At 35.9% G+C, this 72,089-nt stretch overlaps 1 protein-coding gene across 2 annotated transcripts; it reads left to right on the top strand.

Annotated features, from left to right (window-relative positions):
- The first annotated feature begins 21,783 nt into the window (after positions 1–21,783).
- On the top strand, positions 21,784–31,155 carry LOC149845080 (uncharacterized). 2 transcript variants are annotated; one of them, XM_089995489.1, is made up of 6 exons: positions 21,784–22,127; positions 22,387–22,558; positions 24,354–24,447; positions 27,900–28,754; positions 29,819–30,288; positions 30,680–31,155. In XM_089995489.1, exons 4-6 carry the CDS (start codon positions 27,900–27,902, stop codon positions 30,786–30,788), a joined length of 1,434 nt encoding a protein of 477 aa, XP_089851615.1. In that variant the 5' UTR covers positions 21,784–22,127; positions 22,387–22,558; positions 24,354–24,447; the 3' UTR covers positions 30,789–31,155. The 2 variants fall into 2 exon arrangements, with proteins under 2 accessions (XP_089851615.1, XP_089851616.1); XM_089995490.1 differs by having other exon boundaries at positions 21,794–22,127; positions 27,952–28,754.
- The last annotated feature ends 40,934 nt before the right edge of the window (positions 31,156–72,089 follow it).

Here is a 72,089-nt window from a genome sequence, read left to right on the forward strand (position 1 = left end):
TTCTCTAACTAATCCATCGTAAATTTGCGACGAAAATAATTCGTCATAAATTTCCATCACTAATTAAGGTTTTCCTTGTAAAGTTCCCTAGTTTACATGTGTTAAAGATTTAGTTTTTTTCTATGTATGTGAATGTATGAACATGTGCATGTATTGAAAACATGGATCATGAAAATTTATCGTTATTGCACTCGCATGCTTATATACTTGTATACATGTTTTGCTAGAGGTGAGTCAAGGAAAGAATGATATTTCTCTTGTGCTTAGAATCGACATGTTATGCTTGATTAAGACATTAGTGCAAGGTTGCTTGCATATGCATGTGCATACATGAAATTGCTGTATTTTTACACGTATCTCATGGTGTGTGTGTGTTCACATATTTTAATTGAAATTGGTTCAAGAATAAAAGTATGCATTCGAATTGAACAAAGACATGCTTATTAATATTTTGTGGCTTACACATGATATATGTTTGCATTTCTGAATGTGCATATAAATTTTCATGTGTGGTGTGCATGTATTTTTGGTTCTCGAGACATGTCAAGATTTGGAATTATTTATATGCTTTGACTTGATGTGACGTGCTTAAGCATCATACTATATGAAGTTTGTTTCAAATGCATGTGCATACAAACATTGATGTGTGTTTTGCATGTACATAAATGCATGAGTTGTTCACTTGTCCTAATTGAGATGATTCATGAGTGAATGCATGTATGTGGAATGATTTCGTAAAGACACATGCACATGAACGGTGAACACATGCATATGAATGTAACATATCATGCACATGGTTAAATTGACATATATAAATATGCATTTGGAAGCATGTTGACCTCATTGCATACATTGCATGTTGTTATCATTTTTGTATATGATGCATCGATGGTCTAAATGAATCATCAAGGGCTTGGAGAGCCTTGAGCTTTAGGTTGCTCTTTCTTTAATTGTTTAAATTCATCACAAAAATCATATTTATTTTTATTTGCACTATGTTGCACTATTCTATGTGTTTTCACGAGCGGGAGTCTCGTGATGGTTTTCGCAGGGGTAGATGCGAGCTTTTGCCTTATTTTTGCATGTTGAATTGCAAAACTCAATAATTGACTTTTAATAAAAAGATAATGAATAAAAACAATGTAATATACGTTCTGTGATCTCCCATCTGGAGAATGGGGATCTTAGAGATCCAGTCTTGGAGAGACTGTAAAGATATATCCAAAAACTTTTTGTGCTTTATTTTTGTCCTCTGAACCCGATATTGAAGTTCCTTATCCTGACCACGGTTTTAGGGAGAGTCCGCCACTTTACCTTGGGGTGGTGTGTTTGACACAGCTGTTATTTTTGTACCAAGAAAGTGACACTTGTGGGCGTGGGTATCCCTTGTGTCCCCGACATTAGATGTGGAGGTCTAATGTTCCGATGGACGATGCTGTTTCCTGATACGGTCGAGGGCTAAGTTTGAAACCTAGTAATAAAATACAAATTGTGTGTTAAGCTATCATGGGAACCAAACTTGACCTCAGGGATTTTACTCGTTTGGTGTATCCGCGAGCAACGGTAATTAAAAAGAGGAACTTAAATTGTATGCATTTAATAAGGCATGCATATGGAAAGAGAAACTTTAATGAAAGATAATGAAATGTTCATGCATTGCACATAAATTACACATATTTCTGCTATGCATTAAAACATGCATATGTTATCTATTCCCTTAATTGTTATATGTTGGTGGATACATGATATTTAATCTCTAATGTCTTGCTTATTTAAATTGTGATTCATGTTGTTGTTTAATGATTCTTCATACTTAAAAATTATTCTCTATTGCATGGATACTTAATTGAAGTTATGAAGTTGTCATAATTACTTCTCTTTAAATGATTGCATAAAATCTTATTTGTATTCGTTATGCTCACTTGTTTCATTAGAAGTATATGTGCTCAGAATTTCGGTTCTGACACTCAATTTCTATGGTTTTTTACAGTCGCAGGTAAGCAGTGAAGCGACTGGTTTCTGAGAGAGTTACAAGTGTCACATTCTTGCTGGACGGTTCACAGAGGGACAGTATGACTCAGTTTTTCGTTATTTACTTTTATGTCATTTAAAATAACTCTGATATATCTTTTGCAATTATTGTTAGATACTCTTTCTTTCATGATTAATAAATAATGAGTTGCTATGGGTTGAGATGATAAGTGTAAGCTCTATTGTGGTGTATTTGGTTATCCAATTGGGAGTGAAACTGTAAAAGCTCCGGGTTTCTGGGATTATTTCCGCACTTGTAAAAAAAAATCTGTATTTTTCAAGGGTATGAGTTGGGGTCATTACATTTGTAGTTTTGTGATTATCGGTTAAATTTCAGTTATTTTCTGCATTTACTTTAAATTCTCTGCATTCTCCTAAATATTCCTAGATAATCTAGTGTGGCTTTCGCTTTGGGTATCAAATATGTAGGTTTTAGGAAGGGCCTTTCTGAATTGCTACATCAAAATGTGAAGCAGGTTATATGCCCCCCCCCCCCCCCCCCGAAGATGGTTGTTAGCTACATCTCGTGTTCGGGGGTCCCAATGAGCGCCATGTATATAAGCACGTGCAGCTCGTATCCCCATGTTTGTCATCATCAAATAGCATTGTAGTTGCAAAGTCTTAAATATCCTTTACCGCCATTCTCATCATGGAACGAACAAAAATGCCCTCCATCTAGAAAAGTGAAATGCTGGTTTGAGAAAGGACAAAACTATCCTCCATCTAGAAAAGTGAAATGACTGTTAGCGAAAAGCACAAAATGGTTGATCTTAAGGATTTAAAAAGTCCAAACATTCCATTTTGCCCTAAGCAGCAAAGTCTATCAGAGCACCATTTGCCGTCGTCTGCTGCCACTAGAGCATCCTTTGCTTTCTTCTACTGCCGTCGGAGCATCCTTTTCCTTCTTCTATTGTCGCGAGAGCATCCTTTGCCATCGTCTACGCAATGGCAGCATCGTTGCCACCATCAGCTGTGTCTGTCTTCTGGGTATTTCTCCTTCACTGTCAGATTACCAAAATCTTTTTCCTTCTTCTGCCGCCAGAGCATCCTTTGCCGTCTTCTGTGCAGTGGCAGCATTGTTGCCACCATCGGCTGCATCTACCTTCTGGGTGTTTCTCCTCCACTGTCGAATTACCAAAACTCCTATCATTTTAGTGAGTTTCGTGTAAGGTTTTATTATGCAAACAAATCAATATGTAAATCTGAATGCTAAATCTTACAACTGGGTGGCCGTCTCCATGCTAAATAACACCTATTATCATACAAAAACAAATCGATTTGTACCTATCCACCTTGTGGGCATCAAAAAATTGTTAGCATGATTGGTTCTTACGAAGGCCAAACATTTCAGCGTTATGTACTTATGAAGGTTGTGATTTATACAATGATTTGTAAGTTTGAATCCACAACGATTTATACATTTAAAGCAATAGCGATGTGTATTTATGAAGTTACCTCGATTTGTATTTAAGTTTGCTAAATCTTACAACGATGTTTACTTATGAAGCTAAATATTGCGATGATTTGTAATGTTGGTGATCATTTAACGAATGGGATAATTTGTATTATTATATACTTGGGCAGGCGGTTGTAACATATAATGATGCGATTAAATTTATGTGTTGTGCAGGTTAGCAATGTCTATAGCTCGTCAGATAAAAAATAACCCTTTGTTTTATGGGATGAATATTGGAGAAGTTATCCGCCAGTCCTATCTATATGAGCATTATGAAAGATACCAAAATATAATGAAGATTGAGAATGATAAAGACATAGACAAAGCATTGAAATTGTATTATGCAGAGGATTATCCATCAGATATTGAGGCTAAAGATCAAAGGAAGAATGAGGAAGAACTCAAGATGAAGAAGAAGGATGATGAAGAGAAGGAAAAGCAAAGGAAGAAGGAGGAGAATGAAAAGCAAAGGCAAATGAAGAAGGCGGAGGAGAGAGAAAGGCAAAGGAAAAAGGAGGAGAATGAAAAGCAAAGGAAGAAAATGCAAATGATGGAGGAGGAGGAGAGGGAAAGGCAAAAAAAGAATAAGGAGGAGGAAAAGAGGGAAAGGAAATTGAAGAATAAGGAGAAGGAAGAGAAAGAAAGGCAAAAGATGATTCAAGAGTATTTAGCACAACGAAAGAGGATAAGGCAAATAAAGGAGGCGGAGGAGAGGGAAAGGCAAAAAAAGAATAAGAAGGACGAGGAGAGGAAAAGGCAATTGAAGAAGAAGAGGGAGGAGGAAGAGAAGGAAAGACAAATAATGAAGATGAAATTGTAAAGGCAAATAAAGAAGCATCAGGATGAGAAAGAGAATGAAAGGCAAAGGAAGGAGAAGGAGGACGAGGAAGAGAAGGAAAAGCAAAGGAAGAAGAATGAGGACAAGGAAGAGAAGGAAAGAGAAATGAAGAAGCAGGAGGATGAAGAGAAGGAAAGGGAAAGGAAGAAACAAGAGGACGAGGAAGAGAAAAAAAGAGAAAGAAAGAAGCAGAAGGAGGAAGAGAAGGAAAAGGAAAGGAAAAAGAAAAAGCATGAGAAAGAGAAGGAAAGAGAAAGAAAAGAAGAAATTAACAAGCAGAAGACGGAAGCAATGGAGCGAAGGACTGTAGTAGTAGAAAAACAATAAGAGGTGACAAAGCAACAAGAAAGGTAGAGGTTGGAGGGATGGGTTGAAGAGGAGAAAAGTGTGACCAAGGTACGCAAATCGATCATGTCTGTCACGATTTACTATGTTAGCGATTACTATGTATAGTATTTTTTATGATATCAATTAATGTATAGTGATTACTGTGATAGGTATTACCTCATATAGCGACTACTGTGATATTGATTACTATGTATAGCGATTACTGTGATATTGATTACTATGTATAGCGATTACTGTGTTAGCGATTACTGTGATAGTGTGTGTGCAACGATTATTATTTATAGCGATTACTGTCTACAACTAGGTGTATAAGTACAAATGAGACTAATTTACAATTGATATGAATAATATGATATTTTGGGTTACAGGGAGGTTAAAAGAGAAGTAGAGCATCAGGTGAAAAGCTCAGAGGGCGGTGTCAGTGGCCTGTAGTTCTATCATGGTATGGTTATCTGAGTGCATATCAGAATGATCGATTATGAAATATGCACTTTGGTGACCTTTTGGACCAGCATTATTTTGAAACATGCTGGAACACCATGACCCACCTTATAAATAAGTGGAATCATCAGACAAACACATTCCAGTTTGATTCTTTTGAGATCACCCGGACCCTAGAAGATGTGACGCGGATTATTGGCCTTAAGTGTCATGGCAGTGCTGTCCTATTACATGATTCAAACTATAATGCAAGGAAAAAGTGCACGGCCCTTGTAAGAATGTCGATGGATGACTGGTGTCTATGTATTTATGTTGGAAGCAATTTCACATTGATGAAAGTTTCTTCTTTCCGTAATAAATGGGAAGGTCAGTCTGCTACATGTGCATCTGAAAGAGCTGACCAAGAGTTGCGCGGCTTCCTCTTTTATTTTTTTAGTCTTACTTTATTTTTCGATTGTTCTGGTTCGAGAATAAGTTACTTATGGCCGCAGTACCTGAAAGACTTAGACAAAGTTGACAACTATGCATGGGGTGCTGCTATGCTCGTACACTTGTACAATCAACTTTACTGTGCGAGTAAGGGTACGAAAACCATTGGGGGGTTTTGGCCATTTGTTCAAGTATTTGTTTATTACATATTTAGTACTTGTAGACTAAGCTTGTTGAAGGTTATAGTATTACTAATATATTGTTTTTGTAGGCCTGGGCATGGGAGCATATTGTCGCTTTGCGTCCTCAGTGTGGCCCTGCGATTTGTGATTTTTCAGAGATCGGTTGGCGGGCTAGAATAAATGTCAAGGAGGATAATGCTAAGTTTATTTTAGATGAGCTACAACTAAATGAGGTAAATGGTCTAAAATTGTTTACAATCGGTTCAACATTTATCATTCAGTAGTATAGATCGTTGAAATGTTTAACATTCTTAAGTAATCATCGCTGCAAAATTTTGTCTTCGTTAGTACAAATCGTTATCGCTTTAGCATTTATCTTTTAGTACCGTAAATCATAATAATCATTTGCATTCTTAGTAACAGTCATTGTAATGTATTTAGCACTCATTATTAAAAAGAATTTTAATATTTAACATTCATTAGCATGAATAATTGTCTATACCTAAACCATAATCTCTAATGTACAGGTTATGTGGAAACCGTATGGAGATGGGGAGGACAAAGACTAAGAGCTTGTTGCTGAGGGTGCGAGACTATCTGATCGTGATATTTGGCTGTTTAGCAATTATGAAGCAGAGTTGCAGCATGGTAGTCGAGTTCTTCTATAATCTAGCTCGGGACAGTCTATCCCAAAGAAGCTTGTGGAAGTGAGAAGGAAGATGAATACTGGTTGGGCTAGAAACATGATTTGGCACGAACGCTACAGGGAACAATTGGATAGCTGAAACACAGGAGGTGTCCATGCCATAGCGTATGATTATAAAGAACGACAATATGATCCCTTCTATTTCCAAAAATATTAGGAACCCATGCGGCGAAATCTGAAGATTAAGAATATTGGGAACCCATGCCTCCTTCCTGTCCCCCATCATGTCGCATCCCAGCATTTAAAACCCGTCCATCATCTCCCTTCGGCTACAACAATGATTCCCTCAGTAACAGTACACGATGAAGAGCGAACACAACTCACAAAAGAGAATGTTGTCTCCAGCACAATATTCGAGATGTTGAAGAGGGAGAATAAGAACTTATGGAAGGAGGTGAGCAATTTATGGAGACAAATGTAGTCACTAGTAGAGATGATGCCCAGTGTTTATAATAAGATCGAAGGAACCAAGAGGCCACCGAGGATAGACAGTCCATCAAGAAAAAGAAAGAGACGATTTGTATGTCATAGTCCATATGAGTCGTCAAGTGCCACTGAATAAGCGATAGCGATTCTTTTTATCCCGATAATTATTTATTGTAATTCTATAATTATTTTTTGTAACGTGACATTCTTTAATTCTTTAATTGTTTAATTCTTTTTTGAATACTTCTAACACACATGTTCTGCTGAATAGATCGTTGTAATGTTCGACCTTCATAAATAAAAGTGATCACATTTGTTTTTTATAAGAGATCATGATTTCACTGCAATCAATTTTATATAAGAGATCATGATTTGTTTTTCATAGAAGGTGTTCTATCACGATCTGTATAGCTTATATGAATATCCTATTGCAATTATCCTTCATGAGCTTTGTCCTACGAAATGATATGTTTCATCGCGATTTGTTATCGCTTTAGCATTTATCTTTCAGTACTATAAATCATTGTAATCGTTTTCATTCCTAAGTAATGATTGTTGCAGGATTTTGTATTCCTCAGTACAAATCGTTATCGCTTACGCATTTAACTTTCAGTACTATAAATCGTAGTAATCGTTTGCATTCTTAAGTAATGCTATTTGCAGGATTTTATATTCCTTAGTACATATTGTTATGCCTTAAGCATTTAACTTTCAGTACTGTAAATCTTTGTAATCGTTTGCATTCATAAGTAATGATCGTTGCAGGATTTTGTATTCCTTAGTACAAGTCGCTATCTCTTTAACATTTAACTTTCTTTAGTGTAAGTCATTATAATCATTTTTTTCATTCTTAAGTAATGATCTTTACCGGATTTTGTATTCCTTAGTACATATCGTTATGACTTTAGCATTTAACTTTCAGTACTGTAAATCATTGTAATCGTTTGCATTCATAACTCATGATCGTTGAAAGATTTTGTATTCTTTAGTACAAATTGTTATTATAAATAATTTGAACGATATATTACGACATTCATTTACATAAGTATTTAGTTACAATACATCATGACCAATGGTTTGGCTTAGATACAATACATTACCATCATCATCATCAAAGAAAACAGACATCATCATCAGCATCAACCCACGTCCAAATAGTGATGTGCTTTGAAACAGACATTATCAATATCATCATCAGCATCAACACTTTCAGTTTACTCAGTGGCCTTTGCTAGTCACTGGGAACGATTGAAGGCAAATCTATCTACCAATGGAGGTCCTTATCTGTTTGCAAGTTTTTTTTCACGATGAATATTGGCAGCAAATAAGGGTATGGATCCCAACATGCAGAGAAGATACAACCCGCACGACTAGCATATTTGTCATGAAGTATATCGAAGATTAGGCATATATTTTTTCAACTGAAAAGTATGGTTTGCGAACGATTGAGAGTCCGACAGTAGGAATAGATCAAATAGATGGTCATCATCACCCACCTGTCTATCATGCAGAATATCTGTTCTTGTTTCAGTATGGCGGCAAAGATTGAGTTTGATTATGGTCGTTATATACTGCGTAAGCTTTGATATACTTCATGACAAATATGTCGCGGTTGTATATGTCATGAATATATCGATGTATCCACAGAAGATAACCACTATAATCATTATCAAAGATTATATAGATCTTTCAACACAACATGAAACAACTACGGAATCAACATCAAACACCATCCATCAAGCAAAGATAGAAGGAACACAGAAGAACAAAGAAGAAAGAAAAACACAAGGAAGAAGAAGGAAAAGAAGAAGAAGACAAAGTCGCAAAAGAAAAAAGAAGAAGAAATTACTCTGCCGCAAAAAAAAAATAGGAAGAGAGGTTAAATAGATTAGGGATTTAGACCTGGACAATGGGTCGGGTTGGGTCACTCCCCCACCTAAACCCATCACAAAAATTGAAGCATTGTTTAGACTACAAATCTAGGTAACTTGATAAATACAAATATAGGTTACTTAATAAATACAAACCGACTTACAACCACAATACTTTAATTTTCAAAATTTAACAATATTTATCCAATTGTTATTTATTGTTATGAGCTTTTTCAATGTGAACGATATATCCTATCGTGATTTACACAATGACTGATTCATAAATGACGGAAAAGAAAACAATAACTAATTGACACAATGCTTAGACTAATAAATCATATCAGGTTGACTAGTTTTATAATAGGTAGTTGAAACAACATTTTTTTATTTAATTAAAGCGCAATGCAATTAATTTACGCATAATTTTTGAAAACGGGCGATAGGTGAAACAACGTTTCCTTTATATATGAATGACACGTCGAATAAGTTCGGTAGGCTATCCATTAGCTTTTCTTTAGAATGACGTCTTCGTGAAACGAACATATAACCTGCTTCATCGCAAAGGGGGTATTGATATCGATGTAGTAGACGACGAAGGCTATACGTCCAGCGATATCGATGTAGAAGACAATGACAGCTAGACAGCCAACGATGGCGACGAAGGAGACGACCACAACTACACGACCACCGATGGTGATTCAGGCGTATATTTTCTAAACCTCGTGACTAGTTTTGACAACATTTGTCTCTTTTATGACGTATATTTGATTTGTGTTGTGTACTGTAGAAAGCAATTTCAATGTCGAATACTGAATATTATGCTCGTGTCAGTGGAACATCCATAAAAAAAGGTGGGCGACAACGCTATAAAGAGCTCCAAGAGAACATCAATCAGATGCAAGATGAATTTGCATATGAGAACACTATCAGTAATTTTGTACGTATGAAACCACTATCAGTTATATATTTACATATGTCATGGGTATGTATGTTAACAAGTTCATATTTTTTGCAAACAAACTATATCCGATTTCGTCAATTCTATTCAAAGCAACGCAACAAGCAATACTAGATGCATCATCACCCCTTATTTCATAGTATATTTATACTCTTATTGGTTTATTTTCTTTTATGATTTACTCTTGTTGCTTCATGGTTTAGAGGAAGATCCACTCGCCAATGTTGACACCCAAAATGTCTTTTAGGAATCCCGCATGTGGTTAATGCAGAATATAGTAAAATCTGGGCCACCGTAAAAGATATGATACACCTATGGACAAAAACTTACCAAATGCATAATGTCACGTTGTACACCAGTGTGAAAGTCCAATGAGTTGTAGCACCATAGTTGTTTTTCCCGTAAATCCATCACGTATAAGACCCAATGCTCAGCAGTTTTCCAGAGTGTAGGAATCAATATCTGCGAATGGATACAATATATTAGAAATAGATAGACAAATAATGTTAGGAATGTTAGGCCTAAACCTTGGATAAGAGGTTTGTTCACTTACCTTTTCACTTGTCCAAAATTCTCTGCAATGATCATCGTTACCTCAACATGGTAGTGCATCTTGAAATCCAATGGTGTATGGCTTTCGACGGACGTAAGTCTGTTGTATGTTGTTTTTATCATGTGTTATTGAGGACTCAATTTATATATTGGTTTCACATTACATTTTTGTTGCAGAATAATATACCAGGATTCTGCACCAAACTATGCCAAAAATTGATTGAGTTTCTAAATGTAGAAGAGAAAAATAATAAGCCAGCAAGAGTACTTACAAGTAAACGAACAACGTGATCCCCTCAGGATTAATATGATATACATAGATTTCTAACATGTGTTGCAGACTGTGTATACCAAATTTTGTAAGACTGTATACAAACTATGTAAATCTCTTTGGGTTGAAATAAAATTTCAATTTTACTAAACACGCTTATAAATTATTGTAATGCTTACCCTACGTAAATTAAAATCGCAAAATGGATTAGCGATGTGTGCACTGAATAAATGCTTGTAATGTTTGCCCGTCGTAAATGAAAATCCTTTAAGCGATAAGAGATGTGCGTTGTTCATAAATCGTTGTAATGCTCACCCTCCGTGAATGAAAATTGCAAAATGGATTAGCAATTTGTGCGGTGAACAAATGCTTGTAATGTTTGCCCTTCGTAAATGAAAATAGTTATAAGTGATAAGAGATGTGTGCTGTCTAGAAATCGTTGTAATGCTCACCCTTCGTGAATGAAAATTACAAAATAGATTTGCGATGTATGTGGTCAACAATGACATGTAATGTTCGCCCTTTGTAAATGAAAATGCTATAAGAGATAAGAGTTGTTTGATGTTCAGAATACGTTGTAATGCTCACCCTCTGTGAATGAAAATCGCAAAATAGATTTGCGATGTATGCGGTCAACAAAGGCTTGTAATGTTCACCTGACGTAAATAAAAATAGTCCACAGCGATAAGAGATATTTGTTGTTCAGATTTAGGGTAATTCTCACCCTCCGTGAATGAAAATCGTAAAATAGATTTGTGATGTATGCGGTCAACAAAGGCTTGTAATGTTTGCCCTTCGTAAAATAAAATCCTATAAGCGATAAGTGATGTGTGTTGTTCATAATACGTTGTAATGCTCACCCTCCGTGAATGAAAATCATAAAATATATTTGCGATGTATGCGGTCAACAAATGCGTGTAATGTTCGCCCTTCATAAATGAAAATAGCTCGCAACGATAAGAGATGTTTGCTATTCAGAAATTGTTGTATTGCTCACACTCAGTGAATGAAAATCGCAAAATTGATTTGCGATGTATGCAGTCAACAAAGGCTTGTAATGTTCGCTCTTCGTAAATGAAAATCCTATAAGCGATAAGAGATGTGTACTCATGTAAAAACTTTCATAAGCGGTTTAAGGTTTAGTGTTTAGGTTTTAGGAATTAGGGTTTATGTTTTGGGTCCAGGGTTTAGGGTTTAGTGTTTAGGGTTTAGGTAGCAGGGTTTAGTGTTTAGGTAATAGGGTTTATGGTTTATGGTTTTGGGTTTAGGTAGTAGGGTTAAGGTTTATGGTTTAGGATTTAGGGTTTTGGGTTTAGGGTTTAGTGTTTAGGTTTTAGGTTTTAGGAATTAGAGTTTGGATAGTAGGGTTTAGATTTTGGGTCGAGGGTTTAGGTAGCAGGGTTTAGGGTTTATGGTTTATGGTTTTGGGTTTAGGTAGTAGGGTTAAGGTTTATGGTTTACGGTTTACGATTTAGGGTTTTGGGTTTAGTGTTTAGGTTTTAGGTTTTAGGAATTAGGGTTTGGATAGTAGGGTTTAGGTTTTGGCTCTAGGGTTTAGGTAACAGGGTTTAGGGTTTAGGTAATATGGTTTATGGTTTTGGGTTTAGGTAGTAGGGTTTATGGTTTAGGGTATAGGTAGTATGGTTTAGGTTTATGGTTTAGGATTTAGGGTTTAGGGTTTAGGGTTTAGATAGTATGCATTTATGGTTTTGGTAGTAGGGTTCAGTGTTTAGGGTTTAGATAGTAGGGTTTAGGGTTTAGGGTTTCGGGTGTAGGGTTTAGGGTATAGGGTTTAGTGTCTAGGCTTTTGGGATTAGAGTTCAACGTTTAGTGTTTAGGGTATAGGGTTTTAGGTTTTAAGAAGCGATCACGACAATGATATATCAATCATTGTCTTTACGAACGATAGCGATACATAATATCGTGATTTGACGAGTTTTGTGTTTTAGGTTTTGTGTTTAGGTATTGAGGTTTAGTGTTTAGGGTGATGGGCTTTGTCTATGTGAACGATATATCCTGTCACAATTGCAAATCGATATCGTTGCAATAATTTGTCCTATCGCGATTTATTTTGACAAGCTTTGTCCAAGTTAAGGATTTTCCTATCACGATTTACACAATGACATATAAAAGACCAAAAAGAGTTTAAATGTCAAATCCAAATGAGATGTGCTATCGTGATTTGACTGCTACATCCTATCACGTTGATTAGTTTTGTAAAATGTAGATGAAGTAACATTTTTTAATTTAATTAATGCGGAATGCAATTTATTGGCTCATGCTTTTTGAAAACTAGTGTTATTTTTTGAAAACTGGCGGTCAGTGAAACAATGTTTCCTTTATATATGAATGACATGTCGCGCAAGTTCTAGATGGTGTGGGTTTGTTTTGCTTCATGAACAAGGAACTGACAAACCGACGATTCCTTCATAAACGACATGTTCGTGAATCGAACATATAACCTGCTTCATCACAATTGTGGTATCAATATCGACTTCTACCAGATTTTATGTACTCTACAACACAATTATGTATAAAAAAATTTGTAAGACTATGTATACAAATTATGTAAATATCTTTAGGTCAAGATTTTTGGTGGAGGAAATTTGATTTAGGGTCACGATCTTTGTCTATGTGAACGATATAGCCTATCACAAGTTACAATTTCATGCCGATTTAAATCATAGTTGCAAATCGATTTCACTGCTACGATTTGTCTGATCACGATTTATGTTGGCGAGCTTTGTCTACTTAACGATTTTTCTATCGCGATTTACACAATCACATATAAAAGACACAAAAGATGATGAAAAATAAATCCAAATGAGACTCGCTATCGTGATTTGACTAATTCGTCCTATCGCTTTGATTAGTTTTGTATAAGGAAGATGAAATGACATTTTTTAACTTCATTACTGCACAATGAAATTTATTGGTTCTCGTTTATGGTAACTGACGTTATTTGTTTGAATACTGGCGGTCTGTGAAACAGCGTTTTCTTCATATATGAATGACATATCGCACAAGTACTGGATGGTGTGATTATTCTCTGCTTCGTGAACAAGGAATAGACAAACTGACGGTTCCTTTATAAACCTCGGGTTCGTGAATCAAACATATAACCAGCTTTATCGTGAATGGGGTATCGATATCGATGAAGGAGACAAGGAAGGAGACAACGACAACTACACGACCAGCGATGGCGATTCAGACGTATATTGTCTAAACATCATGTCCATTTTCTTCACAATTCGTCTCTTTTATGCCATTTATAGGATTTATGTTGTGTACTGTATAATGGAATTTCATTATCATTTATTGAATATTCTCCTAATGTCAGTGGAACATCCACCAAAAAAGTTGGGCGAAAACTCAACAAATCACTCCAAGACAACATCAATCCGCTGCAAGATGAATTTGCAGAAGGGAACACTATCAGTAATTTTGTTTGCATGAAGCCACTATCAGTTATCTATTTACGTATTCCATGGGTATGTACCTTAACAAGTTCATATTTGTTGCAAATAGACTATATCCGATTTCGTCAAGTATATTAAAAACAATGCAACAAGCAAAACTAGAAGCATCATCAACCCTTATTTCATGGTATATCGGTTCTCTTTTATGTTTATTTTGGTTTTTGATTTACTCTTGTTGCTTCATGTTTTAACATTTCTATTATCACTGTTTCGGTCAACAAAGTATCGTATGTCGATTGCCATACTCCATTGGATTTCAAGATGGACTACCATATTGGGTTAACGATGATCATTGCAGAGACTTTTGGTCAAGTGAAAAAGTAAGTGAACAAACCTCTTGTGTAAGGTTATGGCATAACAGTGCTAACACCATTTGTATGATCGATTTGCGGATATATTTTCCTACACTTTGGCAATCTGAAAAATATTGGGTCTTATACGTGATGGATTTACATAAAAAACAACTATGGTGTTATAATTCGTTGGACTTACACAGTGGTTTACAACTTGACATTTCACATTTCGTAAGATTCTATCTATAAGGGTATCGTATCATGTACGGTGGTCAAGAATTTACTTTCTTCTGCATTAATCACAAGTCGGTTTCATCAAAGATATTTTGGGAGTCGACGTTAGCGAGTGGATCTTTTGCTTTGCACACCATGATCCTTTACAAAATAATGGCATCGATTATGGCGTATTTATAATGAAGTATATTGAAGCGATATACAATGGTCGAAAACCTTATTTCGACGTTGTATGCTCTTTATTACCCTCTGTTATTAGAGACTCAATGTATATATTGGTGCCACGTTACATTTTTGTTGCAGGTTGATATGTCTGGATTCCGCACAAAACTATGCAAAAAATTGACGACGTTTTTAATTGCGGAAAAGAAAATAACTCAGCCGACAAGAATACTTAAAAGGCAACGAACTACGGGACCCCCCACGCAGGAGTAATTTGATGTGCATCGACTTCCAGTAGATTTTATAGACTCTACAACCAACTTTTGTATAAACAATTTTTGTAGACTATGTATACAAATTATGTAAATATCACTAGGTTCAAATAAATAAAATTTCAATTTCACTAAATACGTCAATAAATTGGACTGTTATATAATAAAAGCAAATCATTGGTATGTTTGCTCTTCGTAATTGAAATTCATTCAAGCGTTTCGCGTTGTGTAAAATGGAAATGAGCTGTTTTCTTGAACGCGACTTTATATAAATGCACAAACATTATTTGCAAAAATATTAATAAACGATGAAATCAATTTGCACAAGCAATCACAGTGCACCTTTACCACGATTTGTGCTCATGAACAGAGTGATTGCCATCCAGTTGTGACCAACATAGACGTCAATCCGTAAATCATTATACCATCACGATTTACAAAATGACCTTTGTCTTTTAGACAACGAGCTTTGTCTAAGTGAATGATATGTACCATCATGATTTACACAATGACCTATGAAGGCTACATGGTGTAGCGATTTGCTATTACGAGCAATGTCTATGTCATCAATTTTTCCTAATCGCTTTTACGGGCGATTGAGAATGATGGTTTAATGATTTCGGGTTTTGCTTCAACGATAAAAAATGAGTTAGATTCTTGAATACAAACTATTTTGTTCAGAAATAAAAATAAAGATATATCGTTGTCGTCGTAACTTCGTAACTACAAATCCATATGATTTACATGAATTACATGATTTACAACCACATTCGTATATAAAAAATATTAGTAGTTGCTTACAATGTCTATGAGCAGTTGAGAATACATTCTCTCCAAGTAAAGGAGATCAGTAATAATGGCATCCCACTGTACATTATTTCTCAGTAAACGAGCTTGTTGTTTTGTTAAACTCTTAACAAATCCGACAATGTAGAAATTGGGTCATGCAAAGAGGTATGACAACTAACTTGATGGTAATACTTAAAAATAGTCCACACACGATTCTTGTGTTCCATAGTTCGCTTTTGAATTAATATGAGTCTGTCATGAAACAAAAAATATAAGACACTGCATTAAGTTTCACAAGAAATGCAAACATCCTCCCAACATTGATTACATACCAGAAGACTTGTAAAACTAAAGCTATCATTCCGAGAAATCTAGTCGGGAGGATCGAAGGTTACAACATTGGAAAGTATGTCTGTAGGGTATTACTGCATGTTGAAAATTATATAAGTTAGATATTGATAAGCTTCAAGTAATGCAATTTACATGGGAAGCAATATAATGTCTTACATACATGTTCATGCGAAGGGCTTTGTTGCTTTTGATTAGAGATTGATTATTTCTTAGACCTTTTCTTGTCAACCAATTCTAGTGCACCCTTTGCTCTCCGACGACTGCGATCAGAGGTATGTTTTCTTTTGATACCCTTCGCTTGGTGAATATTTCCATCATAATCAACAACATTCACTACTGACTTGTTGAAGATGATGTTTACGCTTAGGCACAACTTCTGAAGAGTGTCAAGGGAAGCATGATTTTCACCTACGCTGTTCGATCCCATTATCTTTGCCTGATATTCATGAGCTGCAATAGACTGATGGTGAATTAACTGCATGTTTTCAAGTAACTCCCTTGACGCTTTTCTTATGCATACATAGGCTTCTTCACTTTTCAATGCCAAATCTGCAACATGCATAAATGACCTACACAGTTGTTGGTAATGGGAGGCTATGTGGCACTTCTCATCAACACCAGATTGACTGACATCATCCATATCCAACAGTTCAATCTTTGCTTGTCTCTTCCATCTTCGCATTAAATATGACTCAGGTATTTCTTGTATCTTCTCTTGATTAAGTGCCTTTAATGCATGACGACATAAAATACCTTTGAATTCATATATTTTGCACATACATTCAACTTTTTCGTTGTCAACATTGTACGTGACATGTGCTTCTTGCCTTTTCTGATGCTCTTCGCCCTCCCATAAAATATGGTATTCGTGCATATTCTCGGTTTGCACGAGTCCTTCTATGTTATAATTCATGACATGTATAACTTCTTTCTTAATCCATTCAAATACAGTTAGTGTATACAGATCTGCAGGTCACATCAATATTTTCATGCCCAAAGTTACAAGGCGTGTATTGAAGCATTCCACATCTTGTTCAAGCTTATTTTGTCTTAGACCGTCTACAAATGATTCATATTGTTTTATGAAGCGAAACATTGTTAAACATGAATACAGGATTTTCTTTAGCATGGCATGCATAGATTCAGCTCTTTGTGTGCTTATCATACCTGCACAAAAGTATTGTCTTCCATATGACAATGCCCACTTCTTTTTTTCTGCATATGAATTTCGTAACCACAGGCAATCTTCAAGGTCATATATCTGAATCATTCCTTCCCAATCTGACATAAAGGTGACCTCGTCTACGCTCTCAAGTATACACCTTGTAGACTTTTTGTCAAACCCTGTCTTCTGATTAAATATGTGTCCTATGTTCTTTGCTGCATTTTGAAAGATATGCCACAAACATAGACGATAATGTGCATCTGGCCACACATGCAACATTGCAGTCTCAATTGCGTGATCACCATCTGTAAGTACAACTTCAGGTTGCTTCCCATTCATTGCCTGTATAAATACTCTGAACAACCACTCAAAGCTTTTCTTGGTCTGGTCATACAAAAAAGCGCCGTCTAATATACAACTCTGTGAATGATGGTTCACTCGGACAAACTGCGCAAACGACCACTGTTCAGTATTAATCTTTATTGTCGTATAAAAAATAAGCACATCATTGAAGCATTTATAATCTACATTTGACTTTGAATCTGCCTAAAACATATTCACAACATATCCATCTTTATCCAGTTGCATTGCACTAAAGAAACCAAAGTCAATGCTTGATTTCTTCTATAAGTAATCAACCAAAGAACATATTTTTTCATTCTTCATGTTATCTGTCCTCTTCCTTCTCAAGTGGTTTCTTAGATCTATAGGTGTGAATGACACATTCTCGTGACCACCATCTATGTGTGCAAACAAATTGTATGTCTTCCTTGGTGCAATGCCGGCGCTATCAGCTATTTCAGCTATTGCAGCATGCAGTACAATTACTTTACGATGTGACCTTAACATATGTGTCATAAATGAAGTAGATAAATCATGATTATAATCACTGATTAAAATATGAACTACACATTTCTCATTCAGAAGTCTTCTTAACACCATTTTCACTAGATATTCACATCTTGATTCTGGCATGCTCCTTATTGGATTTCCAATTGATTTCTTCCAACCTTCCTTAGAACAAACATATGTCTTCCTCATCACGACACCCTGTGCATTTTTTGACCAAAAAACCTTCTGTCACTGAAGCCAAATTTTAAGGCATAATCATTGTAACATTTATATGCAACATCCTTAGTATTAAACTGCATTTCTTCTACGGGAACAGAGTCAGGTGTACTATCATGTACATTCCCAGTGCCTGCACCTTTATCAAGTGTACTGTTAGGATCGTTTACCTCATTATCGAATTGCATTTCTTCTACTGGAACATTCAAGTCAAGAGTGAATCCAATGCCTGCACCCTTGTTATCATATGCATCATTAATGCACATGTTCACTTCTTCAAGTGCGTCATTAATACATTTGTTCACTTCTCTATATCTTTCAAATGATTGAGATATATCATCTCCATTACAACCAGATGATAAGCTCACCACTGTTATAAGCAAAATATCAATTTGCGTTAGCAAGAGCATACATCTACTACGATTTATTCAGGATGCATATAACAACGGATACCGATAAGGTTAAGCAAGTCAAAGAAACGATTTAATGAATCGCAGTATAAAAGCAACTGGGGTTTGTAAAGAAATGACATATTGTATATGTGTGTTGACGATAGCACTTTCATTATATCTACGATGCTGTGAAGTGAGTTCAATAGAAATCGCTAAATGAGCAGCGATTTGAATACGAAAATTACCACTGCAAGCATGTAAAAATGTATTTCTACATGCACACATTTTAAAAGTCTTTCTACAAATATCTTACAAATATATACTATAAAACACATAATATCTTACAAATCAATATAAATATCGCATAATATATTACAAATCGATACAATAATTCAGCATAATACCTTATAAATTGACACTACAAAACACATAATATCTTACAAATCGATAAATATATCACAAAATATATTACAAATCAATACAAAAATTTAGCATAATAGCAAACAAATCGATATTAAAAAACAAAACAATATCTCACAAATCGGTAGTATGTTACTAAAACCTCGATTTGAGATATAATGCATATACTGAGTGAATAGAGGATACCAGATGGGGTAGAGGCCCTTCCTCACATTTATAAACAAGCATTCTTGTCAATAGGTCCCAGCGTCTTACAAATATCGATAAATTTTCAACCATCGAAAGGACAAGATCCACCTGTAATAACAAAACAACGCTTTAATGACACTTAAGATGACATACGTTCTTCAACGATAGCATGATGACATGAAAATGTACTCATAACGCCTTAATGGCACTGGTTGGAATGTTTGTGCGCCATTGCTTTCTTTCATAATGCCTAACGACAAAGAAAAAGAAGAGAAGTCTGTAAAAAGAGATGGCTGACAAATTCGCCTATGACGCCCACCAATGATCGAACCAGTCGATCGCGAACACGGGAATGTTTTGTAACACAAGGCAGGGACGAGAAGGCGACAATGTGTTGTAAAACAGGCTAAAAAACAAAGCGAAAACCTCGACTCGAGACGACGACAAAGTTTGCGTTGTCAAAGAGAGCTCCTGTTACAGCAGTTGGCGCAAAAGTTTACTGCTTAGGGCGAAAACGGAACGTTTGGACTTTGAAGAGTTAACATCATACTTTCTAGATGGAGGACTTTTTTTGTCCTTTTCTCGAACCGTCGTTTCTCTTCTTTTGAATGGAGGATATTTTTATAATTTTCTCGAACCGTCGTTTCATGACGAGCATAGCAGGAAAGGGTACTTAAGTCTTTGCAACCGCACCATATTCCGATGCTAAGTGATGCCGACACACACGGAGATACAAGCTCCACAAGCTCTTATACGTGGCACTCATTGGGACCCCCGAACACGAGATGTAGCTAACGACCGGGGGAGAACACACACCACCCTCTCGTCAAAATGGCATCGAGGCTCAATAATTGATTGGTTTCAGTCCAGGCCAAGTTGTGTAGGGCCTAAGTTTTTTTTGGATCCCATATCCTTTTTTTACTGGGAACGAACATGAACATGACTTAATTGGGAGAAACTAACTAGGATCGTTAATGGGTCAGATCTGACCTAAAGCCGACTGTCTGGGTTTGGACATAAAATCAAAGAAAAGACGGCCGGACCTTGGACCTAATACTGCATTGAACTGGATCTGGTTTAGAAGCACCGGAACCATGTCCAAATCCATCAATCAATCTGCCATCCTGTAGGTCCCACACATTGTATCTAGGGGTATCAACAGGCGGGGCATGGTTTTGGACCCACCTGGGTCAGAACCTGCATCCGACTTTGAGGTGCTCATTCTGGGTCTGATCGAATCTACCACATGAAAAACCATACGTGGGTCCTATAAGGATTACATGAACCAGACCCAGTCCATATCCAATGAAATATATATTTTTTAATCTTTTCTACATTTAAAAATCACGGATTTTAATTGGAACTTGGGTCTGACCTGGGCTTGGTATAAAATTTCACAAACCATACCAGAGTCAATCTATTAATTGGATCTTTTGGGTCTGACCCAGATTTTAATCGGACCTCCTTCTTTATCACCAAACCCTGACCCTATAGGGTTTGGTATGGGTCCGGCTCAAACCTGATCCACTGATACCCTTAATCGAATCTATTTGAGCGTGCCCAAACCAGTTTCTACATGAGTACCGGGCCAAGTCCTGATTCATCAACACTGTAAAAGAGTGTTTGCTGCCACGACAATCAATTACGGATACAAGTGTGGATCAAGATCCCAATATGTTTTCAAACATATCCTCAATTGTAATATTATCTTTTCTCCTATTTATGTTTACTTTGGTGTGATCATACTGGCACTAATGCATCTGATCTTATTAGAAGTTTGAAGTTAAGCTTGCTTGGGCGAGTACTTTGAGTTCGAATATCAATGAAAGCATATTTTGTTTACCTTTTCCCACCTTCTCTTCAAACAAAAAAATGTTTCCAAACATATCCAGCCCATATTATCGGGTATTATAATAGTCCAGATCCAAATCCATATTGTATCTGGAAAATATTTGGCGCCGTCATGTCAGATCTGGAACTGGACCGGATTGGATATAAATAGATGCGATATCGGGCTATGCATGACCAGAGCCATGCTCGACCCATCTCCAACCCCAGTCCATGATGTTCTACGGCCTGACCAGGGTGGTCCAAGTCCAGATCATATCCAAGAAACAACTACAAGTTGATTCTCAGGTGAAATGTCTAATGTATTCGTATACCAGGATGGAGCTAAGTAGCCCCTAACGGTGTTCTGCAGATTATCGGGTCGGATCAGTTAAAACCAGATCCATATTAAGGAAGCTCTGGTTTTGGTGGTTGCCACATGGAAGGGAGGCTGATTCAGGCGGCCTGCATCCAACGACCAAGATATTAACTCTCCCTCTGCCCCGGCATTTAATGCAAAAGAGTCTGAGTCAGTTGAGGAAGCAATAAATATCCGAATTGTGATTGACTTTTCGTCCCTTAATCAATAATTAACGGGTTGGTGATTATAATAATCGCTGCCAGATGGCCCCTGTGATGCATGATCACCCAAATTGTCCTTTTCTTTTTTCCTTAAATTGGTTTTGCTTGCTTCTTTGCTTCTGACTCTGAGTACGCGTGTTTTGCCAAATCCGGCTCCTCTTGATCTTGGTTTGGTTTTTCTTTTTTGTTTGTTTCGTGTGTTCCACTAGAGTGATTCTTTCTTTCTGGAGATGGTGTCCAAAGTAGTTCTCAACAGTGTCTGTTTGTGGTTTTAGTCGAACCTGTCCGCTGAAGTCCGAGATTGGTTTCTGCTGTTTTGGCTGTTTCTTGGACTTTTTTGATTTGTTTTTGGTGAAGATGGTGTTTTTACTTGTGTTCTAAATCGAGTTCTGAAGGTAACTTTTTGATGTATTTTGAATTTGTATCGAGTTGGTTTTAGTCTCATCTCTCGGATGAAGTTTCAGATGGGTTTCTGCTGTTGTGGTTATCTAGTGGATTTTTTTTGTCTCTTTTTGGTGAGGCGGGTGTTTTAGTTGAACTCTGGATCGAGTTCTGAAGGAAACCATTTGTTGGTGTTTTGAATTTGTATCGTTATTTTTTGTCTTTAATCTAATCTGTCTGCTGAACCTCTGAGATGGGTTTCTGTTGTTTTAGTTATTTGTTGGACGTTTCCATTTGTCTCTGGTGAAGAGGGTGTTTTCGTTGAGTTCTGGATCGAATTCTGAAGGAACCATTTGTTGGTGTTTTGAATTTGGGCCGAGTTCAGAAGGAAACTTCTTGTTGGTTTTGGAGTTTTGCTTAGTGGGGACTATCTTTTGGCAAAGGGGTAAGTGATGCTTCTATTCTGATTCTTCTCCTCCTCTTTCTATTTCTTTTAATATATATGTTTATGGCTTTCGTCTTTTCTATTCTATTAGAATTTGTTAGAACAGAAGTGGATTCTGACTTCCTGTCTTTTCTTTTTTGTTATTTTGGGTTTGTTCTAAAATTTTGGTAGACCTTTTCTTTTCTGTTACCTATTTGGAATATAGCCATTTTTTGGTGATGGTTCTGATCAGAAATCGACACACAGTGAAAAAAGTTCAACTAGCATTTTGGCTTGTACCCGTTTTTGTATGTAGAGACCATATTACTGTAGTTGGTCTCACAGGAAGTGGGTGGCACCTGGGAAAGAAAATAAAAAGTGAATCTAAAATTTGCTTTTAAATTTAAGTTTTTCCTGTGGTAGATGACAATTTAAAATAAAGAAAGAGAGAAATGATGTTGGGAGCTTTTTTACAGATTGGCTGTAGTTAATAGTTATGATACATAAATGTTGTTACCTTTGGGCCAGAGTGAGTCTTTTCGTTAAAAGGTGCTTTTTCTCTTTTCCTGCCATCCTCTTTTTTCGAAATGGGGTTGGGCGTAAAAGGGAAGACAGGCTTTCTTCTAGTTGCTGGCATGTTCTTGGGTTGAAGGCTTCTTCGGGCCCCTCCACAAAGGATGAGGTGTTCACTTTATTCTGGCAGATGCAATGGTTCCATGAATGGTGCAAGAGAAATTTGAAAAAGAGAAGTAACTGAAAGGGAGTTTAGTTCACCTGTAACAGTTCACCACCTGTTGTCGTCCTCTGATGCCTTCTTTGTGGTTCTTTCTTTTCTTCTATGCCTTGTCTATCACTTGCACATAGCCTATCAGGAAGAATGTGTTGAAATTTAAATGATGCACAGATGATTTTGTGATAATTTCTTCTGCTTCATGTTATTTCCCCTTGCTCGTATTTCTGCTGTTTCTGCTTCCCTTGAGTATATCATGATTCAGCTTTAAATACTTGTTGCTGTTTTAGTGCTGAAAACCTATACATTGTAATGTCTAAAACATTGCATACCGTCTATCATGAAAAGTCTTTTTTGTTTTGAGATAGACTGCCTGTTGAGGTCATTTTTGAAAAGTTAAATAGAATCATAAACTCTATCATTTTTCCTGTCCTGTTTTGAAGGCATTCTTCAAATTTTTATCATTTTCATTGCCCAAGATCATATTTGGTCAATGCATGACCATTTCGTTAAGCTCCATATGTTTTGGTATGACATTCCAAACCACTAATTGGTCCTCAATTTGCTTGAGATCTTTCAGTTATCTAAAAGTTTTAAGTGCAGCTAATTTGTTAACTTTCCCTTTGTGTCCGACCTGATTATCAACATAATTTTCAACTGGAGTGGGTCCCCAATGTATTCCGCTTCATGTTAATAGTCTTAAGTTTAGTTATGTGACTTACCTTTTCTGTATACTCCATCTATTTTTTGTTCAATGTTCATTTAGCAGTTGGTACTCAATTTATTGAAGAGGGCTTCAGTTTAAGTTGACGATTATATGCATTTATGTCGTCACATAACACATACACATAAATTATTGGTGCCTAGACAATTACTTTGGTGCATTTTATTTTTTATTTACAATGTGCAAGGATAAAAAAATGAAGGAAATCTTCTTTCTTTTGTTAAGCAAAATTCACTAGCTAAAATGTATGTTGGTGTGCTATTTATGGAATTCATTTTGCATTGAACCACATTTGTCCGATTTTCCTTTTTCAAATAGTTCTTCTGTTCTCTTCCGTTAACCCAAAAAATTATTGCATTCAGGTGAAAAAGAATGACACTACAATGTTTGGACTGCTGTTAGTTGACTGGAAAAAAGATCAGAACATGAAGGGGAGTTTTTGAAGCATGAAATTTGGTAATGATTTTACTCTTTATGTGATTTTTTGGCTATGTTATTGGTTTTTTGGTTACCTTGTTTTCTTTTAAGGCAAATACTCTGCCAAAAAGTGAAGATTTCATTGTTTCTGTCACAACTACTCCAATTTTGTGTGGTCTCATAACCTGCAAACTGGGCAGTCCCTTGTCTTTTTCGTGTTCACTCCAATGTTTCCCCTTGTTTGCCATATATATATAATGTGTGTGTATGTAGAGTGATGTGATGAAAACCTACAAAATGAAACATGCTAAATAACTTTTTCAGGTTTTTTTAATCTCTTTTTAAAATACAGTATTGACTGGTTCTTGGATCGTTTGGTTTTGACACGTGGATAGGTTTTTAGAGTTTGAAAAATCAATGGCATGAAATCTTCAGAAAATTTTCAGTCTTGAAAAAATGTTTTTAATTGAGAAAATATGATCTAGGTGTCCATTCCCTAGCAAATTGACCATGCCCAACATATTTACGAGGTCAAAATTACAAAAAAGAAAAAGGTTCTGTAAAGCCCATGTCGACCCATTTAGCATATTTCATTTTGTAGTGAATATATATATATATATATATATATATGTTGTTTCAGTACCACCATATTATTGCAGTACAGAATTATTAGCCGTGGCTGTTTTTAGTCTTTTATGAAGGTGTCTAATGTGGACATCCTTATGAATCTAAGGAGCCGGATCCTAACATGCATTAAAGGTAAAAAAAGCTATGGCTGTTGATAACCTCAAAAAGTTTTAACTTTTTGACATTCCTTTGGAATATCCCATTCATTTTTATGAGATTCCTCCATCCAACCCTTTAGGCACTGTTTGGAAACTGCCCATCACAGGCAACGAGAGTGGAGCTGGGGATACCCAGCTCTAAAACCGTTTGGTATAAATGCTGTTAAAGGAAATGAGGGAACTGGAGTGGCACTTGCCAACTCCAGTTCCTCATTTCACTTCCCACATGGATGAGGTGGTAGTTACTGAAGACTACCCCGGCTGCCATTGATGGATATTCCAACTTCTCTGATGACCTTCCTAGCAGTCTTCTCGGTTTTAATCTTAGGTTCCCAACTGCATTCCAAACAACCACACAAGTGAAAGTGGTGAATACTTAGTTAAACTGTACTATGTATCCCAAACAATCAGCTGAATTTGTCAAAACAACAAACTATGGGGATTCCGTATTTACAACCCTAGATGCCTCCAACAGGCAGTTTCCAAACAGAGCTTCTGTGTGTGTGTGTGTGTTGTCTCATACCACCATTTTTATGTAGCTAACAAGTTCAAAAAGTATTTTTCATATATAATTGGACAGCTGATCCAAGTTCAAAAAGTAATTTTCATATTCAAATCCGTGAAGTAAGATCCAAATGCTTATTTGGGTTGGATGCAGATATGTTAAATTGTATGGTTTTACGGATTCAAATAAAAATTAACTCATCATTTTAACCTGGTTCCGTTTTTTAATCATATCAAAATCTAATATGGTTGCAGTTTTCTCATGCAAATAACTCACTTTTATTCTTCTTCTTTTTCTGATCCAGTATTACCATATTTGGATTTGAGTGTACTATTTTTATTTCGGATTTCGGAAATATGTATTTACTTTATGTGTGTGTGTGTGTGTGAGAGAGAGAGAGAGAGAGAGAGAGAGAGAGAGAGAGAGAGGTCTGCAGAGGTGATAGGGGTTTGTACAGACCTCTCTGTGTGTGTTCACATGCGTACTTTTGTGTGCATCTTGGAGTACAAAAGCTGATGTAATGAGTCATTTCTTGTTCAATATCTAGTCCCCAAAATTTCCGTTTGAAAATTTGAACATGGGATAAACATATTTCTACTATTTTTAGCGGACTCTTTAAGTGAGTTGGATACATCAACAAGGTGGCCAGGCAGTCTTAAGATGAGGAAGCCTCCATTCACCTCTATTTGATTCTAAATATTAATTGTGGTTAAAAGAAAAACATTTTATTGCAATATTTATGGGAGCGTCAGCTTCAGACAATTGACCTAGTTATTAACTTACACATAAAGGGCTGAGATTTGTCAATTGTTACCTAGTATCTATGTTCAGCATGTACCTTGGAAAGGGCAGACACCACTATAATGATTAAGATAGAAATTTCATGCAATGATAACTCTTAAGCTTTGACAGGTACTTTTAATATGATCTGCTTCCTTTTCAGATAGGCAAGAATCTAGAAAATAAGGAATAATTCAATAAAGCAGATCCATTTACCTTTTTTTTTGCCTAGTAACAAATAATTCTTTTATATCAGGTATTTTTTATGTACCTATAGATTAAACTATGATATATATAATGATACTTGTAAATTTTTGTCCTTCATTGTGAAGGTTTAATGCATTGACTACTACTACTTTGTGATGTATAGGACTATCAATGCTACATGTAGCACTACATTTCTACCTTTCTACAAAGTCCAACTCCATTTATACTTAGTCAGTACTGTGTCAAAGTAGTCATGGTAATGGAGAATTTTACTGCCATTACTTTTGAATGTGTGTTAATCATGAAATTGGTATTGTCGGTTTTATGAATTGTCTTTGCCTCTGTGAAGTAGATCAAAGTCTTTCTTTTGGATAGTTGGTGTAAATAATGCAATATGTGGTCTATGGATTATTATGCTCTTATATAAGCTCATATTTTGTGAAAATGTATACTGATTTGCTTCATTCCAACATGTCAGCACTGGTTGATCCTGATTCTGACCTGAGAAGGGTCTGGTCTGTGGGTTTGTCAGAATCCAGAAACTGCAGGCCAAACTAGTTATGCCTTTTATTCAATGCTTTATTTCATTGTTGTGATGGTCTATTAACTTCAATGATACCACCTCTCTCTCTCTCTCACACACACACACGCACACACACACACACAGAAAGGAAATCTGAAAAATTGAACATGAATTTAGGGGCAGACAACTGAAATACCAGAGCAAGAAGTAACAGTAGAATAACCCAGATTTCCTGCTGGATTTGAACTTTCAGTTGCTAGTTTGGCAAGCTTTTGATAAATGCATTTGATCTTTTGTTTATATAGCAAAGATGTCACCTGGTTCAGGTAGATATGAAATGTGCATGTAAGGTGAGCGCTGCATTTAGCCATGTCCAAAACCTTGTGTCATATTCTCCACTGTTTTTTTTAAAGTGCCCTGTTATGCTAATAGAGGTAAGGAAGGACATTGGTGTCATTTGCTTGATATTTATTTTTGTGTGGTTATCTTCATAGAGCAACTACTCATTGTTTAGACCTAGTTGCAGTTACATCCATTCAGCCATTTTATGTGCCTGTGCTTGTGTTTGTGTGGATGGTTGTTGGTACATGATCTTCATGGTACAGTAGAAGTTATTTTCACCATATTGCTGTCGTACTTCACACCATGTTTTGAGTTGTTGTTCAGATGTTAAAATCATGTATATCTGCAGATGGCCCCACTGATTCTTGTTATCCCCTCCTTGATGTGGAACATGGTTCCAGATTTCTTGACAACTCATAAAGGAACTGCCATGTCTGGGGTTGATATGAAGGTCAGAGAGGCTGCTGGAGGGTGTGGCCTTATGATTGTTATGGAGCCCAAAAGGTATGAGTCCCAAGAAGATCCATCGGTTTTGCAAGAGTCTGCTGGAGATGATGGACTTGACCATGGATGCCAACTGCATAATGATATTGTGACAGAAGATGCAGTTTGTACAAGAAAGAACAATTGCAGTCACTCACTCCCTTTTTCTGAGACTCAATCTTCTGAGAAGGAAACGGACTTATGCACTGATAAATCTGATAAAGCTTTATCAGATCTATGTACTGATAAAGCTGTTATAGAAGTCTCCCCAGAGCTGGTCTGTTGCTGTAAGGAGGGTGGTTACCATGTCATCAAGGATATCTGTGTGGACGAGGGTTTGCCTTCCAAGGAAAAATATCTGTTAGAGAACTGTGAAACAGACAAGAAGAGACTTCCCAATTTAGTACATTTGGATGTGGATGATCAAAATGATGTCTCTGCAGAAAGGGTCACAACAGGGGCTTCTATAGTGGATGACTTTCCTGTTGATTCTGAAGGCAAACAAGGGAAAGATCATACTCTGCAATTATCACTGTCAGATAAGGAAGCTATCTATAATGATAACCTGGACAAGTCACTTATTGGAGGCTGGCCTGGTGCAATCAAATATATTGCCTGTGAAAAGCTGATGTCTAATGAAGCAGGTAGTGTAGTGTCGACAGCTGGGCGCCATGCTGCTAAAATTGCTGATAGTGAGGTGGGCCAACAAAAAGATAATCAGGTAACCGTAGCACAAGATTTATGCTGCTAACCTGTGTTGCTTCACTGGATTATTAACAATAGAAGCACCCTCTGAAATCTAACTTGATAGAGACCTAAGTCTGAAGTGAGATGTAGGTTTGAGACCCAAATTTTCTTAGCCTATTCACTCAGATGTGAGAGTCAGGGCTAAGGTTTGGGTAGGGTTGTCAATGGATCAGATTTTTATCTGATATCCGACCGAATCCGACTCCATTTAGGCTCTGTTTGGGAGCTGGAGATGAGAGGGGAGATGATATTTAATGAGGGTGTAATTAATTCCACCAACCCTGCAGGTGTATGGGAACCCTGTTTTGGGAGATGAGAATGGTGTTGAGAGTGGAGATGTGGGTGGAGATAAGCCATTTTCAACTACATCCTCACAAGGATGCTGTTGACAACTCCATTCACATCTCCCATTTTCATCTCCACTCCCATCACCCCTCTCATCTCCTCTCCAATACCGGCTCCCAAACAGAGCCTTAGTAAGATTTGGTAAGCCAAAACCATATCTAATTGTAAGTGGATGCATATATGGTTTTGATTTTTTGCTACCGAATTTGACAAATACTTGGATTTGATGGGTATCCGAATCCATTTACATGTAAAAAAGAGGACTTGGTATGGATAGAACCATCTGAATCTGAATTCTAATCCATTTAGCCGACACCCGATTAGTCGGCTATGGTATTGACCACATTCGACCTGACCTGAATCTGAACTGTTTTCATCCCTAGGTTTGGGGGACGGAAAATTCAGTCTCAAACTTATGTACTTTGGCCTGAAGACACTGAAATACTCTCAGTTTCCCTGAGTAATTATTTGTTGTTTTTATGACTTGGTGGGTCAACTTACAGAGTGATGGTGTTTATGTTCCAGGTGGTTCACAACTTTAACTGTGTCCAGTAGATATTCAATGATGTAGAAAAAACAAAATGATATAAACGTGTTTGCCTGTGTATTTTTGCATCTATGCTTGCTGCATATCTGTCTGGATTCTGCTTGTATCACCTTGAACTTAATTGGTTATTTGTATGTGTGAAATAGGTCAGAACTCAAGAGAAGACCACCGACTCATGTATTACTGCTGAAGACACAAATTTCAATTCTGCTAAAGAAGTGAACCGTCTATCTAGCACCGAGGCACAGAATGGAAGCATAATTATCAATTCTGAATTGCCAGGACCATTAACGATAGCAGATAGAAGTGTGGAAGAAGCCATAGATTATAAGGACGGTTGCCAAGATAGTCATGTTTTAGCTGAGCATGGACTTGAACATGGTGGCTCAGTAGGTCTCGGTGCTTCCTGTCAGGGCTCAATGCACTTTGATGAGATGAATTGTTCTGAAACAAGGAATTCAAGCAACAACCAAGGAGAGCTATCTGGGAACCTGTACCCTGGAAGGAATTCCACATCTGATTCGATTGCAAATTGCGGTCCAGTTGCGTACTCGGGTAGCATATCTCTGCGATCTGATAGCAGCACAACCAGTACACACTCCTTTGCGTTCCCCATGTATGTACACATTTCTTTTTACCTTGTTCATGTAAGTTCATGAAGCTTCTTAGCTAGTATTTTAAGTGTGTGAACTATGATAGAAATGACCCTTCTTTGTTATGGATATAACATTGCACGAAATCTCGTTTATTTTGTTGGTTTAAGAACCAAATCCAGCCGCTTGATTTGGTGTGTTTTTGTGTCCCCTTGTAAATGGAGAATATGGGGGGTGACTTGATCATCTTTTTCATAGGATCGAACTAGATAATTCAATTAAAGGTTCACTAGATGTAGCTCAGTCCCTACTCCATGTTGACTATTGCCTGGTTGAGTAAGCATCTTGAACGCATCTTCAAATGATAGGAACTGTGCTCTTAAATAATAACTTAACTGTTATCTTCTGTTGTAGATTGGCTTCAGAGTGGAACACTAGCCCTGTGAAGATGTCCGAAGCAGATCGCAAGCAGTTTAGAAGACATAGAGGATGGAAGATGGCCCTTCTATGCTGTAGATTCTGAGAATTGTTCTGTAGCCTGATGATAGTAAGAGATGTATACCACTGTCATCGAGATTACCAATTATTGGAGTGGAGTTTATGATGAAAATCATGGTCATGGTGTTCTCAACTTCTCATGTATCCATTGTGCAGGTGTTGTGATTAGGAATGATTCATGGTTGTTGGGTGTTTGAATGTCAGCAGTAATATTTATGTTCATAGATCTTCATTGCCAATTTATTTCACATACGGATGCAACATGTGCACACACACACACACATGGTACAGGCTTAACTGTACTATTGCATGATGCCATGCACATTGTACTGGTTCAGCTGTATTCTGTTGCCAAAATGAGAAACTGAGTCAAGGTGGCTTAGACCATGAAACATTCTCTCTCATTGGTCATGGTGAACTGAAAGTTGACATCTTCTCTTGATAAGGGGATCGCCTGACCTACTTGGTTCTGGTTTGGTCCATAATAGTCTGGCCATGTTGGATGCCTGTAAGGGCTAGATATATTCGTCTGGTGACTGGATATTCTCAAACCACAGAATGTGCTTGACAACGCTTTTTGCAGCCAGCCATCTCTCTCTCTCTCTCTCTCTCTCTCTGAGCTGTAGATTTCGTAAGTTTTTTCCATTTATTTTTTCTGTTCTGTCATTTTTAATGCAGAATTGACAATTTAATTGTGTTTGTGCGTGTAGACTTGCTTTCTTATTGTTTTGCAAATAGTTGGTCTCTGTAATTGGAGAATTCACAATTTAATTGTGTTTTGTGCTTGTAGACTTGATCTCTTATTGCTTTGCCATTACTTTACAGTGTATGGCAAAAGGCTTTGATGACAGCAGCGAAATATTGCTTCTTAAGCAACTCTGTTAACCATGACAGTGATGACAGCAGCGAAATATTGCTTCTTAAGCAACTCTGTTAACCATGACAGTGGAAGCCAAGCCAAAGCAAGTGAGAATGCATGTGTGCTTCCTTATTGCCTAGAAGACGACTGATATCAACCTACCACTCTGTATAAGCCAGATGAAGTTAAGTACAAGACTTTCCTTGGGCTGCTTCAGTTTGGGACCATTTTAAGATATTGTTGGATATTGCCAGTGGTTGGAGTTGGCTCCACTGGCCTTGAGTTCACTATTCATTGACAGACACATTGATAGAGTAAAGATCACTGTTTTATTCACAATCTGATATAATTAAGAGTAATAAAGCCACCAGATTGCGACCCTTGGTATATTCAGCTGGTTATTCGCATCAGAAACCAAATTATTGATGATAGCACCAAGATTATAAAGATGCACTTGAAGTCGTTTAACTGCTAAGGTGATAGTGGTGGTGTTCCTGTCTCTGCTAGTGCCTGTGCTTCTCTTGTTTGTTGCTTTTGCTGTTATTGTTAATAATGCCACTTGGCTATTTTATTCCGGTTACTAAAGTTGCCATCATCATCAGTAATCGTCGAAGCAAGAGAAGGTCATAGATGAGACAATTGCAAGTGAAAAGTGGGAGAGTTTTTCTTTTTCTATCTAAAGAACCTGCCTAGGAATGAGGTTCTAATCCTCTTTAGATAGTAAATTCTAGGGGGCTGCCTACCCATAAAGGAATACACAGTAGGCTAGTCGCATGTAGTTGTGTCAACGGATTGGGTTTACCCATTTGAAATCTAAACTATCAAAATAAATCATGATTTTTTCACAGAATAACTAGTTTAAGATGCTAACATGCGAAAACACCATAAAACACATGAAATAAATTTGCAGGGAACATGATTCAAACTGTAAACACATGTAAGAGAGAAAATATATATCCAATGATAATGGACACAAAGATTTAACCATCTAAAATTATGTAGGAATACAAAACTATGCATTTTAGGTTATCCGATTTCCCGGTTTAGCCGTTTGGGTATAGATGTACTAAAAATGATTTTGTAAATCCATTTTAAAGCATGATATTGAATTAAAAATATTTTTAAAACATTTTTCAAACCTATTCCAGACCTGATCCACCATGAATCAGCCGATAGAATTGGCAAGACACACGATTTATATGTTTGCATTTGAACCACCAACACCTTCGTCTCTCATCCTAATACCTTGAAACAACTTCAATGGATATTAAAAAAACTCTAAGAAAGAAGAAGAAGAAGAAGAAGAAGAAGAAGAAGAAGAAGAAGAAGAAGAAGAAGAAGAAGAAGAATTCTAATCAAAATGAGAGAGGGGGGAGAGAACTAACCTTATTAACTCTCCTCATGAGGGCCTCTATTTATAGATGAGCTTAGATAAGCATCCAATCTTTAATATAAGAGGTTAATATCTATTAGTTTCTTTTATTAATAAAACAAAAAAATAAATTATGGGTCTATTAGTTTTGTAAAATATTGGTGTGATATCATTGAATTTTAAAATATAATAGATGACTTTAGCAAGTTAAAAATCTTAATTTTTAATCAAGGGGCATTTTGGTTATTTTAATCAAAAATATTATTTAAAATATTTAATCTATGTTTTGCAGTAACCAAATTTGGCGAGATGGAGATATTGGTGTATGCAGTATTTTCTGCTAAACAGTTAATATTTATTGGTGGTTCGCCCTATCTTTGTGGATTTTTGGGGATTTCATATTTTTAGAGCTTTTGGCATTTTTGACTGCGCACCAAGTGTTAGGTACATCGTTGCTTGAGCGATCTTTGCAGATTTTGAAACCCCTCAGTCTTTTGGGTTTCTGTTTGTTGTTTTTGACATTATTAAAGTAAGTTTTCTTAACTAAACTTATAGAGAGCATGTTTAGACACTAATTGCGTAAGCATGTTGTTGTTGTGCTAAATACTTCAATGAATTGCAAATACAAGTTTTGCACACACATCACACATGGTTATGAATATCTAGGGGTGATATAGTTGCTTATATGTTTAAATGATTTGAGTGCAGGATATACTAAAAATATGATACTTACGCTAAGTATTAATACAACTATAAATAAATGTGCATTGAATGTAATGTAATGCGAAATGCAAATCGGGTAAATGCTCGAGGTAAGTACGTGGTGCAAATGCATCACCTAATAAATTTATTTTTATTATATGCAACACTTTCCTGCTCACACACACCACTTAGTTGTGAATATCTAGGACTGTTGTGATTGTAGATATGAGATCATGTTGAACATGATTTGAATGTATGAGAATAGAAGCGATTTTCTTATCGTAATTTGAAGATCATGCTCATCATGATTTTAGATAGCAGAATATAGAGTGTATTTATTGCAGGTATATGTTTAAGCATGCATTTGTGTGAATGAATGTTGCATAGATTGATGTGTTTGACATAACCATATTGAATGCTAGTGTGAAATAATAATTATGTAATCATGCATAAAAGCATGAGCGATAGAATCATGTTCATGATAGGATTATGCAAATACTGTTATTCATGGATTGATACATCCCGTGCTCTCATGAACGAATCATGATTTATGTGAATATATGTATATATATATACACACTGTGTGAGACATATTATGCATGAAATGCTTGCTTTGCATATTGATTCATATGGTGAAACAATACATCTATGGCTTGAATCATGTGTGCCTAACTCAAACTACATAGGAGTTATGTATGTTGATGTTTAGTTGCTTTGTACTATAAAATATGCATGTTCGCATATACATGCATAGAACTCATATTTTGTTTACACATGTTTCGAGGTTCAATTTATGAAATGCAATGTTCTTTGTGGTGATGATATAATACGTAGGATAATATGCGTATATATGATATGATTTAAATGCCATATTATATGAAATTATGAATGCATGCGATAAATGTTAAGTTTAATAGTGAACTATGGTTAATGAAACCTTATTGGTTAAATATGCAATTTTATGATTAAGAGTCATATGAAGTGATGCATATTGATTATATACATGTTTGTGCCCATGTAGGTGGCTATCGACCTTGAGAGTGGTAAATTATATTGATGCATGTATCACAATAGTTTTAATTGGATATGGTACCCATTGAAAAATTGTTCTCAACGAATTCTCTGTGAGAGTGTGCATGACGAGATCAGATAATCCGTCTAGAGCGGTAAGTCTCTATGAGGAAGTGCATTGTCTAAGAGCGGGTAGCCCGCAAAGATGGTATATTCTTATGAGAAAGTGCATTGTCCAAAACCAAGCAGACCATCAATCTAGGGCGATAACTCCTTGTGAGGTTATACATTTCTCAGACCAGGCAATCCAACATAGATCTTGTAAATTAATTATATGATTAAATGAAATGTTATGATGAATTATGATGATCTTCTGAGTTGATTGAGATAACTAGTTATAGGGGTGGCAAAACCTGACACGACCCGCCAACCCGCCTCTTAGGCGGGTTCGGTTTGGAAAAAAACAAACCTGTTTAATAAACGGGTCGACCCGTCTAACCCGTTTATTAAACGGGTCGGGTTCGTGTTAGGGGTATGCCAACCCGCCAACCCGGTTGAACCGTTTAATAAATGGGTTAGGCGGGTGGGCCAACCCGCCAACCCGTTTACCCGACCCAACCAGTTTATTAAGCGGGTTGGCGGGTCGTGTCGTGTTACCCATTTAATAAACGGGTCAGGTTTGTGTTTGCCACAGTCGACCCGTTTAATAAACGGGTCGGGTTCAGATTGAGGTATGCTGACCCGCCAACCCGACCCGATTGCCACCCCTAGCTAGTTATGAATATATATATATATATATGACTTTTTTGTTGTAGCACGATTATATACTGAACTCAGATGTGAGAATCAAACCCTTATTGATTTTAGATCTTGATATGAGGTTATGATTGTGATGCTTATGTTATTGTATAGGTGAATGCCACATCACACCTACAAATGACTAATTTTGACTTATTAGGTAAATAATACATCACGCCTACATAGTTTCATTGCAAATGATTGCATTATGATTGTCTGAGTGAATATATCACACCTATGTATCATGATTGATGTGTATCATGAATATCTAACTAAATTACTTAAATGGTATGTGCGTGTGTTTCACACTGGAATGGTCAAATGTGATTTGACTTATTGTTTATAAGAATTATGAATGCATATGAGAATGATGCAATGATCTGAATGTCTTAGATGCATATCTATATTTATGTGATGACTTGAATGCATAAAGATTATACTTTATTACGTGAGTTAAGGTTGAATAGAATATTAAGTGATGAAATGTTTTTAAATGATTTATGTTCAAATGCTTGAAATGAATGACTCATAGGACGTTATTCCCTTGTCTATCACTCGACAATTAATAAATAATATATCATGTCTTTATCTTTAAATGCTTGATATATTTTCTTTAAGTTTGAGTTTCAGTTGCTTTACCAGACTTTAGCGTGTTAGACCCATTTTATGGGAAACAGGTAATACAGGTAAAGTATGATGAGTAGTTGGAGCGAATGACTGACCGAGTTGCATTCTCGAGGGTCTACTCTTACCTTGCGATCTTGGTAGACACGATCTTTTCATTTTAAGTACTTGATCACATAGAGACTGAACTATTATTTTTATACTTTGATTTGAAATAAAAGTAACTCTTCATATTTCAGTCTTATATTGTACGTGGTTTGAAATATGTATATCTCGTATATTTTGATTTGATTGTTATCTTTAGTGTAACCCCGCCCAAAGTCTTAACTATTTTTTAAAATCATTTATGCATTATAAGATCTAATTTACTTATACTTATAAAAAAAATGGTCTCAAAATTTTAATATTTGAATAATAATTAAGGTTAAAATTTTGGGGGCGTTATATATATATATATAAATAATATTTTTCTTTTATTTTTAGAAAAGAACATAGTATATTGATACTAACTATGGACATAGTTTTAAAATGAAAAACTACCTTGAAAATCAAGATACTTGAAAACTAACTATGAATCACAAATTTTAAAGTGAGAAACCACTATTAAAAATCAAGATACTTGAGAACTAACTACGATTAATGAATTTAAAATGTTAAACTACCTTTGAAAATAAAGTTCCTATAGAACTAAGTATGCATGGATTTTAAAATGGTAAACCACCTTTGAACTATCAAGTTACTTGAGAAATGACTATGAACATGGATTTTAAAATGATGATTTTAAACATACATGATATCTAACCATGAACAAGTATTAAGAATAAAAATTCAGCATTAAAAATCAAAATACATGAGATTTAACCATGAACATGTATTAAAAGGAAAAATCTACTATTTAAATTTGAAATACATGCGATTCAATCATGAACATGTATTAAAAATAGAAATCTATCATTAAAAATCAAAATACATGAGATTCAACCATGAACATGTATTAAAAATAAAAGTTTACTATTAAAAATCAAAATACATGAGATTCAACCATGAACATGTATAAAAATGAAACTCTATCATTAAAAATTGAAATACATGAGATTCAACCATGAATATGTGTTAAAAATAAAATTATACCATTAAAAATCAAAATATATGAGATTTAACCATGAACATGTATTAAAAATGAGAATCTACCATTAAAAAATCAAAATACATGAGATTCAACCATGAACATATATTAAGAATGAAACTCTACCATTAAAAATTTAAATACATGAGATTTAACTATAAACATGTATTAAAAATGAAACTCTAATGTTAAAAATTGAAATACATGTGATTCAACCATGAACAAGTATTAAAAATGAGAATCTACCATTAAAATTCAAAATACATGATATCTATCTTTGAACATAAGTTAAAAATGAAAAACCACCATTGAAATTTGAAATTACAAATACTCTACTAAAGAGAACATATAGAAGTATGTACATGGGGTTTTTCTATGCTTATCCATACTCATACTTATATATATTACCATATAAATACATGTATGTATGTGGATGAAAGTTAAAACATGAACAAAAGTTATTGATAAATCTACTTACTTTTCTTGAAGATCAAATCAACAAAAACAAGAGAGAATCTCCTTCTAAAAAATAGGCAAACTAAAGTCCCTTGAGTGTACCTCAAGAGAGAACCTAAAAAATAACATGCTTCATATTCAATCTCATTACCAAAATGCATTTAGGTGATACAACATTTCATTGCATGCATTTACATCATACATCATATCGTCGCATGCATTTTCTTTGTATTAAGTACTTAGTCATGCATTTGACTAATTCATTAGTTCATTGCATGTGTTCCAATCATATGACATACCTAGTCAAGTGTTTGCATTATACATTAACCATCACATGCATTTACATCACATTGCATATTTAATCATGCATACATTAGCTCATTGCATGCATATACATCCCATTGCATATTTAATCATGCATTTGCATCATACATTAAACATTGCATGCATTTTCATCATATTCATTTGCATCATACATTAGCCATTGCATACATTTACATTACATTGCATATTTAATCATACATTTGCGTCATACATTAGCCATTACATGCATTTACATCACATTGCATATTTAATCATGCATGCATTCGCTCATGTCATGCATTCATCATACATCATAGTTATATGTATATATGTAAACCACATACATGTATATATTTTTCTAAAGGTTTTTGCACATATACATATACATTTTGTTTTCTTTTTCAATGTTCTTTTTTGCTAACAGAACGCCCCAAACGAGCTCCTTGGTTCAAACCTGGTATGAACCGACCTTGGTTCAGACTGGTTTGAACCAAGGTCGAGTTCAAGTCTGGTCTGATCTAGGCCTGGTGTCAGATCTGGTCTGATATAGAGGGTTCTACAGAGAAGTTCTTTCCAGACACAAAAAAAAAACAAATAAACAAAAATGAGTTTATATATGATTCGGGAACTTCACAAAAAATAAGGAAACTCGCATAGTATTGATCCCAAACATATGCGATGTATAAAAAAAATCATATATTTATCAAAAAATTTGCATTTGTCATAAATTCACAAATATTTAGCCATTATTTGCAATGTTGCGACCTTCAATTTAAGTGGAGGGTTGCATATATTTTTATGTAAATTCGTGAAGTATATGCGGACTAAGTAGGATATTTGCGATGTTGCAACATTTAATTTAAGTGAAACTTTGCACATATGTTTATGCGAATTTGTAAAGTATATGCAGATTAGTAGGTTATTTGCAATGTTAGAGGTTTTAGTCTAACCGAATGTGTACAAATAAATTTATGTGATGTTCGTATTATATATGCGACTTAAGTAGGATATTTGAGATTTTTGAGGTTTTAGTCTAACCAAATGTTTCACAAATAAATTTATGCGAGCTTTGTGAGGTCTATATAAGAAAATGTGCGATTGTATATTTAAGTGAGAGTTTGTACCAGTTGTATCACAAAACTCCATCTTTTCAAACATGCAAAGGGTAAAAAAGTCCTAATGAAGTTGGGTATTTTTTATTTTGGACATAGGAGAATAGCGGAAATTTTGGAGTATTTCAAGAAACGTGTCATTTTGTTCATACAATATGATCATTTTTGAAGAAAAATCATATGTTAAGGTTCAATATATTAAAATTTCTTTGAAAGTCTCTTAACCTTTCTTGTCTACCCCATATCCAGGCTAAATTTGCATGCAAGTTGATCCATATTATTTATAAAAAATGATCATACCGTATGGGTAATTTGACCTAATTTTCTAAGAATTCTACAATTTTTGATATTCTCCCGATGTCCAAAATCATAAATATTTGACATTATTAGGACACTTTTACCCTTCAAAATTGTGAATTTTCATATTTTTGTGATAAAATTGTATCGCCGTTGAATATGTCCAACACCCACTTTATTCTAGAATCGTAGGTTTTTATGCGAATTTAGACCTCACGAACTAACATAAATTTATTTACAAAATCTCGATGAAACTAAAACTACCAAAATTGCAAATATCATACTCTTTCACATATACATTCCTATTTCACAAAAATATATTTGCAAAACACTTCCACTAATTTTTCAAATATCTTACTTTTCACATATATTAAATGCTCTCACATGAAGTTATTTGTGAATCTCCATATATCGCAAATATCATACTTAAATATTAATGAAATTATGATAAATATGATTTTTTTTTTGCAAATTTCTTGAATCATATATAAATCCAATGTAGATTTTCGCATATAACAACCCAAATAGCAGTGATGTAAGCAAATAGACATTTAAATCATTTAGACATTCAAATAATTTAAAAACATATAAACAATAATGTTATATATAAATCATTCCATAATGCTTTCAGTTTGAACATTCAAATCATTTAAAATTCAAGAGCAGTCATTTCAGTTTAAACATTCAACAATGGTTTTAGTTTTACATTCAAATCATTTAAACATTCAATCAATGACATTATATATAAATGAATGACAAACAAACGATTCTATATAAAAATTCACTCATATAAACATTCAAATGACATTATATACAAATCAATGAGTTAAATGTTGATCTTTATATATATAAAAAAACAAAAAATAATCAAATAAGTTTTTATAATTAAGGATGCTGTGATTTTCATGATCATAACTCCTCAATGACCTTATTTGCGTTCACCAAAAGACCAACTTGAGTACATATCATATCTTCTTGATTACGTATCATATTCTTCAGCATGCAAATTTCTTTAAGTGCAAGAGCCAACTTTCCCTTCGATCTATTTATGCTATTTTTGTGCTTCTCTCCAACTTTCTTCTCTCCCTAAAAGGCCCTCTTTGCTGTTGAAGAACATGCAACCAGCTCGACAGCTACAAAATTGTCATTGGTGGCACATTTCATGGGCAACAAACCAATGTTTTTGTTGCCTTCACGCCAGTCTTGAAGTTCAGAGAAGAATACCGTGTGATAATCCTTCGTGGCAAGCGATAGAAATTTGCTAACTGTGCGAGGGCGACTGGTTGGTTGCTGAACAAACCCAAACTGCCGAATTGCAATAAATTTTTATATTTTGCACACATACATGACAAACTAATCATTTACATTAATGTATAGTAGCAATATATATAAGTCCATTGCAATGAATTTTTACCTATCCACGAGCACTAGACCTTCTTTCCCACTGCGACCACTTTGTCGGAGTATGCACTTTCTCCTACGCATGGAGATCAACATTGGACTCCTGAGCGGTGTTCGCATCCGACCCAGCCACATGACCCTCACTTCCTGAGGAGGGTCCACATTAACCTCAGCCCCTTAGTTAGTTACTTTCTCTGCCCTCTCACCACTGCCGCTACAGGTGGTTGCATCTCCAACTTCATTTATCCGGGCATTGAGGTTAGCAATAACCTCATAGCCAACTAATGGGTCATCCTCCCCCTCTTTAGATGCTTTCAGGATGGGAGACATGATTGTGCCTACAAACTGCTTAACTTTTTCTGCACATTATGTCTTAGATACAGTCCATTTTGAAATTTGTAGCTCACTACTTGAACACAACTGTATGTAATTATCGATAGTGTATTTTTTATAAAAATGTCGAACACCCATACTTTTGGCAATGGATGTGGCTCTCTCTGCACACTTATGCACACTAAGCCGTGCTTCCAAATTACCAGGATGACCCAGTTCATACTTCTTCGCTGACTTTTGTTATTATGCTTGAGAAATTTCAGATGATGATGTGGGTGTGGTCCCCTTCAACACAATCTTCTTCTTATTGTATTAATAAATAGATTGAAATTTTCCTATAATAATAATACAGAGAATATTGAACAAGCATTGAAAAAACAAACAACATAATTGTGTTTCAAAAAATATTTTAAAAAATAAAAGTGAACACTTTCATTCATTCAACCATTAAACAAAATGGAACAGTGTTTGATTTAGTCATTAAACAAAATAGAAACAATGTTTGATTCAGTCGTTAAACAAAATGAAACAGTGTTTGTTTCAGCCGTTAAACATGATGGCACACAATGCTTACCGAAAAACACACCATTAATGGTTTAACAACCATGTTGATGAATATTTGCCAAAAATATTTGACGAAAATAGTTATCAAAACGGGTTTATATATGATTCAACCATGTTGGGGACAAAAGACAAAAAAATCCTAAATTATGCAAAAATAATCAGGTTGGGAGCCACAACGGGTTTATATATGATTCAAGAAAATATTTTACAACAAATAAGCAATGTCACATATGTGTCATGATTTCACAAATAGTTAAGTATGATATTTGTGATATAAGGTGATTCACAAATTATGTTATGCGAGAACGTGCAGTATATGCGAATAAGTAAAATATTTGTGAACTTAGTAGGTTTTGCAAAATGGAACAACGTTATAAATTTATGCAATATCATGTGTTATATGTGAATAAGTAAGATATTTGTGAATTTTGTGGTAATTGCAGTTTCACATACAAATTTATGCGATTTTGAAAAGTATATGCGAAAAAGTATGATATTTACGAATTTAGAGTTTCACACATATATTTTTGCAATTTTATGAAATATATGCGAAAGAGTATGATCTTTGTGATTTTGGTGGTTTTAGTTTTACCGAGATTTCACAAATAAATTTATGCGAGTTTGTGAGGTTTAAATTCACATAAAAAACCTGTGATTCTGGATTTAAGTGAGTGTTTGACATATTTGACAGGCTTTACAATTTTATCGCAAAAATGCCTAAATTTGCAATTACAAAGAGTAAAAGTGTCTTACCAATATTGAATATTTGCGATTTTGGACATCGGAAGAATATAAAAAATTGTAAGGTTTTTAGAGAATCGGGTCAAATTAGCAAACGATCATTTATCGTATTATTCATATTTATGTGAAAAAATTATGAAGCAATACAAAATATGAAAATAGTCAAGGTTACGATCTGATATGGATCTTGAGCTCATTGTAAATATCTAAATTGGTTCTTTCCTCTGCCGGTACCTATGGATTCAAAGGCACAAGAAGGTTGCTACATTTGCTGCTCAAACTAACATGCTGAATGATGCTGCTTGATTTAAAGTTCTCATTGAAACCTGGTGAATCCGTTTACTTTCATCGAAAACCATTGGCAATAGTAGCTTTTTGGTGTTGGTAAAATCCATGCTCAAACAACCCTGCCAACTGTTGGCCCTTCAATCATATCTTAATCCATTTAATTAGAATATTGGATTTATTAATGAAAGTAACATCTGGTTAATATTCATATTCAGATTTTATTTGAGTTTACATCCAAACATGACTAAAATCTGAATCTGGATACCTGTAAAAGGTCCAGACTCAGTAGTGGCTTTCTCTATCTATATGCGAATCCGAATCTAAATCTGATTAGGCAATGCCCAATTATGTAAGATTTCGTAGCATGCGGATCTGACCAGTTTACATCTTTAGATGGGCGGTGAGTGGGTGGATGCGGTTGTGAGCCACATGGGGCTGAGTTGATCCAAGGTTAGACCAAGCTTGGGCTGCTTGAGCTCAGTTTCAATATCAGTCAAGCTTGTGCTTTGCATGAGCTTAGTTGTTTCTTTAGTCACTTTTGACAAAACGGTGAAGAGTTTTGCACTCATCATGTCTCACTTCAAGTCATAAGTCCCTCAATTTTGTTAAAATTTTGCTAATCGAGCCAAGAATGAACTCAAACTCGATATTGACTTGTTTAATTGAAGTCTTAAACTAAGTCCAAGCTTTGCTAATCTATTAAATGAATGAGCTTGGGTTGAGCCCTTATCTAGCAAAGCTCAACTCTTTTGTGAGAGGGTCGGTTCATTGGCCACCCCTATGCGTACGTCATGAATTTGTTTACCATAGAAACCAACATTAAATTACTAGTTAAGCTTATATGCGCTTAGCATTCCTGAAATTGAATTCAAGCCTAAGTAGTAAATGAATATTTTATTGTTGAATAATTGAAGATCTGTCAAGAACTGAGGACCATTTATAAGCTATTAATGGAGGATTTGCTACTAAACACAATCAGTTCACAAGATTTTTTTTCCAAAAAATTTCATGCCTGAATACACCATTTCTTTTTACGAAAAATGAGTACTATACGACAATTTGACGTGTTTTCCCAAATGCCACACAAATTTTGAAATTCACCCGATGTCCAATTTAGTAGGTTCTCAACTTTTTATGACCTTTTTTTAGCCTTAGCACGAGTGGATCTCCCAATTTTTGCGTGTTACGTCGCAACACTCTCTCGATCTCGCTAAATTGCACTTAAAATGAAATCCGCATGATATTTTTGCAAAAATTATAAATTTTGTACAATATACTGTGCAAAATGGCTACTTTACATATCAATAAAGTAGATTCGCATAATGAACATGTGCATCTTCTCCACCTCGCAACCCCATGCAAAATTTCTTCTCATTTTTTTTGCAACCTCCTTGCAAAATTATGAATTTCATGATTGCTTGCGAAAATCGCTTGTGAATTTCATCAAGAATTTTGCGTTGGTGGTTGCGAAAGTCTACTTTCGATGCAAAATTCATGAAAAGTTTACAAAATTCACGGACTTTCACATAACAACTTTAAGCGATACAAGATTTCATTTTAGCATGCAAATTTACCTATATATAGGCGATTCAAGTAAGAATTTTGTCAAGAATTTTGTGTTAGTGGTTGCAAAATTCCTGAAATGTTTGTAGAATTCTTGAAAGGTTTACGAAAATCATGAAGTTTTGCATGAGGTAATGCAAAATTTCTTTTCAGCGTGAGAATTTTGCAAGCATTAAAAGCAATGTTTTGTTTTTTAAAACCTTTTATGTGCAACCAAGGGCTATTTTCGCATAACCTACGGTTCTTATGGTCTCCAACTGGTGGTCCCTAAACCTCTTTCTCCCCTACAAAAATTTCAATGATTATTTTCAACGAAACATTTCGAGGAAATTCATACAATTCAATTTTTAATTCAAACACATTTTAAACTTCATTTCAAACTAGGATTTTTTTTGTTATTACATAATTCAAGATTCATTTCAAACACACTTCAAACTAAGAATTTTCCTGTTATATATAAAATTCAAACTTTATTTCAACACAGTCTCCTGTTATATATATATCTTCATTTCAAACTTCTACATAATACATTCACCTGTTATATATGCAATTCAATATTCAATTCAAACACATTTCAAACTTCAATTTAACAAAGCATCACCTCTTATATACATAATTCAATCTTCAATTTAAACACATTTCAAACTTTATTTCAACAAAGTTTCACTTGTTATATACACAATTCAATCTTTAATTCAAATACATTTCAAACTGCATTTCAACATAGTCACCTGTTATATATAATTAAATCTTCATTTTAAACACATTTAACTTCAATTCAACAAATTGCCACCTGTTATATACACAATTCAATCTTCAATTCAAACACATTTAAAACTCTATTTAAACAAAGTACCGTATGTTATATGCACAATTCAATCTTCAATTCAAATACATTTCAAACTTTATTTCAACACAATCACATGTTATATATATAATTCAATTTTCATTTCAAACACATTTTCAACTTGAATTCAAAATAGTGCCAATTGTTATATACATAATTCAATTTTCAATTCAAACACACATCAAACATATAGGCATATACAATTCAAATTAGTTAAATTGTTAATCAACAATTAAATTATAACTTCATTTACAATAATATACATAACAAAGTTTTCCATTTTATAAAATAGTCAAAAAATATGCAATCACTACTCATATTGCACGACAAAAACTCCTTGTTGACCTTATCCATGTTTTTGAAAAGGCCAACTTGACTTTGTAGTATGGTGTCATTTGCTTTAAGCAACTCCCTTAGCCCACCAACTTCTTCTCTTAAAAGGGACACCTCTATATCTACTCTGGTAGCACTTTTCCTTGTGTGCTTCAGACTCCTTACCCCAACTTTCTCCTTCATGAATGAGTTGTCGATGTCGTCTCTGTCATCGTATCAGTCTTTAAGTTTGAATTCAAACAATATTGAGTAATCCTTCTTTCGATCCTTGAATGTGCCATGGATGATTTTGCTCGTTACTAGGGCGACAGGATAGTTGCTAAACAAAACCAAATTGTTGAACCACTTGGTTGGCTAGTAGTTGGTGATCAACTTCATTCATGTGCAATAAAATATCCCTTCTCGCGAGACCCTTCACTACCATAACCACATCCTATTTATCCTCATCCACCGCATATATATAAGGGCACCACGTTACCTACGACACCATTTCATTTATGGTTGGTCCTATGTCACATTATAACAAAAAATATAAAAAATTATTTCAAGAATACTTACATGTGTTGTGATCATCTTGCACAATTTTGCAACACAAGCTTTCCTGCTGATATGAGGACCCAACCCTCTTCGATCATTCATACCTTCATAGTTATGTGGCTGTCTTCATATTGCAATACGAGAAAATTCAAGAAAAATATCACATCTCAAGGGCCTTCCAATGAATATATGCTTCCATATCCAGACCTATAATGATCAATAGAAGGTTTAATACAAATTAACACATAATATAATACATCAAAAATTTCTATATAATGTCTAAGTATAAATCAAAAGTTAAGAAAAAAAAATAAAATAATGAATATTTTCAACAACACCAATATTTCGTTTATATTTTTCTGTCATTTCTACACTCATTTAAACTTGCATATAGATAAGCCAGTGCGACAACTCCCTATGCGTACTCATTGACGTGATCTAGTGAGTGCAACTTTTTCAAGTACGATACATGAATCATCTTCCCACTAATATCGATGAATAAACATATGCAAAAAAAGTAGAGCAAGAATGCTCTCACTTCCATATCCAGACTATAAATGCCCTTCTCTCCAAAACTGAGTAGCTTTGCACTCAAACTCTGTGAAACGGTAGGGTCATAGTGGCTCCTCAACATTCTTTACTTGTCAACTTCGAACACATCCTTTTTCGCTTCTAAGAGCACTTGACCAAAGTGCTTGAAATCTCTCCACCGACTTCCAGTCACTGTCTCCCCATGAAACTTAAATCTGTTGATTCATGCTATGTCCTCCAATATAACGGTCATCTCAATGCTTCTGGCCTCTGATCTGGAATGTATTTGTTGACGGATTTCAGAACTAGACAACGAACTCTAGGAGATTGTGATTAGTATTTCATGGTGTGATCTCCAAAATTTTTAAAAAATATAGTTGATCTAGTCAATCCTTTGCGTTCTCCATCAATGCTTGAAATCACAAGTGTGCTCAAAACCAGTAGAATTAGTGCATGTAGGATGTTGGACTCTTTGAATCTTCTCCAAGTGGATCTTGCATACACAAACTAATATAATATTTTAAAGATTGAAATGCAAGATTAATCTACTTGTCTGTAACCTAAAAGCATGCTTATACACATAAATAGAGAAAGTACCTCTAGGCGAGCATCAAACCTTGTTGGTCGCTGCAACCTTTTCCTTGGAGCATGCACTATCTCTGATCCCCAGGGAGGAGGAACCTCTTGTACACTTTTCAGCTCAATCTCACTCTCCTCCGCTTTTTGCAGACCCTTCACAACTGCCTCAACTTTAGGCTCTCACTCTCCTCCACTTCTGGGCCCTTGCTCTTCTCCACTCTTTAATCCACACCTGCATCCTCTCCTTGCTGGGGTAGCTCCTTCACCTTTATACACAATATTTCTTCTCTATTCTCCATTTTGCCTCTACAACTACATGTGGCCACATCTCCAGCTTGATCTATCTAGGGATTGATGTTAACAACAACCTCAAGGTGAGCCAATGACTCAAAATTCTTCACCAATGGGTCCTCCTCCCTCTTCTTCAATGCTTTCGAGATGAGAGACAATATTTTGGCCGCAATCTCATCAGTCTTTTTTGCAGCTTCAGTCACATCTTTAGGCCATTCAGAAACTACTAGCAGTTGTTTTGTTGAAAGTGCTAGCAACTGTTGGGTTGAGCAAAGATTTCTACGATACAGCTTGACAAGTGCGTCTTTTTTATGCGTTACATTTGACACCCAAATTTTTTGTTATAGAGTAGGCTCCCTCTCTACCCAAACTGCAAGCTTATTGTATATTTTAGTATAGGAAAGATCCACTACGTAAGGATCATCAAATACTTTAGGTTGTGTGTTTCATGTACTTTTATTTTTCTTTGGCAAACATATTGCTGTGTATTTTTCCTCTCCTTTGGTGTCATATTCCATTATAAGAAATTCTTACAATAACATAAATGCACAATAGTATACTGAAAATGCATGACAAATAATATTTAAACTTCTGACAATACAACAAAAAAAATTCAAAAATGGAAAAAGCGATAAACAAATGATGTTTTCAAGTATAACCAAATCGAGTATAGAGACATACCAATGCTTAAGGAAACAAAGTGATAAACAAACACATAAAAATGTGAGAAACAAATGAAAATAACAGATTACAATGGATAATATACATGCAAACTTTCAAACTTTCATTTTTTTTTATTCGAACTGCATACGAACTGGCATTTTGGCAAACTTTCATTTTTTTTATTCGAAATCGGATCATACAGATGTGGATATACGCTTGCTTTTGTAGGACATAGGCATGAACTGCATATGAAATGGCATATTTGGCAATTATTTTCTTTTATTTCTATTCTAAATCTGATCAAAGCTTGCTTTTGTAGAAACCGGTCCTTGGATTGTCTGATTATGACGTGATCAGACTTTTTTAGAGCTTAAAAAATGATCGGCCTAAAGGTTTTGTAAATTTCAAGGCTCAAAAAAGTCAAACAAGATTCAAGTGTCGATTTCCTTACAAATTAATTATGCCGAACATATTTATGTGGTTAGATTTGCAAAAACGGCACCAGAAATCCCAGTTTATACCAAAGATGGTTTTATACAAGGTTGTTAAATGCAATGAGGCGAAACGAGGCGTTGAGCATGTTATGAAGCGAGGCGTAAGCCTCGAGGCGTTGAAGCGTAAGCTTCATGATCAGAATAATAAAATATATAATATTAATAAAATAATGAAAATTTTAAATAAGAACTACTAATTTGCTTTTAGTTATTTTAGTACAAAATCAAAATAAAATAAAATAAAGATTCATCACCGATCTCTGCGTCCGCCATTAACTGAACACACCAGATCCATATCCAAATCTGACTTTTGTGTACAAGATCCCAACCCAAATCCATATCCAAAATTTGATAAAGGTAGAGTTTAATATGGATCCAGCAAGAGGATTTTGCATTGATAGCCAAACTAAGTGCACACCATAGTCACAAATACCAGCCATTTTTTTAAATATTATGATTTTATTGTAAGATTTTAAAAAACTGACACAATCTCGAGAAAAATGTGATATTTCAAAATATCGCCAATTTTGAAAATATCACATCTTTTATCACAATATTTTCTTGTTATAATGTGATCTTGGCATTTTTATATTTTTTGCCTATATTTTTCTACATAGTTTATCTGATATATATTAAAATTTTAAATATACCAATATTTTTTAAGATTTTTTTGAGGAAAATAAATTTTATAGATTATCATGACATTTTCCTTTGTCAAGAAAATCGCTAATTAGATTTATGACTATGGAATACACATGCATCCAGACGGGTGCATGCTAGCATATCGGTAATCAAGTACACTTTGTTCTTTTTATTATATCTCAGGTGACGTCACATGGATACGTATACAAACATGGATGTGATATATGGATTCGAGACATGAGTACATTATATGATTTTTATGCAAGGTCAAACACAGTGATGATATATAATTATATATTTCTTAAATTTAATATATAACTTTTGATCTTTTTTATTATGAAAATCTACTAAAATATTATACATAGTGTCTATGTAGGCCTTGTCATGTCTTCGTCCTTGTGACATAGAATTCTCAAAGTATTAGGAGGTCATAAAAGTCATCTTATGAACAAATGAAATATAAAAAGGCTAAAAGAAATAACGCTCAAGTACTGAGTATGCGCCTCAGTACCTTGAGCGTGCGCCTCGCCTGTGAGGCGTACACTTCAAGTACTGAGGCGTACGCCTCTCACAACACTGGTTTTATATGCCTACTCTCTCTCTCTCTCTCTCTATATATATATACTATATTATTATTATTATTATTATTATTATTATTATTATTATTATTTTGATGACTAAGAACCCTTGCTGAGGCGAGGAAAACCCCAGGTAGGGCCCCACTACTACCCTGCCTTACATGGCTCAACTCTGAAAGCTACGGACACACTTGTGCGCCAGTAGGGTTTGATCTGGTGCCTTCATCTCAACACCCTCACAACCACCCTGCTGGCTAGGTGGGCAACCCTGCAGTGGTTATATATTTTATTATATATTATAGATTATATGTGTGTATGTGAAGGGTATTCAAACACCGTTAAGGGCAAACACCCAATAGCCGCATGAACAAAACCATAAAAAATAGCTTTTAGCGGTGGTCATTACACCACTAAACTGCCTTTTGTGCCAATTGAATGCACAGTGTTCGACCATTGGCATTCAACGATAAAGGCATTCAAACATACGCCCGATTCTCTCTCTCTCTCTCTCTTCTGTCCTAAACCGTTTGAAAATGCAAATGCCAACTTAATTTACTTAATAGAAAACTTGCTTTAGATGAGGTACTCTTTGTATTTAGATGTGTTTTTAGAGCGATTAAAAATCAATGGCTCATATTGCACTAAAACATCATGATGAAAAAATTGACTTCTCTATTTGAATTGATTAGAACCAAAGCATGATTTTTAGCAAATAAACAATGCACATCTACAATTTCAGATTAAGCCATAAATATCCGTAAGTTTATGGCTCTTATTGTAAACCAGCTAAAGATTGGATTGTTCAAACTCATGAATTTTGTCACTTTCATGCAACGGTTAATCATGCAATTAATTGTAAAGACGATGGCTAGAAGAAAACATATATGAGTCTCTCTGGATGTGGTAATTAGTTGATTAGAAGTGAAAAACTAGTATAAGAATTAGAGTTTGTGAACTTTGATGAAATTTTGACTCCCAAAGATGCACAAATTTGTATTTGAGAACTTGCCTCAAAGAACTATCTCGATCAATGAGAAAATCACATTTAGTTGTTTTTTTTTTTCTAACTAATATTCAAGCTGGCCTGAGATGCACCTTCTCAAGATTAGAACATCGAGACCCCTCGGCGACCTAACCTTCTAGATGTCTCATTCGACCCCAATACATCATTTAGTTAGTCTAAGGATGTGTAGAATATGTTTATGTTATTTTCTCAATCATTTGTTAAAGCAAAAGCTAACCCAAAATCATCTTGAGATGACGAACTACTCTTAAAACTGTCAATAGCAAGTGACCATAGGAGAATAATCCTTAATTCATGTTGACAGAGAAATCTATCAGCAGGTAATCATCTCACCAGTTTTACCGATCGAGGCATCATAATCAACATCATCATCACCACGTCAGCATCACTAAGCTTCGTTATGGTTATGGGCATCATCATTATATCATCAAGACCCAGTCATCTCCATGGGGCATGCCTCTTGAAGCCTTTACAATTTCTAGTAAAATCCATCATATGAAAATATCCATTCAAGGTATCAAGAACTGAGAAGAATCCTATGTCGCAAAGATGGTACGGGAGTTTGAGAATTTTTTGAAAAATAATGTGCGTTGACATGGTTTTTTAATTTTTAATATAGAAATGCATTTTCATGAAAATATTATTAATAATATAAAAAAAATTAAATAATGTTTGTATGTGTTATGATCGTGTCAAAGTGTCAGAATCTGTCCAACTTATGTCACCCATCCATGGCAGGAACTCTAAATGGCACAACACTGAATTTCCTATGCAGTTCCTGCCTTAAATTGTCTTCTAGGTGACTTATGTTTGGCTGCATTCAAATGTATGAGAGAATGAATCTCATTTGCACAACGAACCATACATGTGATTTGGAATCTCATAAAAACGAGAGAATGAAATCTCACTTGCACAGCCCACCAAACATGTGATTTGAAATCTCATGCAAATGAGAAACGAAATGTGATTTATAATCACAATTGGATCTCATGTGATTCCAAATCACATGGTGGAATATGTGAGTTGAGATCAGATTACTTCTAATCTGATTCCAAATCACATGAGATGCAACCAAACATAAGTCATGAAAAGGCACTTTGCCAAGAACTATTTCCTTCGTTTTTAGAAGAACCCCTTGCTTGAAATAGGGAATGCTAGGACATTGTAGTGTCCTCTTAGTTTTATAGTGCACTTAGTTCTAGTTCAAGGATGGTGCATGGCGGTTCGAGGATGGGCAAATCTTCGGGAGCTTCTCTCCCACGGCCAATCAAAATTCCTTTTCCTACATTCTCTGGAAAAGTGCTGCATGAATGGTTGTATAAATCCAAGAGTGCTTTATAACCCAAGGCATATTAATGGAAAATAGTAGTGCATGATAGCTCACCTCGATGGTGAGACTATTCATTGGTACCATTGGTAAGAACAACACCACGGGACCCCAACTTGGTATGAGTTTGAGTGAAAAGTGCTCAAACAATTTGGACCGTCTTCCTACGTGAACCATAATGTAGAGATAAAAAACCTCATGCAAAAGGTGTTGGTCCAGAAATATCAAGCAGATTGCACCATGTGTAGTGATTGGTCCGAGTCTGCTTTGATATGAGCTTTCATGGGAAGACTTTCAGGATGAAATACGGGCCAAATTAATGGCCTTAGACCTGCAAACTTGGTATGAGTTTAAGCGAGGAGTGCTTAAATGGTTTGGACCGTCTCCCTACATAAACCACAACGTAGAGATGAAGAACCTCATGCAAAAGTGGTCAGTCTAGAAATATCAAGCAGATTTCGAAGATCTTTGCAACATGTGTGATTATTGGTCCGAGTTCACTTTGATAGGAGCTTTCATGGGAGGACTTCAGGATGAAATACATGTTGAATTAATGACCTTAGACCATAAACCCTCGAAGAGTGCTATATCATGGCATAGGTGATTGAAGAGTGATTGAAGAAATTGACTCATGTGAAGAGGCCCAACCAACCCCTCAATGGGTATCATAATAAAAAACTGGCTAGAGATATTGGACCCAAATTCAAATTATGTCCCAATATTCAAACCGAGTTTATTTTCAAGGACCAAATGGCAAATTGTAGGAACAAGGGATTTTGCCATAACTTTGATGAGAAATGGGTCCTGGGTCATAAATGTAAGACCCTAAAAATATTCATAGTCATGAAAGACGAGGAAGAAAGTGAATAAGAGTCGGATGATGTGGTGGGTGAGACCAAGCAAACTCATTGCATCTCATATCATGCCTTGGCAGGAGTCTCCACTACGAACTCTATGTGTGTTCATAGTCGTTGGCACAAGGAGAGTATCGAAGTATTGATCGACATAGGATCAACCCATAACTTTGTTAGGGAAGATCTTGTGCAAACCATGGGCTACCCAACCAAGGATCAACAACGATTTGATATCATGGTGGGTGACAGGAGCCACCTCGAGTGTTCGTATGTTTGCTAAGTAGAATTGGATCTCCAAGGATCCAAGTTTGTGGTGAACCTCTATATGCTGCTCATGAAAGAGGCAGATGTGATCCTTGGGATGAGCTGGTTATGGACCTTGGGCAAGGTCCAATGAAATTTTAGCAAAATGATGATGAGTGTTGATTAAGTTGGGGAAAGGGTTTGCCTCAAAGGCTACAGACACAAAGGAGCTGACAAGGTGGGTTCCAAGGAAGCTTTTAAGATATATAGAGCAACTCATGATGCTCTACTTTGCACAATCACAACAAAGGAATCACAAGAGGACGAATGGCGGGAGAAAGTATGACTTAAAATGCAAGAGATCCTTGATCAATTCAATGAAGTTTTTTCAGAGGTGACCAAAATTTTCTTTCAAGGGTCCTAAGACCAACACATAACACTCATCCTAGGAGATGAACTTGTGAGTGTTAGGCGATACACTTATTCTCAAAAGGATGAAATTATGGTGATCCAACCTAGTTTGAGTCTCTACTCTTCTCCCGTACTCTTGGTATGAAAGAATGACAACACTTGACACTTTTGCATGGATTATAGGGCCTTGAACGTTGTGACCATTAAGGACAAGCACCTCATTTTGATCATAGATGAGCTCTTGGATGAATTGCATGAAGCTCAGGTCTTCACCAAGATAGATTTTTGATCAGCTTACCATAAAATTTGAATGGCAAGTGAAGACATCCAAAAAATGATTTTTCAAAATCATAGCAGACAACTTGAGTTCCTCGTGATGCCTTTCAGCCTGACCAATGCCCCCGCTACATTTTAAAGGGTCATGAATGATGTCTACCAACCAATGCTCAGAAAATATGTTCTCATATTTTTCAATGACATTGATCTATAGTCAAACTTGGGAGGAGCATTTGGAGCATGTAAAGGTTATTCTCCAAATCCTCAAGGAGCACCACTTTGTGGCAAAGAGATCCAAGTGTAGCTTCAGACATCCAAGTGTGTCCTACCTTAGACACAATGTGGATGAAGAAGGCATGAGTACGGATCCCGAAAAGATCAAGGTCATGCTCTCTTGGCCTAAACCCGCACCCCTCAAGGCTTTGAGAGGATTTCTTGGGCTGACCAGCTACTACCAGAGGTTTGTAAGGAACTATAGTATCATCGCTACGCCATTGACCTCAATGTTGAAAAAGAACACCTTTGCTTGGCCAAAAATATCAAAGCTTGCTTATAAGAAGCTCAAGCAAGCTATATGTGAAGCACCAGTGCTAGCTCTTCCAGAATTATCCAAAGAGTTCATTGTCAAGACAGATGCTTATGACAACAGAACTAGGACAATATTAATGCAAGAAGGCCACCCATTGGCTTTCAAAAGTAAGAGTCTTTCAAACTGTTTTGAGGCACTATCAACTTATGAGAAGGAGATGCTCGCAATCATGCTCACTCTCAAGAAACAGAACACTATAAGAAAAACTCTAATTAGCGACGGAAATTGGCGACATATTTTTTTTGTCGCCAATTTGCGATGGATTAGCTAAAGAAAACTATCCGTCGCTAACATTCAAATTATTTACGGACTTAGTGATGGATAAAATTCCATCGGAATCCATTGCAAATTAGCGATGGATTAGCAATGGCAAAATTCCATTTCAAATTCTGTCGCAACTTCGCGATGGCTCAGCATTAGAAAATTTTTGTCGCTACTTCATCGCACATTTGCGATGGCATTTACGATGAAATCTTTCCATCTCTAATCCACTATTGAATTTCCCGTAACTCCCTAATACGAGCCCCTTTTCCCTTTCTGTTTCGTCAATCGCCCGATCGTCGCCCGTTTGCCTCCTGTTGCTCGCCCACCGCCCGTTGTCCTGTCATCGCCCGCCCAACCGGTGACCTCCTGTTGCCCGCTCGACTGGCACCCATCGACCTCCGTTGGCCCGCCCGCCCATCTGCCTCCCGTCGCCCCCACATTGTCTTGCCGTCACCTGCCCACCGCCAGGCGACCTTCGTTGGCCTGCCCGCCCGATCGGTGCCTGTCGACCTCTCCTTCCCTATCCCATTCTCTCTCTTGTTGCTCCCCCTCTGGATTTTTTAGCGAGCCCCGTCCGCATGTAACCATTCCTCTTTCCCCTATGATGTAACCCCCCCCTTCCCCCTACGGTTGTCGGAGGGCCAAGAGAGACCCGACAACCTCTGTCGGACCCTTCCCACCCCTGTGTAGTCGGCGGGGGCTGGCAGAGGCCCCAATCACCTCTGCCAGGTCCTCTCCTTGCCCTCGATCTCTTTGGCAAGACAAAGGGCTCCACCCCTGTCCTCTTCTTCTCTGACATGACAGGGGGCTTCGCCTCTGTCCTCTTGACTTTGCCGACAGGGCCCCCCCTGTCCATTGTTGGAGAATGATCGGTAGGGGAGAAGCCTCCTGCTCTTTTGTTTTCCCTGGCAGGGGGTGGCTTCACCCCCTCTCCTCGATAATTTTGACAGGCGGTGAAGCCCCCGACCCCTTGTCTTTTTTACCTGGCAGGGCGCGAATCCCCTTGCCAGGAAATTTTGCCCGGCAGGGGGAGGATCCCCCTGTCGAGAAATTTTGCCTCGGTAAGGAGCGAAACCCCCTGCCTCATGATTGATACGAGAGGGGGAGAGACCTCCCTGCCTTGACCTTACTGCCGGTAGGGGTAGTGCCTCTGTCTGTCTCTCTTTCACCAAAGGGTTGTGTCTCCCTGTCTGGGCTCATTTTCGACAGGAGGCGTTACCCTCCTTGTTATCGGGTAATAAACTTCATTTTAACATAGTGTCTTTTGTAGATTTCTCAACGGATCCCACTTGTGTCCCGCCACATGTGATAAGTAAGTGACAAAAGCAATGCAAATCGGGTAAATACCCGTGGTGAGTAAGTGATGCATGTGCATCACAGGTTATTTAATTTCTTGGATGCAACACTTTTCTATTCACACACTCACTTAGTTGTGGATATCTATGACTGCTTTGATGGAGTTCAAAGATCATGTTGAGCATGATTTTAATGTATGAAAATAGAAGTGTTCTTATTTTTGGTGTTCGGATTCCATGCTAGTCGTGGTATTAGTTAGCAGGATATTGGAGTGTGTTTGCTGCAGATACATGTTTTACATTGTTTTGATATGAATGATTTGAATGTATTGCAATGTCTGATGTGATTGTATCCATGCTTGCATGAAGTTACTTTCAATTTGATTATGACTTTCATGTGAAATTATATCATGAAAACATGCTTCAAATGAATGTATCGTGTTATGAATAGTTTGCACATGAAAATATTAAGTTCTCAATGCATGCATCATAGTTCTTGTGATTGTATGACATTATATATATATATATATGTGTGTGTGTGTGTGTGATATATATCAAATCATTATATCTACCATGAATGCATGGTAAATTCGATATTTTCTTCATCATAGCATTCTGATGATTCTCTTTTAACTGGTTAGGATAATATTCGTAACATCATACGACAAAATGACTGCAAATCGTGAATGGATGTACCATAGGATAGTTGACAATGAGGTATCGCTTGAATATATAGATGGTGTTGAAAGTTTTATTGAATTTGCAATGACATGTGTTAGTATAGTGGATCCCACAGGTCGGATTAGGTATCCTTACAAGATTGGTAAGAACAATCGATTTGTAGAACCTCATGACATTAGACATCACCTATATAAGAAGGGTTTTGTGAGTGATTATCAGAATTGGATATTTCATGGTGAAGAATTTAGGAACAATTTTAACGCACGGGTGGATGTGGTGCACGATAATCTATATATAGATTTGATATTTGATGTCGCAGGATAGAAACTGAGTTCTGCTATGGGTCCTAGTGATGTAACAACTAGGGTAGAGGAAGAAGCACCAAACGATGCAGCTAGTAGATTTTATGATTTACTTAGAGATGCTGATGAGCCACTTTGGAATGGTTGCGAGAGTCATACTATCTTGTCTGCAGTTCTTTAACTACTGAATTTGAAGTCCGAGTTTAATTTGAGTCAATCATGTTTTGACCGTTTGTGCTCTATTGTGAAGAGTATGTTGCCCAAAGATGAGAAATTGCCATAAAATTTCTATCGTGTGAAGGTTATGGTCAACGCTCTAGGTATGGGGTATCAAAAGATAGATGCTTGTTCAAATCACTGCATGTTGTATTTCAAATATCAAGAAAATAGTAGATGATAGCCGTCATGTGGGCATTCTCGGTTCAAGCTAAAGACAAGAGGTAATGGTAGCACGAGGTCAAAAGAAGTGTCATACAAGTCGCTCCACTACTTCTTTTTCACCCCTAGATTACAACAATTTTATATGTCTTCGAGGACAGCTAAACACATGAGATGACATGCAAATAAAGTTTGACATGATGAAAGACAAGATCACGCATCCTGTTGACGCAGAAGCTTGGATGCACTTTGATTGTACTCATCAGACCTTCACAATAGAAGTGAGAAATAATAGGCTCAGTTTATGTATAGATGAATTTAATCCATTTGTGTAGATCAACTTTATACTCGTGTTGGCCAATATTTGTAACTCTATACAACCTTCCTCCAAACTTGTGTATGAAGCTTCAAAATCTTTTCTTGTCTCTATTGATCCCTGGTTTGACCTTTCCGAGCTAAAATCTTGATGTATATTTAAGGTCATTAATTGATGAACTAAAAGTACTGTGGGATGATAGTGTTCTCACGACGATGCCCACATAAAACAAAATTTTAATATGAAGGTTGATGTTCTATAGACAATCAGTGACTTTTCTGCATATGATATGTTATCTGGTTGGAGCACACATGGGAGGTTGGCACGTCCGTACTACATGGACGATACAAAATCTTTTAGATTGGCGCATGGAAGGAAGTCGTGCTGATTTGAGTATCACCGTCGATTTCTACCCAGCGACCATCTATTCCGATGACAAAGGAATGTGTTTCGAGCAGGCAAAACTGAAATGGAAGGTCCGCCCACAAGATTGTCTGGCATAGAGATTTTAAGAAGATTGCAATACTTTTCATATAGACCGACAAATGCCCGTAGCCCGACGCCCTTCCTTGGATTTGGGAAGGATCACAATTGGACAAAGAAATCTATATTTTGGGAACTACCATATTGGCCGACCTTAATGATACGACATAATTTGGATGTGATGTATGTGGAAAAAAATGTGTTTGATAATGTATTCAATACAATAATGAATGCGAAAGGGAAAATGAAGGATAATCCGAAGGCACATATGGATTTAAAAGTAATATGTAAAAGACCAGAATTGGAACTTAAAGAGTATAATGGAAAAGTACTGAAACCAAAGGCAAGGTACATGCTTGAACCAGATCATATAAAGCAGGTATGTCAATAGTTGAGACAGTTGAGATTTTCAGATGGATACATCTCTAACATTGCTTGGGCTATGAAGATAGACGAGGGATAATTATATGGGTTGAAGAACCATGATTGTCATGTCTTTATGCAACGGTTGATACACCTAGCATTCCATGATATGTTAGACAAACATATATGGGGGGTATTATCTGATTTGAGTAGAGTTTTTAGAACATTATGCACATCAGAAGTCGTAGTATCTGAGGTAAAGAATCTCGAGGATTCTGTCGTAACTACTATTTGTTAGCTAGAGAAGATATTTCTGCCAACATTTTTTTATGTTATAGAACATTTGATCATACATTTGCCATATGAACTAAGGGTTGGTGGTCTTGTGCAATATCAGTGGATGTACCCATTTGAAAGGTATATATTTTCTTATATTTTTCTCTTCAATGCTATTGAGAAATTTATTGTAATCTGAGATGTATATTTTTGACAAATGCATGTTTGACGTAAAAAAAAGGTTCAGAATAAAGCAAGAGTAGAGAGGTCTATTTGTGAGGCGTACACTTTAGAAGAGATTTCAAATTTCTCATCTATGTACTTTGAACCTCACATTTCAACACGTTACACATCCCACCTCATAATGATGATGGAGAAAAATTTATTGTAGCTGACAAACTGTCGATATTTCAACCACTTGAGCATGCCTTTGGCAGTTGCAAGTCAAGACTCTTGAAAGATTGAGAGCAAAACGCAACACAAATCTATATCCTGTTTAATTGCTCAGTGATCGACCCATACATCGAGTAAGTATATGTAGACGCAACACAAATCTATATTCTTTTATGTTCTATATGTGCATACATGGTTCGATACTATAAGTATTTGTTAAGTGCAGACGATTTGATCTGGAGTTGCGTAGAGAACTTTCACATCTCACTGATGCAAAAGTAAAAAAAATATATGAAAATAAGTTTGTGTCATGGTTGAAAGAGTTGGTAAGGATGATGACATACATTATCTCCGTGTAAACAACAATAAGTTACTTAATTGGTCGTGATCACAATCATTGTTTATCTTTGTAGGTTCTTTATGGTGATGTTAAAGATCAAGGAATATGTGATTCACAAAATGGTCCGATCAAAGTTGTGCAATGTTACAACGGGTACATAATAAATGGTTATTGATTTCATACAAAAGACTATGGTGTAAACAAGTCAATGATGAATAGTGACATGTGTGTCAAGGGTAGCAGTTACGATGAAAATGAACATGACTACTATGGTGTTATAGAAGAAATAATGGAGTTGACTTAGGCATAAATAATAGGGTAACTTTATTCAAGTATCATTGGTTTGATCCCACTGCAACAAGAGTCGACAAAGCCTCAGGCATTGTGGAGGTGAATCATAAATCAAGGTTTGTAATATATGAACCATTCATATTAGCCTCGCAAGCTCAACAAGTTTACTATACTTCATATCCGAGTACAAAGAAGTCAGATAGAAATGAATGGTGGGCAGTTTGAAAGGTGAAGTCCAAACTATACCCCGGATATGATCAGTTACAAGAAGACAAGTTAACTGAAGAAAGTGATTACTATCAATCAGATAATATGTATGACTTCTCTTATGGTCATGATGTCGCGCATGGTATGCATGTCATATCTCCGTTGGTCGATGGAACATTCATGGAAGAATGTGGTCTAAATGATATACCAAGTAGATGGGCGGCCAATGAAGAAGATGAAGAAGAGGAGGAAGAGGAAGAAGGAGAATATGAAAGTCAAACAAGTGATGAGGAAGAATTCTCGAGCTAGTGAAATAAATCTTGTAATACAAACCACTATTTGATGTGAATGATTTGAATGTATTGAAATGTATTATAATGATTTGAAGGTATTGCAATGTTTGAATGTATTGCATGACATTTTTTATTCTTTGATTATGTATCTTCGATACGTATAGAGTTATGATTTGAATGTATTGTAACGTGTTTAAATGATTTGAATGTATTGCAATATTTGATGTGAATGATTTGAATTATTTGAATGTATTGAAATGTATTGCAATGATTTGAAGGTATTGTAATATTTGAATGTATTGCATGACATTTTTTATTCTTTGATTATATATCTTCGATACGTATAGAGTTATGATTTGAATGTATTGTAATGTGTTTGAATGATTTGAATGTATTGCAATATTTGATGTGAATGATTTGAATTATTTGAATGTATTGCAATGATTTGAAGGTATTGCAATGTTTGAATGTATTGCATGACATTTTTTGTTTGTTAGAATATGGTTCGTGGAGGTTACAGTGGTTGATCACCCAGTGATAACCAATCTCAACCTTCATCTTCACGGGCTGCTTCGATAGGTATATCATTTAACTAATTGTATACTTGATTAGTTTAAATGCACGTTGCATGAATTTCTAACTCATTTTTCTACCAATGATGTTTCGCCTGCACATGACCCACCTACACCAGTTGTTCATACAAGTCACGAGACAACGCTGGATGCAAGGTCTTCTCAGTCTGATACAAGAAGACTCATTCAAATAGTGTATGTCGATAATCGACCGTAAGTATTTCATTTTCACTTATCCTATACTTATCTTATAAATATTGTATATTGATAGTTAATGTATACCAATTCATATGCAGCGTGAGGTTCGAGCCACAAGAAGTAATACGAGAGATTAGGAATTCACTAATTCAATATCTACCAGGATTGGTCGCTTAATGAAAAGAGTACTCGAAGGAGGTGTTGGACAAATTGTGGTCCTCATTCATGGTATACAATCGTTTCTCATAGTTAATGTGTTTCATATTTAATTTTTTGCTATAATCATGTCTACTAACTTTCTAAAAATATTTATAGGTTTCGAATCACTTCGCGACTACGATGGAGGAGCAGGACGCGAGGAAGGTGTGGCAGAAGATGACTGTCAGTCGATTTGCAAACATGCTGCACAATATGAAGACTGCAATAAGAAAAGCATTTGGCGGGATAGATAATCCACTGCAGTGGAAGGGCCATGAACCTCCTACTATCAGGTCAGATGTTTGGGATGCAATGTGCGACAAGTGGGCGGGGCATGAATTTCAAAACCGCTCAGCAAAGGTTGCACAAAACCGAGCAAAAATGCCTGATGCTCATCTACACACAGGTGGATCTAGGACTTTTGGGAGCCACCTGAAGAAAATGGTAACTCATCAATATATATATTGTCAATTTTATAAGTATTGTTGCATACCTACTAAATAATTCTTTTATCATTTAACTTCGAAGGAAGCAGAAAAAGAAAGCATTGTGCCATATAAGGATGCGTTTGTTGAAACACATAAACGTAAGACCATGGGAGAGTTTATATCAGAGAAGACAAGAATGACAATGGTACATATTTATTGTATTAATAAACATTATAATATATAAGTTATCATAAATATTGTAATTCTTAATTATTAATTCATACTATAATCATTATTTTGTAGGAGTCATATGAGCAACAGATGGTAGAGCGATATGGTGATGACTTCACTCAGCATCCACCTTTTGATCCTACAACATGGGTGACTGCAACAAGTGAACCAAAAAAGAGTTATGTGTTCGGGTTTGAGAGTAATATGAACACTTCATCATTCGTTGCCTCCTCCAGTCACGACTCACAGAGTTCTCCCGACAACATCAACTCTAAGCATCTGACTGACTCGCCTAATTCTTGGGATGGTGTATGACAACTTGTTAAAGACACAATGCGTGACTATTTACATGAAGCAATTTTTGACGTTGTCCGTAATGAGTTATGCAGTTTTTTTCAGGACAGGGGAACTTCGTCTGCAGGTGCCTCTCAGGTATGAAAGTTTCATGTGATGTATTGGATGTCGTTAGATTTCATGTTACTTTGATTGTCTTAACTTAGGTGCATTGCATATAATTTATTTCATTATATTTTTTTTATCAATACTAACCTTTCTTTTTTCTTGTAGGATGCTGGAAATAATCATTCTAGAGGAGCTAAAGGGGTAGATCGAGACAATGAAGAAGGTGACACACAAAATCTTGGCAATGATTAGATTCATGTGTTGAATTTGTTGTGCCTTCTTGTTGTTTAAAAAAAAACTCTTTATAAATGTTCACTTGTAAATAATTAGAACTTGGCGAGGATTATAGTGGATCGATAAATTGTTTTAGTTGCTTTTTATATGTATTTTTTATGTGTACTTTATTTTTTATACACAGGAAATATAAATTGTACAGAAAATATAAATTGTATCACGAGAATTTTTTCTCGATATTTATGTTTTAAACAATTTTTTTTAAATTTTTTTATTGTTTGCGCCGAATTAATGATGGATATTATCTGTCGCTATTTACTATTGGATTCCAATTTAGCGACGGATTAGGGACAAATATTAATGTGTCGCAAAAGTGAATCGGCCAATGTTTTTGCGACAAATTTTAATTCGTCGCTAAGTCCGTCGCTACAATAGCGACGAAAGTAGCGATGGATTTTAATCCATCACCAAACCAGAATCTCTGTATATATATTAACAACGACCTTGCGACAAATCATGACATTTGCTAATTCATCACAAATTAGCGACAGAAGTTGCGACAAATAGTTTTCGTCGCTAATTAGCGAATATAATTTTGCGATGAAAGTTATCCGTCGCTAAGCCGACGCTAATCCATCGCTAAACTATTTAGCGACAGATGAAGGTCATCGTTAATCCACAAATTTCTTGTAGTGAAAGTTGTATTTGCTCAGAAGACATTTCATGGTCTGTATTGACCACAAGAGTCTCAAGTACCTATGGAGCAACAAATATCAATTCCACTCCAACATAAATGGGTGGCCAAGATGACAGGGTATACGATTTTGAGCTACAATATAAGAAAAGACAAGAGAACCGTGTCACCAATACTCTATCCCGAGGATTTGAGGAAGAAATGTTAGAAGCCCTCGTGGCCGCATCTAGAGTTGTGTTTGCAAAAAAACTCAACTTGGAAGATTTCTTGCTTAGCATACTAGGCAATGTCCAAGAGAGAGGGGATTATGCAGATCCAATTGAAACTAAATCGCCTATGACATTGGATGGAGCAAAGTAGGAAGAAATCCAGCACAACGGACTTGGATGGATCAGACATGGCGCAGAGCGAGGCAGAGTGGATCAACACAAGTGGACCTGGATTGAAGGAGGGGTCGGATCATGACCCTATTACAATTAGGGGCAAACGATTGTCTCCTAAATGGAATTTTCCCTTTTAGTTAAAGAGGACTAACCCCAAAATTAATCATTGTTTTGATTGGGATTTTGAGAAAATCCCCCATGATGTAACTGATAATGCCCTCCACTGACCTTTTTTGAATTTATAACCCAAAGAAACTACACTGGACATGAAGACTTGGTCGCGTTGCCTTAGCCTGCAATAGCTATGATCGTCATGCCCACAACCTCGATGCCTATGCTACTATCCTCCAATATATATGAAAGTCAACTTTAGCAGAAAATCTAGAGTTCGACAAGGGCAGCGAATGGGCTGAGTATAGGTGGGGGCCCACGTCAGTATCAAACTGATGTAAGCCATCCATGAAATAAAAACTTAAATACCTAGAAGTCGCAGAAGTAAACTTAAATCATGAGTTGGAATAGATCAGCATTGATTCTAAGTGCCTTCTAAGTGCCACACATATCTAGCTACAGTAGGATTATATCAAGTTTCTTGGCCTAAACAGCAAAAAGCAATGCATCGTGGTAATCATGATGAATGGGATATGCATATATAATGCACGAAATCAAATGGAAACAAATAGGAGTAACGTAGGTGACCCATGTATAGACAAAGCTTGATAATGGTATATGATATGAAAATATGATCAATGGGTTTATTAAAACAAGCAGATCCTATTCAAGGGTGGAGGGCACAAATGCACAATAATTTTTTTTTCTATGACAATAAACTATACTAGTTAGTGCAAAAAGAATTGAGGAACTACAGTTTCATATTCATAATTAGGAACCTTGATTGAAACTAAACAATATCTTTTCTAATAACATGCATGTATATTTCACAATTTAGCTTTGTTTGATATAAAGACCAAAGAAAGTACTTTCTATGAATAATGCACTAAGCTTAAATTTTAATCTTGAAATGCATTTGGCAAGACATGACCATAGAACACAAACATCCTACAAATAAATAGTGAATTAATTAATTATTTATAAAAAAATCTATAAAAGATATTATAAATGTTTTATAAATAATTAGAAAAAGTACAAGTCACTCAAAATGAAGAGGAATATCAAACATATTTATTAAATTTTGTCTTTCACCAATTTATCTTTATCATTAATTATATACTCACTTTCTGATAAAAGTATTAATGTGCATTTGTATATTAACATAGTTAAATGAAAACTATATAATTATTTCTTTAATCAAATCACTAACCAACCTATTAATTATTTCTCTAATCAAATCACTAACCTATTTAATTGAAATAAAAAACAAATACATGCTAATTGAAAAAAAACTAAAATCCTCATCTATGCAAATTAAAAAAAAAAGCTAAAATTCTAAGTTGTAACCAAAGTCAAGTATTCATTATTTATATTTTAATGCTAATTAAAAAAATAAATAACACCCTAAAATCATAATCCAAATTTATGTCATTTAAAAAACCATAATTCATATATAATAAATTATATATTTATGTTAATCAAGCATGTATAATCTTAATTAAAAAATACAAAACTGCCTAAATTAAATATTCATTTGATTTAAAAATAAAATAAAAATGTAAATGCTATTATAAAAAACAAAATACTCTAAAACCCTAATTAAATATTCATGTTATTTAAAAAAATACTAAATGAAAACCTCAATTCTAGCTAATTGAAACAAAGAATAACAAAACCCTTAAATTTTTAACTAAAATCAACTATATGGATCATGTATAATGTTGATTTAAAAATATAAAAATAACTAATTAATATCCATTTAATTAAAAACCTAAAAGCTAATTGAAAAAAAATAGAAAAGCCCTAAACCCTAGTTATTGAAATGCAACTATTTAACAAAAGTAAATAAAAAACCTAAATCCTAATCCTAACAAACAACAATCATAATTTCATATGTTAATTGAAAAACCCATAATAAAAAACACTAATTAAAAACTACTAAAATATTAATTAAAGTGTGCATGAACGAGAGAGAGAGAGAGAGAGAGAGAGAGAGAGAGAGAGAGAGAGAGAGAGAGAGAGAGGACCTCATCATGTGTGCGATGAGGCAGCTGCATGTGCCAATTGGCTGGAGGCTGCCTTGGTGACTTCGGACAGTATGGGCTTGTGGCTGTGGTCCGGGTCGGGTCGTCAGGGGGAGGGGGCCATACCGAAAGGAGGAGAGAGAGAGAGAGAGAGAGAGAGAGGCCGAAAGGGTGCGGTTCATTAGCCCCCTTTGGGTCTGGCACGAGTGCCTACCCTGACCTGCGTTAAGGAGGGCACTGCCCACTTACGGTGCGGGTTAGGGTGGGCACATCCCACAACGTGCCTAGGCCACTGATCCTGTTGAATGCTTTTAGAAGTATCTGGTTATTCCATGGAACAGGATAAAATTCGAAATAAATATATCACATATTTTCCAGATAAACTGGCACATCTAAAATGGTTGCATAATCCTATTGGCAATGTAGGCATGTTGATGATAATGCCTAATCAGTTCTACCTCTCTCTTTGGGCGATTCCCATCCAAATTTCTGCCGACAGAAAAACCAATGGGCAGGTATATTCTATATATAAGCAGGGGAGGTTTTTCTTGATTCATTGGCATCAGGGAGAACCTGGTTTCTTATTCTTACTTTTTTTTTATTTGGGTTTTACAAACAGGCTTTTAAGTGGATAGTCACAATAACGTGGGCCACTTGAAGTCAGAAACGGCCCTCATATTTTAAAAAAACTTTGCCTGAGATCTAGATTCGACCTTATTTTAGTTCAATGATGATGTCCTTCTGTAACGTTAGGGAGATAATTTCTTAATCATTGTACGAATTTCTAATAATTGTATGAATTTAAAAAAAAAAAGTAGTTTCTTAATCAAGAGAACCGTACGGAGCAATGAGTTACGTAAAATTGGCCCTACGTACACATAAGCCGATGACTTCTTGTTAGTGATATAAACCTCTCTTTCCCTCGACGCTCTAGCTTTTCACTGCAAACTCTTCACCTTCCCTTTTTGCCTTTTTCGTCGTTCATAGTAGCAACCATTGGGGGGTTCCCTATATCCATCCATAAGTAAGATGGTTTGCAAAGCATGCGAGCGGCCAAAGCCCAAGCATCGCAAAGGGTTGTGGTCGCCAGACGAAGACCAAAAGCTGATGAATTACGTACTCAAACATGGACATGGATGTTGGAGTATGGTGCCAATCAAGGCCGGTAAGCCTTGTTATTTTTCCTTAGAATTCTCATCCCCAGTGCACCATAATTAATCTTCTCTTTATTTTGACATTCTGTTCTGACTTCTCTCCTCGGTACTCCTCATGAAGAGAGAGAGAGAGATGTGGTTTTCATATTGGTAATGATATTCTTGGCCTTTTCCTCTAATTAATCAAAAATTCCCTCTAAAAGTAAATGATATTTATCTCGAATTGGCAGGTGCTCAAAAGCCCCAAAACCCTCTCTCTCTCTCTCTCTCTCTCTCTCTCACGGTGCACCTTTTAGATGATGACAAGTGTCAATGATCGCACCCCCATAGGTGTCTCCCTCTCCGGTCTAATTAACCAGGTTTAAGGGGGCAAGACACATGCCTCTCTTGGGTGTTAACTGAAAATTGTTTTCTAGGGTTTTCATTTCACATTGTTTTCTAGAATGGGCATCGAAAAAGGAAAACATGGTTGATATTTACTATTTCTATCTATCAATCATCCTAATGCTTTTAAATGTCAAAAGCTTTCCCACAACGAAGTCAACAATGTATAAGAGCTTTTGATATTCCCTTTTGATATACAGATGGGCATGAACCGAAGGATCACTAGGATCCAGCTTATTGTAGTTCCATAGTCGCTTTTGTCTCCTTCTTAGTGAACCCTAGCCTAAGAGAGAATGCTGATACAGGACACCCTGCAAAACTTGTCAAACTTCATGTACTTTTAACTTCTTATTTTTATGAATGATTTGTGGCCTTTTTATTTTACGTTTTTCATTTTTTTTCTTCCCCGACATTTATGTTTTTATCCCTAGATTGGCCTTGAAAAACATATAAAAAATCATGCTTCGTTGGTGCGTTTGGCATCATCGTAAATGTGATCAGTTTCAGGAACTTGTCATAAAAAAAATAGTACTTCATAAATAAGAGATAGCTGTAAAGTAAACACTTTAAACATTGGTTTAGGTTTGCAGAGAAATGGCAAAAGTTGCAGGCTTAGGTGGATCAATTACTTGAGGCCTGGGCTCAGGCGAGACGTGTTCACAGAGAGGGAGGAAGAACTTATTATAGGCCTCCATAACGTCCTTGGCAACAGGTAATTTCATTTTATCTTTTTTTTTTTCTTACCTTTTTTTTTTTTTATTGTTTTGTTAAACAACATTTCCATCCAGACCTTTTTTTTTTTTTCAAAACGTAGCAACCCTAGAAAACCCCAAAAACTAGATTTTTAACATTGATAAAAAAAAAAAGCTTTCTTTCAACTTCATGCAGATGGTCTCAGATAGCCACTCATCTACCGGGGCGTACGGACAACGAGATAAAGAACTTCTGGAACTCCCGTCTCAGCAAGAGGAAGGTGGCTAACCAGGGAGTTGATCCTGACCGTTCAAAATCCCCGCCCAGGAGCCCAGCTGCCACGTGTCTCCCGCCAAATTTAGTGCAGGCGGAATTTGAATCATCGGAGCCGTTAATAAGGCACTCGTCCACCGACATCCCCGATTCAAATATCCCCAACCGTTGCGCCATCCCATTACCATCCCAACAAGAGGACAAGCCAATGGTATCCGCACGCCGCAAGAGTGCTTTACCTGGGCTCCTCTTCACCGACTGGTTGGTTGATGACCAAGGTTCCATCAACGGTCAGGATGTAACGGTGTACACGTGTAAACCCAACGGCAACTTCAGTTTTGAGATGATGGGGATGGATGGCCTTCTTCAACAAGGTCGAGGGTGCCTGTGTCCTTTGGGAGATGTATCGGTGTCCACGAGTAATTCCAGCAGCAACATGAGTTTCAACATGAAAGGGATGGGTGGACTTCTTCAACATGGTGGTGGATCTCTGGGTCCTTTGGCAGATCTTCAGGAGCAAACTGGGAATGATTTCGAGTCCTTACCAGAGGGAGCATTATGCAACCTGATCTACAGTGAGGATGTGTACAACAATATCACTGTTACTCGCGATGTAATCTGTTAAAAAAAAGCGGGATTTTACTTTCTTTAATGACACAAAGTTGCCCTGTTCTAGACTATGTTAGGGCACCTTTATCTGTAAAACCTGTAAATTTTGGATATTATAAATAAATAAAAAATTAACTTTATCTTTAAGTTAGAAATGTGTTTCTAACTTTTTAATTTTAATTATTGATGCTTTTCATGCTCAATTACTCATTTCTGAACAATAAGGGTAAAAATCATCATTTTAAGAATCATTTGAGACAAATTACTATTTTAGATACTTAATTTATCATTAAAACTAATTATTTTTGTGAGCTATGAATTATCAAAGAGTTTTCAAAGTGTTTTAAGCCTAACTAGATGCATTTTAGTGATTTTCGAAAGAAATTCTAATAAAGAGTATTTTGCTTATAAAATAAATGTTAAAAAATATTTTAATCAAATAAATTATAATTTTAGTAACTATTAAAACTACAAACTATTTAGTATTAATAAACGTTAATTGATTTAAATTTTGTTTTTTTTTTGTTAGAATCAGTTTTAGGGTTTTGGGGCTATTTGGATCCAAATAGGGACCCGTTTGAGATTGACGCACTAGGAGCTCGTTTTGGGATTAGGTGGGGCCCATTAGGGTACCCGACCTCCCCTATCTTTTCCTTTCTTCCCCAACTTAGTTGACACCCTTCTTTCTTCTTCCTTTTATTTTAGTTTTTGAAGAAACCCCCTTTTTTGTCTTCTTCCTTTCTATCTTTTTTCCTCTTTCTTCCTCCTACCGGATCGAGCCAGCATTGGGATTGGTGCTTAATGTGCATGGAGATTGATGCCAACCACCTTCACTATTGCGTGAAGGTGAATTTTCATCTTCCTCTCCCTCTTTTTCCCTTCTTTCTCATCTCTTTTGGGATTTTTAACCGTAGTCAATTTACCTAGCTATTAGTGTTCTTTCTTGGTTTCACACCAATTCTATTGTTCAGATTCATGTCCCAACTATTTTAGACCCTTATTGTCATGATTGATATGCATCTAACCCATTCCATCCTTCTTCCCCATGGATTTCATTATTTTTGAGCTATTACCCCTAGTCGTTTTGCTTAATTAGGGTTTTAATTTGGTTTTCTTGTTTTTCCCCTACATTGGGATTCATGCCCGACAGATGTGAACCTTCTCCACACCCATTTGCGTATAAAGGTATATGTTCTTCATGATTTTCTAATTTATATACCGAATTCCTATTGTTATATATGTTGCATTTTCTAGCCGATTTACCTTATGTTGAGTTTTCCTCGTTTTGCATGCCCAATTTCCATCATTGAGAATATTACCCTATAGTTGATGCCACCCCTGTCAGCTATGCTAGTGTAGACATCGTTCGATTCATCCTTGAATTTTCCTCATTCATTTTCAGACACCTCTCTTTTACATATGCCAACCCTGTAGGTCAGTGTAGAAGTCTAACCCTAGGTTTGTTTTAGTTTAGGTGTCATTTCACCCCTTTTATTAGGAAAATTACTATTTTACCCTTAGATCCCTATCAGTCATAGCCAGTCAAGCTCATCTTTGAGTTCAGAACAGTTAGAATGACTGTCATTTCTAGCTTCCCTGTAGGTCAGTGTAGAAGTCTAACCCTAGGTTTGTTCTAGTTTAGGTGTCATTTCACCCCTTTTATTAGGAAAAATACTATTTTACCCTTAGATCCCTGTCAGTCAGAGTCAGTCAAGCTCATCTTTGAGTTCAGAACAGTTAGAATGACTGTCATTTCTAGCTCCTCTGAGCTCACGATAAGCGAATCTTGTTCATTTCTAACCATTTCGGCTAAAATTAGTTCATTTCTCATGAAATGAGCTCATTTCTAGCTTGAATCCTAGCCAATTGTTCTCGAGTCGGTCAATTTCAGTTAATTCTGTCCCCCTAAGTCTAACTTGAGCTCACGAGGAGTTCAAGTGACTCTGTTTCAGTTCAAATCCATTTCTCATAGTCTTGGAGTCCATTTTAGCCCATTTCAGCTGAAATTGAGCTAAGTCTAGTCGACCCAGCTAGTGTTTAAGCTCTAGATTTAGTTCATCTCAGTATAACTGACCTTCATTTTAGCTCAAACACAGTACAGTCTCGTTACCCGCCTCACTTCAGTGCTCATTTCTTACCATTTCTCTGAGAATTAGGTCATTTCTTGATAATCCAGCTTTGGAGTTTAGTCGAGTAATTGTCTTTTTAGCTCCTCTGAGTTTAGAAACTCTAGAAACTAGTTTGAAAGTAGTTCAAACCAGTTAAACCTCATTTTTCAATGTCACTCTCTACCTTGTAGGGGAAAAATCATTTCTTAACTATTTTGTCTAAAAACATCATTTTATCATTTCTCAAACTGGTGCAAGTATCAATCTGGGCTCAGAACACTTTCTTTTCTGAAAAGTTTAGCTATATTCGAGACCCAATTCACATTTGGATCAGGTCCAATGTTGGATCTGATATCCAATTGCCAATTCTCATCTTCTGACAGGAATTTTCAATTCATTGTCTCTGCCAAGGGTCTGGAACTTCAAATCTCTCATCCAGGGTCTTCATTTTGTATATCATTTCATGTCATTTTATATTATTTTATTACATTTCATGTCATTTCACATCATTTTATTGCATTTCATGTCATTTGATGTCATTGCATTTCATTTTCGAGATCCAGAACTCTTGTTTTCAAAATCTCAAAGCCAGATTCAATTTTAAAACTTTTCTTTCGAAATCAATTTCAAAAACCTGAGTTTTAAATCGACATTTGCCATTTGGCCAACCCCCAGGGCTTTACATTCCTTATTTCCAAAATATTTTCCTTCGAAAAACAATCTGGATTCATTTTAAACCTGACTTTCAATTCAAATTCTAATTTTTACAACTTTCTTCAAGTAGGGCCTACCTTACAGGGGGGCGCCAAATCCTAATTTTTCCATCTTTGTCCAATTTCATATCATTTCCATGCCTTACATATTTCAAAAATACAAAACTATTAGTGGGACTAGGTGTCTTTTTGAAGTATTTCAAAAATATTATTTTTAAGCCCTTTATTTTTCTCTTTTTAAAAATCATTTTTTTGAAAAATCAAAT

This window comes from Nuphar pumila, chromosome 2 (genome assembly GCF_984573655.1).
Source record: "Nuphar pumila chromosome 2, dmNupPumi1.hap1.1, whole genome shotgun sequence".
Classification (NCBI taxonomy): Eukaryota; Viridiplantae; Streptophyta; class Magnoliopsida; order Nymphaeales; family Nymphaeaceae; genus Nuphar; species Nuphar pumila.

What these genes read in the sequence shown, in the direction of transcription:
- LOC149845080 (XM_089995489.1), top strand. Translation starts at nt 27,900, where the DNA reads ATGGCCCCACTGATTCTTGTTATCCCCTCCTTGATGTGGAACATGGTT. An exon ending in GCCAACAAAAAGATAATCAG is followed by an intron (nt 28,755 to 29,818) that starts GTAACCGTAGCA and finishes TGTGTGAAATAG; the next exon opens with GTCAGAACTCAAGAGAAGAC. An exon ending in CACTCCTTTGCGTTCCCCAT is followed by an intron (nt 30,289 to 30,679) that starts GTATGTACACAT and finishes CTTCTGTTGTAG; the next exon opens with ATTGGCTTCAGAGTGGAACA.